Source organism: Mirounga leonina, unplaced genomic scaffold (genome assembly GCF_011800145.1).
Source record: "Mirounga leonina isolate KUSES-001 unplaced genomic scaffold, KU_Mleo_1.0 Mir_151, whole genome shotgun sequence".
NCBI lineage: Eukaryota > Metazoa > Chordata > Mammalia > Carnivora > Phocidae > Mirounga > Mirounga leonina.
In genome coordinates this window covers 106,982,734-107,054,321 of record NW_023270377.1, presented here as the reverse complement: position 1 = coordinate 107,054,321, position 71,588 = coordinate 106,982,734, and the positions used below count along the sequence as shown (strand labels likewise).

General features: G+C 46.0%; 1 protein-coding gene, 1 long non-coding RNA gene and 1 pseudogene across 2 annotated transcripts; 2 read left to right on the top strand and 1 right to left on the bottom strand.

The window, feature by feature from the left end:
- Positions 1 to 16,329: 16,329 nt before the first annotated feature.
- On the bottom strand, positions 16,330 to 59,271 carry GYPC (glycophorin C (Gerbich blood group)). The gene is made up of 3 exons (XM_035008224.1): positions 58,870 to 59,271; positions 17,898 to 17,954; positions 16,330 to 17,038 (listed from the first exon to the last, which is right to left on the bottom strand). The coding sequence occupies exons 1-3, from the start codon at positions 58,904 to 58,906 to the stop codon at positions 16,842 to 16,844; spliced, it is 291 nt and encodes a 96-aa protein (XP_034864115.1). The 5' UTR covers positions 58,907 to 59,271; the 3' UTR covers positions 16,330 to 16,841.
- Positions 42,775 to 43,045, top strand: LOC118012563 (annotated as a pseudogene).
- On the top strand, positions 58,362 to 59,644 carry LOC118012564. The gene is made up of 2 exons (XR_004679753.1): positions 58,362 to 58,573; positions 59,263 to 59,644. It is a non-coding gene; the product is annotated as an uncharacterized LOC118012564 (long non-coding RNA).
- Positions 59,645 to 71,588: the final 11,944 nt, after the last annotated feature.

Sequence of the window (71,588 nt, the reverse complement as noted above, 5' to 3'; positions counted from 1 at the left end):
TGTTATGTATGATGTTTGCATATCAGGTTGAGGAATTTCCTTCTATTTTTAGATTGCTAAAGATTTTTATAATGAATATATGCTAAATGTTATCATGTGCTTTTTCTGTATCTAACAGATAGGTAAGTCCATGATGTTTTCCCTTTGATATGTTAATGATGATTTCCATTCATTGATTTTTTTTTAAGTTAAAGTAACCATACATTCCTATAATAAATCCAATGTTGTTGTGACATATAAGTTTTCTTATATATTGCTGAACTCAGGTGGCTAATACATTTTTAAGGATTTCTCACATCTATATTCTAAAAAAAAACAGATGGCCTATAATTTTATTTTCTTATACTGTTGTGGTTGGATTTTGGTATTCAGTTTATGCTGGCCTCAAAATTAGTCCATTGCATTTTCTCTGGAAGAGTCTGAGTAAAATTAGAATTGTGTATCTTTTAGATATTTGGGATAGCTCTCAGTGGAACTCCATGGACCAGGTGGTCTCTCTGTGGGGAAGTTCTAACTATTGGTCAGATTCTTTCAATGATAATAGGACCACTCAGAATTTCTGTTTTTTTTTTTTTTTAATTTTTCCTGTATTAGTTGTATTTTTCATGAATTTGTGCACTTTAAGTTTTCAACTTTATTGGTATAATGTGTCTCATAATGTCCTTGTATTGCCTTTTTAATATCTGCAGCATTTAGAGTTATGCTTTCTGTTTTATTCCTAAATTATTTATTTATGCCTTCTTTCATGTTTTTCTTGATCAGTTGTGCCTGAAGTTTTAAAATTGGCCTTTTCAAAGAACCAGTCTTTAGTATTATTTTTCTCTGTATTATATGTGCTTATTTTTTCACGAATTTTTTTCAATAAGCAGGAAGTGTTTTTATTTATTCATTCTTTTTAATCTTTTTTATTCCAGTTAGTTAACATACAGTGTAACTGTAGTTTCAGGTGTGCGATATAGTGATTCATCACTTATTACAACACCTGGTGCTCATCATGACACGTTCACTCCTCAACCCCCAGCACCTATTTCACCCATCCCCCACCTACCTCCCCTCTGGTAACCATCAGATTGTTCTTTGTGGTTAATAGTCTGTTTCTTGGTTTGCCTCTCTCTCTTTCTTCCCTATGCTCATTTGTTTTGATTCTTAAATTCCACATGAGTGAAATCATATGGTATTTTTCTTTCTCTGACTGACTTATTTTACTTAGCATAATACTCTCTAGTCTATCCATGTCATTGCAAATTGCAAGATTTCATTCTTTTTTTTATGACTGAATAATATTCCATTGTTACATATACACCACTTCTTTATCCATTCATCTATTGATGGACACTTGGGCTGCTTCCACAATCTGGCTGTTGTAGATAATGCTGCTATAAACATAGGGGTGTGTGTATCCCTTTGAATTAGTATTTTTGTATCCTTTGGGTAAATACCTAGTAGTGCAATTGCTGGATCATAGGGTAGTTCCATTTTTAACTTTTTGAGGAACTTACATACTGTTTTCTAGAGCGGCTGCATCATTTTGCATTCCCACCAACAGTGCAAGAGGGTTCCCCTTTCTCTCCATTGCATCCTCACCAACATGTGTTGCTTCTTGTGTTTTTGATTTTAGCCATTCTGACAGGTGTGAGCTGATATCTCATTATAGATTTGATTTGCATTTCCCTGATGATGAGTGATATTGAGCATCTTTTCATATGTCTGCTGGCCATCTCTATGTCTTCTTTGGAAAAATGTCTATTCATGTCTTCTGCCCATTTTTTAATTGGATTATTTGTTTTTTGGGTCTTGAGTTTGATAAGTTCTTTATATATTTTGGATACTAACCCTTTATCAGATATGTCATTTGCAAATATCTTCTCCTATTCTGTAGGTTGTCTTTTAGTTTTGTTGATTGTTTCCTTCACTGTGCAGAAGCTTTTTATTTCAATGAAGTTCCAATAGCTTATTTTTGCTTGTGTTTCTCTTGCCTCAGGAGACATATCCAGAAAGAAGTTGTTACAGCTGATGTCAAAGAAGTTATTGCTTATGTTCTCTTCTAGAATTTTTATGGATTCAGGTCTTACCTTTAGGTCTGTAATCCATTTTGAATGTATTTTTGTGTATGGTGTAAGAAAGTGGTCCAATTTCATTCTTTTCCATGTTGCTGTCCAGTTTCCCCAACACCATTTGTTGAAGAGACTGTCTTTTTCCCATTGGTTATTCTTTCCTGCTTTGTCAAAGATTAATTGACCATTTAGTTGTGGGTTCATTTCCAGGTTTTCTATTCTGTTCCTTTGATCTATGTGTCTATTTTTATGCCAGAACCATACTGTCTTGATTATTTTTCATTAATTTTTGCATTTATCTGTAGTATACTCTTCTTTCCAGTTTCTTTAGGTCTGTTTCATTATTCTTCTTAAGTCATATGTTTAATTCATTAAATTAATATCTTTTTTGTTCTAATTTGAATATTTAAGACTATAGATTTCCATCTATATATCAAATTAGTATTCCATTACATTTTGATGTGCAATCTTTTATTATCTTCCAGTTTGAAATGTACTCTAATATCCATTGTGATTTCTTCTTTGACTTGTGCTATTCAGAGATATGTCATTGAATTTACATACAGTAATTATCTTTATTATTAATTTCTTTAAAAAATTTTTTTATTATGTTCAGTTAGCCAACATATAATACATCATTAGTTTTTGATGTAGTGTTGAATGATTCATTTATTATTCATTTCTAACTTAATTACATGGTGGTCAGAGAATGTAGGTTGAAGATACCATGATACTAGCCCTTTACAAGTATTTGAGACATTTGTTTTGTTTGCTTTGGGTCTTAATATGTGGACAACTTTGTAAATATTCCATGTACACTTGAATAGAATGTGCATTTCTTTTATTTATTTTTTAATTTATTTTTATTTATTTATTTGACAGAGACACAGTGAGAGAGGGAACACAAGCAGGGGGTGTGGGAGAGAGAGAAGCAGGTTTCCTGCGGAGCAGGGAGCCCAATGTGGAACTCGATCCCAGGATCCTGGGATCATGACCTGAGCTGAAAGCAGTTGCTTAATGACAGCCACTCCAGCACCCCTAGAATGTGCATTTCTTAACTGTTGAATGCTATAGATATTAATTGTCTATCATCTATCTGATTATCTATCTGTTATCTATCTCTGTTAGATCAAGATTTATGTGTTTTTCAAATCTTTTATGTCTCTAGCTTTTTGTTTTTATTTTTGCCAGTTTAATCTAGTTATTCCCAAGACGGTTGTGTCAATATCTCCTAAAACAATGCTGGACTTGTCTATGTTTTCTTGTAGTTCCATCAACTTTTGCTTCATATATTTAGAGACTATATTTTTAGATGCATACAAGTTTTTAGGTATTTTATTAGCTTTTGGGGGAATTAGTTATTTACATTTTTTTAAAAGATTTTATTTATTTATTTGACAGAGAGAGAGACAGTGAGAGCAGGAACACAAGCAGGGGGAGTGGGAGAGGGAGAAGCAGGGTTTCTGCTGAGCAGGGAGCCCAGTGTGGGACTTGATCCCAGGACCCTGGGACCATGACCTGAGCTGAAAGCAGACACTTAATGACTGAGCCAGCCAGGTGCCCCTACATTTTTTTTTTTTTTTACTGTTTTACTTTTACCTTGTGTATTGTTTATAGTGGTTTTTCTTTTCTATTTTGACAATTTTTTTTTAGTTGAGATTTAGTAAATTTACATTTATTGTATTTCTGATAGAATTAGATTGATGTCCAATAACCTCCTTTGTGCTTTCTGTCTAATCCTTTTTGTGTTTTTCTTGCTTTCTTTTGAATTGATTGCATATTTTTTCTTATTCCACTTTTTTTGCTTGCAGTTTAGAATCTATACATTTTTATATAATGTTATTTAATATGAATATTTAACTTATCAAAGTCAAAGTTTAATTAATATCCTTGTCATTTTCCCAAGCAATGCAAGATGAAGAATATTTTAACTTCCCTTTATAAATATGGTGTTGATGTCCAGTATTTTAGTCAAACCATATTTCTAACTTCACAAGACATTGTTATTATTGTTTTATAAAGTATGCATTTGTTTAGATTTACTTATATATTTGTCACATATTTTGCTTATTATTTTATTTTGCATCTTATACTTTCCACCTGAAAATCTGTCCTCTGCCTGAATTTTTTTTTAGAGGGGAGGGCACAGAGGGAGAGGAAGAGAGAGAATCCCAAGCAGGCTCCACCCTCTGATGGGGGCTGAATCTCAAGACACTGAGATCCTGATCTCAGCCAAAATCAAGAGTTGAACGCTTAATCAACTGAGCCACCCAGAGTCTGCCTGAATTATTTTAGGATGTCTTTTAGTGAGAGTTTCTTGTCTTTCTTTCATCATGTTCTTGAAGGGTAGTTTTGATAAGTATCCAATTTTGACAGTTTTCTCTACTTTTTCTTTGAAAGTATTATTTCAGTTGTTATGGCTGCCTTTTTTTCTGTTGAGAAGTTGCCTATCAAAATAATTGTTGATCCTTTTGAATTTAATCTATATTTTTCTATCATTATTCCTAATATATTGTTATCACTTTAGCAATTTCACTATGATGTGCCTAGTTGTGGGCTCCTTCTATTTTTCTTCTTGAGAATCCTTGGGATTCCTATATTCTGAAGATTTGTGTCTTTTAATAAATCCGAAAAATAACCTCTCTCTGTTTCTCTCCTCTCTTTCTAGAAATCTGATTAGATGTATATTAGATCTCCTTACTGAATCCTTTATATATCTTTAATCTCTTAACCTCTTTTTTCATTTTTTTTTTTGGTATTTATTTTTCATTTCCTGGATAATTTTCACTCAGCACGTTGCCTTCTGATTTTCTTGGCTGTTGTTAAGACGTCATCTGTTAACCCAATTGCTATTCTGTTGGAGGCAATCTCTTTTTCTCCCTGTTCTCTGTGGTTTCACTAGGATATGTCAAGGTGTGAACTTACTTTTGCTTATCCTCCTTGGCTCTCAGAGGGCCAGTTTTCTCTGAAAGGCTTTCTAAACTCTCTGTCTCCCTTTCTAGGTGAATACTTTTACTTTCTATTACCCGGCCAGATTCATCTCTGAGCCAACAAGCTGCTGACTCAGTCTACCTCTATTCCTTTTCTGACTCCACAGAAATGTCTTCCTTGCTTATGAGGCTGCTTTCTCTCTTTTGGGCTTTACTTCATATTACTACATGATGGATCTAAAGAGGGAATTAACTTGTACCATCTTGACTGGAGCCATTACTTCTAAAAGTACATAAAAATAATATTAAAAATAAATTAAATGAATTTTCTATGCTGCATGATCTTGGGGCCTTGATCTGCTTGGTCACTTAATCTGAAAAAGGGATCCAGGCTAATATGCTATAGGTGTATTTGTATTGGTGGATGCTAATGTGTTAGTAAGTGTTAAGAAATTACCCAGGAAGATATGGTGAAACACCCAGGGAACATATTTGCATGCTGTTAACTTCTTTTCTGGAGATAATGTATTCTCCTCCCTTCAGGATTTTAAAAAGTAGTGGGAATGTTCATGAATTTGGCCTGTGGAAGGGGAAGAGTCCATCTTGCCCATCTGTCATGACACTAAAAGTGATATTTCTAAATTTCATATCTGATTAGGCCTCTCCCTGCTCAGAGTCCTCCAGCGGGTCCCACTGATTATTGAGCAAAATGCACACTATAGAGCTTGACCCTCAAGGCTATTAATGAACATTCTTTCAGGACTCTGGGCACACCAGTTCCATTTCTGCCTGCCACCCATCTCTTTCTGAGATTCTCTTTTGTTAATTCAAATGGTGATAACTCAGTAATTCCTACTTATTCTTTCAGACTAACAAGAAGAGTTCTCCCTCCAGGAACTTTGCCTGACCAATTTCTCTTTTCTCATATACCCCTTTCTTTGCCTTCCCCTTGCTTTTCTCCCCCATCCCACTCTCCTGGGTCACATATGGAAACATCCTGTGGTTAAGCTGTGTTGACATTTTTGAGTTCCCTTCTATCACTATCTGCCTTTGTGACCTCCCTATTCATCCCTGTAGACCAAGTGTATACATAGGAACAGGCACATAGAAGGTTCTCTGTATATGCTCTGTGACTGAGAATGAAGGCACGTTCTCCTACCATGGTATACAAGTGGTGCTCTGCCCTCTCAGGTCTCCAGGGTTTTGTTTTGCCATGACCAATGAACAAAATTCCCTGACTTGGCTCCTGGGAAGCATCATCTTCAGGGTTTTCCATTATTCTGAAAATTGAGTGTTGCATCCAGGTGGAATGTTTCTGGAAGGTATTACCATGCCCATTCCATGCGGTCATGCCTGGGGAAGCAGGGATATCCTGAAGGAACAGATACCTTGTGGGATATTTCTGAGAATCTATTTGCCTGGCCTCTAGGAGTTTGTTTGGGAAAACACTTACGTCAGTTGGAATAATTGCTAGTTCAGTGGATAGAGATGTTGGCTTGGCTGGGTCAGGGTTGTAGATGAGCCCACTCACCTCATGCCAGACAGAGAAGGTATCTAGACTAGACCAATTCTCCTGCAGGCTCACAAGCCCCACATTCCCAGAAACTCAGTGCAGCTCTTTCATTTCAGAATCAGCACTTTCTGAAAAACTGGTTTTTAAGTGTGGTGATTAAGTGCATGGGTTGAAGCCTGGGTTCAAATCCTGGCTCTCTGTCATGTCATGCTATGCAATCTGGATGACCTTCCTAATGTCACTGCATTTCAGTTTTCTCACCTATAAAATGGAGTCTTACCTCAAAAAACTATTGTGAAGATTAAATGAGTTAATGGATCATACCTAGTACACACTCAATGATTAGGAAACTTAGAAAGGTTAGTCATAGCTCAGTTCCAATGCATTGTGTTGTATCCAACAAACCCTTACCCCATCTCTCCTTGGTGTCCCCATTTGTTGAGTAAGAGAGTTGGGCTGTATATCCTCATCTGTGCCTTCTAGCAGTAGGAGCCCCCGTTGTCTTCCATTTGCTAGCTTTGTGCCCAGTGCTTCCAAACATGGATGGTATGTTCATGTAATTGTGTGGCTGGGCATTGGTCTAAATCACTTTTCCCATGGCCTTGTTTGTGGTTTAGACAATACTCTTGCACTGTTTCTCTGTTTGGCTCTATAGACTACCCCTTCTGGGGAGATAACCCTCACTAGGGGGATTCATGCAGAAATTGGTAGCCTTGGGGCTCAGGGAGGAGGGTGGGCTGTAGAATACTCTGAATTTTACAGCAAAGCCAATTCTTGGGCGAGGTTCATTTATTTTATACTGCTTTTTTTCTGATTATATATTTTTTGTAGAAGACTTGGAAAAGTACCTGATAGGATGGAAATAGCAGAAAATGATGACTCATACCTATTACTGTTTGCTACAGAACCTCTGCTTCTCTAGAGGAGCTGAGCTCCTCGGCAATTGCTGGGACTGAGAGGGAGACATCTGGTTTGCAGTTTCTCAGTGTGGACTCATAATGCCACAATGTGGAGCCCTTGACAGGAGATACACAGCAGGATAAGGGAGCCAATGAAGGTGTTATACCCTGAAGGTGAAGAGGGAACAGGCCACAGTGAAACTCTGGTCTCAGCTTCCCAAGGGTGAGGAGTCTCAGAAAAGCTTCCTTGATTCCTGTGGAAACTTCTCTCAATGGTCTTAGCACCCTGAGTGGTTACTGTTAACATGCAGGTGGGCTTTCCAATCTTTTTTGTGCCTTTTTAGCCTGCCTGAGTTTGCACTTGGTATATTGTGTATTTTAATGTTTTTCACTTAACATTATATCACAAGCATTTCCTGAACTTATTAACAATTCTCTGTAACATCATTTTATTGCTTCAGAATATCTAATTGCAAGTCCACATCATAATTTTCTTAACATTCCCCTAATGATAAACACTTCAGCAGTTTTATATTTTCCTTACTGTGAATAGAGCTATTAAGGGACTTTTTAACTGAAATCCTGGTCTGCATTTCAGGGTATTTTCTCAGGATAGACTTCTAGAGATAGAATTTCAGGGTCAAAGAATGTGAACATTTATGACATTCTTGGCACACTGCCAAAGGGACTGCTAAGTCTGCCCCCGCCAGCATGTGCCCATTGCACCCTTAGTGGCTTTGGGTAAGCTTCTTTTAGATAAGCTCTGCCTTAATTAATAAAATAAAATGCATATACATATTTCTTTGATTAGTAATTCAGCAGCACATTTTTTCCTCTTAGAATCATTTTCCAATGGCAGGTGATTAATAATAAGTGGGATAAACAAGTTAGAGGACTTCCTTCTACCTCCCTGGGGGGAAGCTGCTGTTAGCTGCCAAGAATTCCAATTCAGCCTGCTGTTGAAACTCTCTAGCTTTTTTATTTTGAAAATCGAACATGTCTTTGTGTGTGGGAGAACCCTCCATATAAGCAACCCAAAACATTTGGCATGGTACCTTTCAACAGGGCATTGAAAACCACAGAGAGATTTGTGGAGGCTTTCCAACCATCACACATTAGCACCTGTCTCAGCACCAGTTAATTCTGACAGCTCCATGAAGAAGGGAAGCTAGGACTTTTCTCCCCTTTTTACTAATGAGGAAATGAAGGCTCAAAGAGGTGAGCCTCCTGACTCTGTTCCATGTCAATTCCCTAGTCTTCTTCAGCTAGTGAAAAGCAACTGCAAGATGCCAACAATTCACTTCAATTGTCAGACCACATCTGGGTCTGGCTCAAGCTGCCAGAGTGAGGTGTAGGGGCGATGGTAAAGCCCAGGCTGGCTCCAGTGGGAGAGAAATGTAATCAATTAACAATACCTGCCAGGGACATAGGGAGTGGGAGGACTTCACAAGTGCCCACTACTGCCCAGGTGCCTAGAATTGCCCAGGTATCAGTATTGTCAGGTGCCTAGTATTGCCCAGGTATCAGTATTACGCAGATGCTGGGATTGCATATTTGCTAGTATGGCATGGGCACTGGTATTTATAAAATATGTGGAGCCCACCCCCTTTGGAGTCTCCAAGATCCCATTTTTCCTCTCTCAGGGAAATTAGAAGGTTTAACATAAGTACACAGATTGGTTTCTGTGACCTTGTCTGGCACATGTTTACTTATTCTGCCTCTTTTCTGTATCATAGTCCTATGTGGGCCAGAATGGGGTTCTGACCTGAGACAGTTTTCAGAGCTCAGCTTTTGTAAAGTAATGAAGTCAGGAATGTCTTCCTTCTTTGCCCTCCTGTCTCTGTCCCACCCTGCACCACACAAACATGCCTCAGCACTCCATTCTGCTCTCCCACCTCCAGGCTCTCTTGCCCTGCATCTCTGGTCAGAGATGGGATGCACAGAGGTTTATGATTCCCTCTGTTTTCCCCATGCCTAGAAGGATGTGTGTGGCAGAGGGCTTTGCAATGCTTCATCCTAAAGAATAAAATTTGAATGGTGAAATTTCTGACTTACTTGAGGTTAAAAGTTTGGGTAGAATGCCTTCCCAGGGGCATCTCAAATGCCATATGGGCAGGATTTAAGAGGTAACCCTTCTGAATCTTTTGTTTTCCCCTCTGAGGTTGTAGTCAGGTACTTTTTGTCCCAGAGGAGCTGCAGATGTGACTATAGGATGCTGAAGGCTTTGGTTCATTCTGTGCAGATTTTAGTGACAAAGGCTGATGAACAGTCTACATCCACAAACCCAACAAATCTAGTATGAACTTCCCCTCCAGGGGCTGTAATGTTCTATATGCATGGCATCCCATAACCAGTGCAGAGTCAGGTGAATTCACAATTGTGTCAAAAGAGGATTTTGCTTCCATCCCAAGGGATCTGTTACAAGGTGCTTTCCCCTATTCAGGCCTCAACAATTTCTAGGCCATCTTTCTCCCCAGAGTACACCTCTAATTCATCTTCAACACTGGATGCCAGTGTGATTTGCAAAATGGACATCTGTGCCCCATTCCCTCCTGTAAGTCCCTCCAAGGGCTCTCCACCACCTACAAGGCAACATCCAGGCTCCAAAGCATGACAACCCGGCCACTCATTACTTGGTTCTTTGCAGTCTGTGGGTCTAGCCTCATCCTTCATAACTTCTGCAAAGACTACATGTCCCAGGAATCATTTAGAAACACTGGGTTTCTGGACTTACCTTTATTTCTCTGCATTTCTCACCCCTGCACCTGGCTGACTCTTTCAGAACCAGGCTCAGAGTTCCTTCTCCAAGAATGCTTCCCTGGCCTCCCTTAGGCTCTTCAGTATTCTTCTACTGTGGACCCTGTGCAACTTGAGCTGTTTTTTTTTTTTTTTTAAGATTTTTTATTTATTTATTTGAGAGACAGAGAATGAGAGACAGAGAGCAGGAGAGGGGGGAGGGTCAGAGGGAGAAGCAGACTCCCTGCAGAGCAGGGAGCCCGATGCGGGACTCGATCCCGGAACTCTAGGATCATGACCCGAGCCGAAGGCAGTCGCCTAACCAACTGAGCCACCCAGGCGCCCCGCAACTTGAGCTGTTTTAATACATTTCCTATTGTGATGAGTGTCCTCCAGAGCAGTGGCAGGACCTTGCTCACTCTGTCTCTGGCATTGTGCCTACCACTTGGGATAAACTCAGAGAATATTTGTGGATTGAAAGAAGGTCTGCCACTGCCTAGATGCTGAGGTCTAGATGCTCACCATCACTTTGTCATAATGTCTCTACTTGTCACCCTTAGAAGACAATGTCTGAGGAACAACAGCTATGAACTAAATGGTCTTCCCCTGGAGGAAGGGGTGGTCTGCCCCTGGGGCATCTAAGGGGGCCCACAGTGTGCTTTATCTTCAGAGAGCTGAATGTGGAACTCTTTCTTATTTTTTGACTTGGAGAGAAAAAGAAGAAGAATTTCAGCTATTTGAAAAATAAAAGGTGGCCAAAGTGTTTGGTTTAAAGTTAAAGCCTGGATGGGGGGTCTGCCTATCTTAAGCATCCTTGGAGATCTATAATGTTGGCAAGAGAGACCTCTTGATCACTGGATGACCTTAGAAATAGAAGCTGGAGAATTTCATCTAGCCTCATTGTCAAGGCTCTAGATTTATGAGTTCACCCATGAACTGAGACATTCCCATAGTGTATACCTCTATTTGTTCCTGTGACAGTAAACCAATAAAACCCAGAAAACCTGTAGCCATATCTCTCAGGGATTAGCAAAGGATGGAGAAAAGTTTTCTCCTTTAAATCCTTCATGTGCCCTAGGAAGCAGAATATGCTTTTACTTGGCTGGTGACAAGGTAAAGATACTTTAATGAGCTCCAAGCCCAGCTACTTAGCACATTGCTAAGGTTTAATGTATGTACACACTTAATCAACAAGTATTGAGCACTCACAGGCACCAGGCACTGTTAGGCAGTGCCTACCTTGTTGGGGGACAATGCTCCATGGGTGTCTCAAATTTCTCACATCTTGTGAGGAGTGAACTGGTTGTTCTGGGCTATCTTTGCAAGGATGTTTGTATAGCAAGCAGCTTTGGACAGTAGAGATCATGCCTTTCTCCAGAGCAGAGGGGCAAGCATGTTTACAACCCATCAAAAAGGACTCTGGTTCTCTTAGCTCAGGGCTCTTCTTCTGGAACTCAATGTACCTTGTGGGCAAGTGCCCATTGGGGACCATCCACATTGCCTATGTGGGGCTAGGGGACAAAAAGTGCTGACATAAGTATGCTGATGTGAGCCCTAGCATGCCCTAGGTGTGAGCAATAAAGCCCTCTGTCCTGTGTCTTCTGTCAGCATCCATGGAACTGTTACAGGCTTGGCTTTCACAAGCAGGTAAAATCTTAGCACCCTCATAGTTCTGGACCAACTTATATCCTCATTGAATTTCATATTCAAAATATCCTAAAATTAAAATACTTTTATCTTCGTTTTGTGGATTAGAACTGAAGCAGAGAAGTTAGCTCTTCCTAGGTCACAGAGCTAGCGAGTGCTAGAGGGGAGATTTCTGTTCAGCTCTGTCCAGTTCCAGAACCACATCTTTCCATAACATGTTGGCTTGACTGCAGATACAAAAGTGCCTGTAGTTCTATGTGTGGCCAACCCTTTGGCCCCTAAATCACCTCTGCTGCTATAATGATAAAAAAGCTCAAGCAAGGAGTGGAAAACAATTGAGCAGCATCTCCTCCAAAGGAACATAAACAAGATATCATCAGGAGTGGCTTCCACTGAAGAAGTTCTTCTCTGATATTTATATAACAGTTGTCTCTAAGCTCGACCTACTACCCTTTCTTCTGGTGAGCGGATGAGATCCATTTCCCCACAGGCAGGATGGGCTGAGTCATGTGAATTTCAGACAAATCAATGTGTAGCTGGAGTAATGGGCATGCTCCAGGATGACAGATGTCTCCAGCCCCTTGGCAGGGTTCAAAACTTGATAAGCCTCTAGAAGCCCTCTTGTATATTCCACAGTGCATTTTCATCTGTGCCCTGTTTAATCTGATCATTTCCTTATTCTTATGATAGTGACCTGTTTCTCCAGTGGCTCCATATGGTCTGTGGCACAAAGCCCCATTTCTTAGCCTGGGGCCCAAGATCCTCTACAGTCCAGCCCTAATCTACAGTGTGGCCAAACCAAGCTTCCCTTCCTGTCTGAAGCCATCCTAATCCATTCCTTAGCTTCGGTGGAACTGGCCTCTCCTTCCATGGTGTCCACAGTTATCAGTATTCCTTCCCTCACAGCATCTGTAACACTTTAGGGCTATATACATTGACATGTTCATCTCCACCAAGCCATGAGCCCTCAAGGCCAGGCCTGCTATATCTAGCTATGCCACCCATATTTGTGGATTGTACCCATGCACACACACACACACACACACACACACACTCTCTCTCTCTCTCTCTTAGTTTGAAATTTCATCATTAAATACTCTTATTTGGGGGTTAAACACTTTTTAAAAGCACACATCAGCCCAGGAGTAGTACAGATGTTTCACAGATGTTTTGACAGGATGTAACTTACCTGATCATTTTCCTCTTTGCTAAGAATGACCTGGGTGGCAAGATTCGTGGGTGCTAGCACATGAATGAGGTGTGCTCAACCTGAAAGCGCTTGCTATCTTTATCTTGCTAATCATTCTGCGGAGGGCCAACAGTTCAGGATTCCACTTGGTCACTGACTCCCACCACTGAGAGCTGCCTCTATCCCAGGCCAGCCCTCGCCAGGGATGGGGCTGTTGGTGTAAGAGCCCAGGTCATTGCTGGCAGAGGCCTGGCCTGGGTGCTCTGACCCCGGCACTGGGTCATTTCAGGGTCCCTAAGTCCTGGTGCCACCTGTTCCCATGAAGAGCTCTCGCTGATTCACCTCAGCCTGCAGAAGGAAGGAGCTTCCTCTCTCCAGCCTGCTGGTCAGACCGGCCTGGGTTCAAATGCTCCCGTGGCCATTAGAAGCTGTGTGACCTCCAGCCATCACTCCAAGCTTTCTGAGCCTCAGTTGCCACAGGGCTGACGGGTGGATGAGGCCACTGGCCTGCAGACTGTGGTGAGGATAAGAGGAGCACATGCAAAGCAGCTGGCATTGCACACAGTGTGCTAGCTCCCCTTCCCTCTTCTTCCAGCCCCCCTCTCCACTGCCTGCCTTTCCTCTCCACCTCCCTCCTTCCTCCTTAACAGCTTTTGGAGATGTGGTGTGTGCATATTTGTGCACATTTGCTCCCATCCACATTTGTGGCAGACATGCTATGTGGTGACTCTATGCATCGTTCGTTGGGGGAGGGATCAAATATAAAGAAAGTGTGCTCTCTTACCAGATGGAGCACCATTTATTTGCACACCCGTGTATACTAGGTGCCTGTGGGAATGTGTGCATGTGTGTGCTCACTGATGTGGTGCTCTTGCCTCTGCAGTTAGCCTGTGACAGCTCCCTCCTTCTGGGGGCATCTGGATAGTCCACCTTGAATGAGCCAACCTGGCAGCATCCATGTCACCCCTGTGTCTCATTCCGGCTGAGCCTGAGGGTTGGGAGTAGGCCGTGCTTCAGTACAGTTTTCGAGGACATTGGGTGGGGGGCACGGAGGGCAAGGACCAGGGGAAAGAGGGGCCAGTTCTCAGAGAACAGCCAGTACAGGTGGCTCTGGGGCTTCTGCGGAGGGAGTGGGGAGGAGCCATCAGAATCTTCTTCCAGTACAGACACCTGTGGTGGCATCAGGGGGCCAAGGTACCCTGGGTTCATCCTTCCCTGAAGACTTTTTAAAGTAAGACATACCTATGTGTGGGTTCTGGGTGCCTCCTCTATGCCCACTGGGCAGTGATCTGTGCTCACAATCCTTGAAGATGAGGCCACATGCCCACATTTTCTCAAAACCCCGAAGTGATGTCACAACAGGAAGGGATGTTGGTAGTTGTTTAGTTCAGTGTTTCCCAAATGTGTTCCGGGGACTCTTGGCCTACAAGTTTGTAAAAGGTGTTCTGGGAAGAAATGGGGTCTCTGGAAAAATACATTTGAGGAATGCTGCACTCATCCTCCTACCCCCAATACTCCAAGAGTCACTGCACACATTGGAACACTAAGGATGGCTGGAAGCCTTGCACAGCTTTAACTTTGCTTAACACGTCATTTACACATTTATTTGCACAAGGAACACCCTTTTTGTTTGGGCTGTGTATCACCATTTTGCCGGGCTGGTATTTTATAGATCACAGTTTGGGACATACGGATGTAACTAAACCCTTGATTTTATAGATGAGAAGTGGTGGGCCAGCAAACTCGGGTTACTCAGGGGAAGGTCTCACCTTTTGACTATCATCAGCTTCTTTTCTTCTATTTCTTCCCCCACACCCATGACAACCCTATAACTTCCAGCTATTTTGCTTGGTGGCCATTCCTGGCAGAACTTGGCTCCTGCTATTCCCCTAGGGAGAATGATGGGGAACCTTTTTGCTGACTCCCAGGTGTAGATGGTGCAGCCTCAAGAAACCTGAGTCACAAGGAGTTCCTTGCAGCCTGGGCTGCAGTCTTAAACCTGGAAATGCTGGTCTCTGAGTGACTGTGGAGCTGATGGGAGTCTTACAAAGACCCTTACAAAAGAGGATGGTTACTAAGTTTATCTTCTCTCCCTGTTATTAATTTTAAATGACAGTTATTTCTCTTCAGGAAATCTTAAGAAGTGGTGCAATGAGGAACTTTCATTAACCAAGACATATGTACTGCATATCTAGCACCAATTATTGACACTGGAAGACTGCCCTGAGCACCTGACACATTTGTTCCTGCCATCAACCCTAAGACTTGGTACCGTATGGGTTCAGAATGAGTCCCTCAGGATGGGCCACTTTGGCATGCAGATTATTTTGAGCTGGAAACAATCAAGGCCCAAAAGGCTCAGGAAGAAACTCTGACCTTCCCCTTAACCGCCTAAAAGAATTGAGACAGAGGACCTACTCTAGGAAGGGAACTATCACCATAGGTAACTACATTATAATATAACCAGAGGAGGTGGACAGGGAGGAGGTTAGTAAAGTTGGTGTTACAATTTCTCTCTGTGTCCCGTTGTTCCTGAGGGGCCCAGCAAACATTTGTTTACCAAGCATTTACTCTTTTTCACATTCCTGTGAATGGACCTTCCTTCCCTTCAAAGTCCCAGACCTCTATCCTCTTCTCCTTAGTCAGGATGACCTATATACCTCACTTTGCCTGACTGGTTTTTGGAATCCCGTGTTTATGTGGATTCCCAGGACTTACGAAATTAAGTTTGATTTTTCTAATCTGTTTCATGTCAACTTGATTCTTAGACCAGCTGGAAGGATCTTGAAGAGTAGAATAAAATGTTTCCTCCTCAACACTACCATGGAATCATGTCTACTTGAGGGATGGGAACACTGAAGCCAGAAAGGTCAAGCAAGTTGCCCAAGGTCCCAGGACCAGGAAAGGGGGACCTAGGGCCCAAACCCAGAGGGATGGCACTCTGCAGTCTGTGCTCTAGCCACTGTTATTATGGGAAGGATCAGTTCACTCATGGTTATTTAACAGGTATAATTTTTCTAATATCGTGCATTAAAAAAAAATCAATGCTTCAGCCAGTGCCTAGGCAGCTGGGACAGCCTATTATTTCTAGAGGAACATTCCACTCTTACATTTGTTTCATGAAGCTGGTGCCTGCACAGGGAAAAAAAGAAACCTGGTCACTGGTCCCTCCTTCCCTCAGGGTTCCAGGAGGCTGCACTGTCTATGCTGAGGACAGGCCAATGGGGCTGGAAGTGGATGGTCCCAGCCCCACGCATGCAGAATGTAGTGGAGAACACAAAGTCATACCAGTGAAACGCAAGGCCTGGGTGGTGGTTGTCTTTCCCCAGACAATTACAGTAATGCTGTTTGACTCTGAATGCTTGGTTACATTTCAAATTTATTTCCAATCATTTAGAGCTGGATCAATGGGAGACAAAAGTGCCTTTTAGCTCTGGCACCTGCTGTTCCCCCCAAATGTCAAGGACTGACATTTGATGCCATTATCCCCAGTCAGCTTACAGATGACTCACTTCCTTGCTTCCCCAGCCCTCAGGCCCACCCACCCAGCAAGGACTTTCACACCATGCTGATGACAAACTGCACTGTCCAGGAGAACCCAGACTTTCTTCCTCTGGCAGAGCAAAGGCAGGCCTCCTGGGTGGCCACTGCATCCCCTGGTGCCTGGGACAGGCCTCTCACGGCTCAGTCCCTCCTTCTTCCCTCTCTCTTCCCAGGCTGGCACCTAGTGTTCCCAGGCCAGGTGCGTATCTTGGGATGAGGTGGGTGCTCTCATGGTCTGCCTGGTGGTGCAGATAGCAGGTTGGGGTTGTGGGATGTATCTTCTCTTACGGAGTTGAAGGAGGCATTGGGGGAGGTGAGGCCTGGTGCCCCTCAGATAAAGTACTCCTTTCTGCTGTTGTCACCTGTGTCCTGGAGGGAGGGGTCATCCTGCAGGGCTGCGTCTGCGCTTTCAGCAAACTCTGTACCCTTGGCCTCATTGGTGTGGTATGTGCCCTTGTGCCGGTACATGTAGCGTAGCATGACGATGAGGAGGCAGATCAGGACGATGGCTATAGCGGCGATCACGCCTGCAGGAGGGAAGCAATGCATGGCTCAATCTGGGGCAGGCATCTGGGCCTGAGGGAGGGGGTCAGGACGCACAGGGCTTGTGTCCGGACAGATACTCTGCTATAACAAACACCAACCCCAGACAGGCTTGCTCATCCTGCCTAGTGTGTGCTCACCCTTATCTGTACCCGTCTGAGTTACCTCTCTCTCCCCTCCTGTTCCCTATCCCTCCACTCAGAGTGGTGCCGACTGAGGCTGGAATAGGATCCCAGAACTGACCCTCACTCAGGGGCGCTCAATCTACTGAGGAAGACAGACCTCTGTGCATGACTTGCAGAATGAACTACATGGGTTTACCTAAAACTGAGGGGTTCATGGGCCTCAGGACTTTCAGTTTTAAAACCAGAACAATCCCAACTGAGAAGTTTCCTGGAGCACAAGTCTTGGTGGTAAAACCAGGAAAGTGCCCAGAAGGCTGGGCCCTGGTGGCTGCCCCCTGGGCACTACTGGGGGAACAAGACAGGGCCATGGGAAGCCCTTGAGACAGGTTGGGTGGAGTGTGGTTCACTGCTCATCACCCGACCTTAGCTCCAGCATGCTCTCCAGAGGTGAGGGCTGCATGAGTCTGGCAGGGGAGCAGGGATCAGCCAAGCAAATGACTGAAGAGGAAGAGGATTCTGGAGGATGCCATGCAAAGGCATGGGGTGTGGTCAGAAGTCAGTCCTTCATTTCTGTCTGGACTCATGAGTAGTTGGGAGAAGAGGCTTGAAGTCTGAGCAATAGAACCCAGGTCTCTCAGACTCTGGGAGTGATGGCAGGTTCTCTCTCCCCTGGGCATTTCCTCTGACCCTCCTGGCTTGGAGGCCCAGCACAGCTCACCTGCAATGATGGCGATGTTCGCCCCCAACGAGGGGAAAAATGGGCCAGGGTCCAGTTCTGTGAACAGAAGAGAAGAGCCTTAGTGGGGAGAGAAAGTCTTCCCATACTTAGCAGCACCCTGGCCGTGCCTGTACCCCCAGCTCACAGGCGCACAGCTCTTGAATGGGCCGAGTGGACAGGAGGCAGGGTGTGCCTGGACAGGCTTCTGGCTCTGCCTGGCCACTGGCAGGTCTGCGGAGAACGTGTGAACCAGAGTTGAGGCAGCCCCAGTTCTGACATCTCTGCAACCATGCGAGTGGGATGAGGGATGGGCTCCTGCACTGGGCAGACACTGGGTAGACAGGCTCGGTGGTGGCCATGAAAATGGGCAGTGATATGCCTGGTGCCAGCACCACCTGCCTTTGGACCTCAGCTTTTCTCACCATAATGGTAAAAACAGACCATCTGTGAAGTGTCCCGACATGTGGAGGGTCTGTACATGCCAGGTGTTGGTTTAGTTGCCTTTGACCCATCACATCATGTGGTCTTTGATATCCCGTTCCATGAGGTGTGTGGTATCACTAGCTCATTTCACAGGTGCGACACTGAGTGTCAGAGAGTGACGTGCCCAGGGTCACACAGCTCGCTCAATGGTGGCCCGGACTTAGCTCAGACTCTCACCTCTGGGGTGCACTTTCTCTTTTCTCTCTTGAAGATGCCCCTCCCAGAGGGCTCCTGTCTGGAGGCTCCTCCCCGAGTCCCTCTGGGGTCTCTGATCAGCTCTTCTGTGGGAAGGGCCGCCCTCGGGCGCTACGGATTTACTGAGTGCATTTCTCGGAAGTGCTATGGTCTGGCCACAGGGCTAGCATCACAAGGACAGCAGGAACCTGCACATCACCTCCAGCGGCTGCACAGAGTGCCTCCTCTCTCCTCTGGGAGACGAGTGAGAGGAAGGATTTATTAGACCACAGAAATATCAGTGTTAACATGGAAATCCCATGTTCCCATTACAACGGCTATGCACATTAAAACAGAGAAGGCTACTTCATTATAGGCCTTTCTGCTCAGATAATCACTTTAATCATGGTGAGATGAGGTCATTCTCCCCACTGACAGCTTCCAGATGCCTTTTTCTGATAAGAAACCAGTGGTGGTGTCAGGAAGGAAAGTGTGGGGAGCCAAGCAAAGGCTCCAGGCTGGAGACAGAGGAGGAGAAGAACCGGACTGGAGCCTGGAGGTGGGGAAGAGGTTAAAAGAAGTCCTCAGGCCTGCAAAGAGACTGAGTGGGCACACAGCAGGAGTCAGGGTAGGGGTGGGAGGGAAGGCAGTAGGAGCGGTGGGGTCAGCTTCTAAGTGCTTCACTGCAGTGAGAACGGAGGCTGGCGGGGCAGGAAGTTCAAGTGGCATCGGACTCCAGGGTGGACAAGAGCTACCTAGAATTTAGCACCTTCTCCACAGTAGGTACTCGATAAACATTTACTGAATAATACTGCATAAATAAATGCATGTGTGTGTGTATACACACCTACATGAGTGGATTCAGACACCGGCATTGTAGACCTTCCTCAATCACAAAGCACCGAGTGCTTCAGCAAGAATGAAGAGTGGCCCCTTCCTTAAGTCCATGTGGATGGTCACAGAAGTTCAAATATCCCAGATTGCCACCTGGAATATTCCAGGTGAAGACCAGCATTTCTTATGCCAGTTAGTCCAACCCAGTCAGGGTTAGAAGGGACTGCTGTTACCTTTTCTTTTAAAAACGATTCACAATTGTGTACCATGTGCCTGGTACTGTCCTCAGCATTTACCAGGTTTTAACTCATGTAGCCCCCAGGGCGGTCCCATTCGGAAGCAGTGATTATTATTCCCATCGTACAGATTTGGAAGCTGAGTCCCAGAAAAGTGTTACTGTTTTCCCTGGATCATATAGCTAAAAGAGAGTCAGGAGTCCACCAGCTCAGGCCGAGGCCACCCAGAGTCAGTGTGCTTAACTCTTCAGTCACCGCCCAGTGGGAAGTCTGGGTTGGCTGCTTAAGAACTAGATGAGGTATTTGGCTTGAACCCCTTGGGGTGAATTTCTTAGCTTGTGTTTGGGACCCTGTACCCAAACCTATATACTGGAACACTGGAAGCCCTCCTGGCAGGCCAGCGGACTACAGAGTAGGAGGGATCTCTGGCCTCTGAGGGGTCACCAGTTGAGCCCCTAGCAACGCTCCCTCTGAACTCACGCACACTCAGGAGAATGGTGGGCAGGGATGCTTGATCTCCATGCCCCACCCCTCCAGGTGTGTGGAGCTGAATTGGCACACTGTGAGTGCCCCCAGGGTGGTGACACTTCAGCATGATGGGAACGGCCACAGAGGTCAGAACTGGCACAGAGGAGGAAGCTCAGGCCTGTCTGGGAAGATGGGGATGGCATAAGAAGTGGTTCTCAAAGTATGGTCCTGGGACCAGCAGCCTTTCCTAGGAGTCTGCTAGAAAGGCAAATTCTTGGGCCCCATCTCAGACCTGCTGAATCAGAAACATGGGCTGGGGGCCTGCAATCTGTGGTAACAGGCCTCTAGGTGGTTCTGATGATTGTTCTGTGTTGAGAACTGCTGGTGTTCCCAGAGGGAAGTCATTAGGATTGGCCCTTGAAGGATGAATGAGAGTTTGCTGCACAGACAGGAGTGTAAGCATTCCAAGCAGAGAGCTCAGCACCCACAACAATGCTCACCTCTCCCTAGCTCTTACTTTCTCCCTGAATATCTGCTCACCATTCATGGCACTGAGGTTCCTGAAGCCTGTGTTTTGACCTCTCACCTCTGGAGATGGTGGGGTGAGGACCCTCATCGGTTATACTCCCTTGTCCTGCTTCCCTTTAGCCAGCAGCAATGATAGGGGATATTTGGAAAGGCTAGCTGGAGTGAGCTCCATCCCTCCCAGGAAGTTGACGGGTTAGTGTGCAAGCAGATTGGGACCCTGGAATGAAAACCCACCCCTACCTAGCCGGGGTTGAAGAGTTGAGTATGATTGGAGTTAGCATCATTCTGAGCTCAAGAACTGGGGTAGAGGGATTGATGGGCAGCCTTAGGGGGTGCATTTATGGCAGAGCAAGGTATTATTTATGGCTAGGTGTGGGTCTGAGATCAGAAATAAGCCACTGTGTAGCCCTCAGGTTGGACAGGCATGGGAGGCCTCAACCCTTTTGTAGAGATCCAAGGTACCCTGTGATTTTCCTTCTTGGCTCCCCTCAAGATTGCAACACCCCCACCACAGAGAAAGCTCTACAAGCTCCAGAACCATGTTAGCCCTGGTCACAGCTCTATGCCCAACATTCGACTATGTGCCTGGCACCCAAGGACCGTTGTTGAATGGTATTTGAATGCCTGGTCCCTTTGGGCGAACTGAGAATCAGACTGTACTTTGCACTGTCCACCTCGTGAAGACAGTTTTTGGTTCAAGTCTTGGCATGAAATTGCACAGCAGTTATTCAGCAAAATATTTAATATTGACTGGCTTTACTTTCTTTGTATGTAAAACAAGTTTAACAGTATCCTCCCTGTGGTAGGGATTAGAAATGACATACCCACACATGATAAATATTTTATATACGTTATGTAGACAGTACCTACATGGCACATAGCTCAGAATAGGTGTTTACTGAGTTGTCACCACTATTTTTTTTTTTTTTTAAGAAAGGCAGACTGCCACATATGGTACCTCATTTGGATGTAGCTGGAGTCTTGGAAGCTTGACCACCCCATGTTCTCCTAAAAATGGTCCTAAGTACTAGCAGGGGAATGCAGCTACTCGTATACCCTTGACCGAAGAATGGTCCTCCTCTATCAGGGAAGGCCGTTCTCTTCTACCGAGGGTGTGGCTTTGGGAGGGACGCACATGGAGCCATGAGGGAAGAAGGGGACACCCGCCTCGATAGCCAGATCCACCGAATCAACCCTGGCGATCAGTGGGGTGACAGATGTCACAGCCAGATCGCCCTCACATCCTGTCACCACTAGTTTGATCTCATTCTTATTATTACTCTGGTTTGCACATAATTCAGTGCCAGCCACCTAAACGACCTGCTAACAGATGTTGTGAGTCCAGGCAGAGGATGGATGCTGGTCATGGATTCCCAGCACAGTCTTGGCTGACAGTAAATCAACATCTGGGTGCTGAGTGTCTCTGAGTTCCCAGCATTACCGTAGGGAAAGAGGAAGTTCCAGGAAACAGAGAATGAGTCTCTAACCTCAGGGGGCTTATGGTTTCCCTGGGAGATGTGACTGTGACACGCAACTTATTTAGGGCAGTGTTTGTCAAACAGTAAATCCCAGCCCACTGGTGGGTCCTAACTAGAGGGGAGGGAGAGGGAAAGAAGAAGAGGGAGAGAGAGGGGGAGAGAGAGAGAGGGAGTGGGAGAGAGAGAGAGAGAGGTGTTCAGAAACCATCAGGCCCTAACAAAGGCAGCCAGGGTAAATAATATTTGGTGGGGCTTTGATTTCATTTGTGCACACACACCAAAAGCATTTACCATACTGTTTGGAGGCCATGGCTTAAGCCACAAGACTATAAGGGGGAGTAAAACAAATCCCTAGTCCTGCAGTGTTGAGTTCAAGGAAGCCCAACTACGAGCAGGCAGATGGCAAAGAAAGCACGGCTTCACTCTGACAAAAGCTGGTATGGGTCATGGCGGTAAGGTGGCCATGTTGTGTGACAGCTCTGAGCTTCGGAACCCTCACCACAAGGCTAGGGCCTGGGCCATGGGCCAGGTGCAGGGATAACAGATGCTTCCTGTGAGCTGAGCTGATGACTCTCCAGAGGGAGAGGAAAGGGAAGGGCTGTTACTGCCCCAAACTCCTGTTCAGGGAAGCTCCCTTCCCACAGGGGCAGGGGTGGGATGGTGGGTGGGAGGAATGCTCCCTGATTCTGGAGATGAGGCCACATAGCCTGGGGGTTCAGCCTTGTGAGCCTCTGGAGGAGAAGAAGCACTCTGCAGGTTCTCTGTGCATTTACTAGGCACAGGCACTGGGCAAAGTTTCTGTGGAAGCTCCCTCATTAATCCTGCAGCAAGCCTGCAAAAGGGAAGTTTCTTCCTTCCTTTAAGTTACAGATAATGCAATGCATGCCCAAAGAGGTCAAATAACGTGTCAAAATCTCACTGCCAAAAAAGGGCAGAACTTGTGTTCAAACCAAGGATAACTTAGCACCAGAGTGTGTGCCTTCCAAAGTGCTGGGAATGGCTTTTCTCCTGTGCAGTCTGCAACCTGTCTGTGGCCACACACCTGCTGATTCTACATACAGTCCACCGGGTGGCCGGCCGTCTGTCCTCCAGTCACAGGCAGCAGGGCACACAAGGGCTCCCCCTCGTTGAAGGTGACATTCCCAGTTCCACTGGCAGCTTGGGCACAGCCAACAGGACCCAGGACTTTAGCAGCAGCTGGACCCTGGGGGTTCTCAGATTTTGACAGAGAGCAGTGGTCAGGCGCTGGCCCCAGAGACACAGGTCGACCCTCTGTGGCCACCAAGAACCTCCCTTCTTCTGTGTTTTCTGATGAAGCTGTCCAGCAGTTCTCTCCTTTCCTGCAAGGTTTTGTTGTCTTTACACCTCTTGCCCACCTCTACTGGTTTTTCCTTGTGCCTCGGGAGTTATGGAGGAAGAGCCTGTTCCCTGCTTCCCATGTCCACTTGGGCCAGCAAAGGGGCAAGAATTCTGGCCAGGGCAGAGGCCTCTGGGGGATTGAGTTCCTTTGAGTCAAGAGGGAGGATGCCTTTGAATCAGGAGGCCTAAGTATGGTGGGAAGAGGAGAATTATTTCAGCTTTAAAACCATGAAGGAGAATAGGGGTTTGTCGTGGAGTCCTTGGAGAGTTCTCGCCATGACAACCACGTCGATGACAGCAATGCAGAGGTGTCCACACCATTGCCTGACAATTTGCCAAGCTCTGGCCACTCACCCAGAGCATTCTATTTCAAAGAAACTACAGATCTGGTTAGAAAAGTCACTCTCCCACGGCCATGACTTTGGGTGAGTCTGATTTGGGTTCAGGAGGAGGACAGCTATTGGGGGAGGGACAGGAAACTTCGTGGCCATAGAAAGTGCTCTTTAGCTCCCACTGGAGTTTCTTCTTCCTGTGCTAGATTCTTGCCTCCAAGTTCTTATGCAGGTCAAGCAGAAAGCAGTTGACAAGTGACGTTTATTAACTGACTTTTCTTTTTTTGGTAGGAAGAAGGTCAACCACGTTTCCGTTTCTTTGATGGTTTGTTGTTATCACACCCTGAAAGGATATAGCATTTAAGCTACAGCTAGGGAAGAATTGGTCTCAGGATAGTAGTGCTACACAATAATAAATGGATAGCTTATTATTCACTGTCTATCCATCTCTCTTGCAAGCCAGCGATATTGGCTGAGCAGGTAGCATTACCCAGCCCCAGGGATGTGGAGAGGATGCGGTGTGCCCCTAGGGAGCTTATGACTTGGTGGAGGAGATTTAACATATTTATGGGAAAAGAGACTGCCAACACTGTCTGTGTGGTAAAGTGTCAAAATGAGCGATAAAGATATGCCCAGGGGTGTTGCAGAGGGGACTCACCCATCAGACTCAGCCCCAGGACTCCCAGGTTCTCTGACAGTGAGGATGCTCATGATTTTGTTTGTTCTTTCTGTCCTCAGCAACATTTCTCTAGCACCTACTATTTTGCAGCGATGTGCTCTCTGCTTAAGCCAGGGCCCTTACCTTTAAAGGAGCTTACTGTGTAACAGAGACAAATGCACGTGGGTAGTTCTCTGATGTTCTTAGAAAGGGGTTCCTGGAGGAAGAGGGGGCCCCCAAGACTGACCTACTGAGATGGTGGGGTGGGGAATGCCAGCATGGAGAACTGGGTGCAGTGGTGAGAGGACATGGGGGGCAAGTCCGTAGCAGAGTGGTCATGACTTCTGGGTGGTCAGGAGGACCTCTTCATGAGCCTGACTGCTGTGGTGCCTGGTCATCATTTGTCGGATACAAGGCCCTGAGATAGGACTACACCTGTGCTGGAGGGCAGAACTTCTCAGGCAAGTTAGCTCACCTCTTGGAGCTTCCTTTTACTTCCTTTTACTGTAAAGTAGAGAGCAAAACCTCCTCCTGAGGGGTTAGCAGGGGCTGATGGCTAGGGCATGGGTTCTCAATCTGAGTGTTCATCAGGATTTCCCGGGGGATTTGTGACACCGCAGATCACTGCACCCACCTCAGATTCTGACTCAGCACACCAAGAGTGGGCCTGAGAATTTGCATTGCTAATTACGTTCCCAGGTGCTGCTGATGCTGCTGGTCCAGGAGCCTGTCTTTGAGAACCACTGAGCTCATGACAGTGAGTGGCTTATAGATCACACGCTCAGTTCCAAAGCTATCACACACCTCCTCTTTGCAAGGAGGTGATATAAGGCTTCAGTAAATGGAAGTTGTGGGGGGATGGTCCTTTCTTAGCAATGAAAATAAGAAGTCACACCCCCAGCTGCCCTGGCCACAACTCTGAGCTCAGCGTCCTTTCTTTCAGGAGCCAGCTGATGTAGTTTCAGACCCGGCATAGTGGTTACTGTGAGAATTTGTCACCTGCGCTGGCTCCCTTGGCTGCCCCCATGACTGGAGCTGGGTGAGAGGACAGAGGGCCCTGTGCCAGCATCTGGTAGGTGCACTTGGCCTCTGATCAACACCTGATCAGGAGACTCTAGTCTCCTTTGCCTTGTTCTTTGGAAACTTTGAAAGTCTCAGCTGCCCCTTGGGTGTCCATTTGCACGTCCATTGCCTGCAGTGAGACCTCGGGAAGGACAAACAACCTCTGTTGATTTATTTCAGTATCCCTGGGCTCTGATGATGCAGCAGGGAAGTGGTTCTCCAAAGAAAGGTGTCTGGGGAACCAAAGTGGCAAAGGGAATGGATGCTTAGGGATATTTTGAGAAGCCAAGAGGGGACAGTGTATCCCAATCAGCGTTTGCTTGGCGTCCTAGCTCTGAGCTCCAGCAGAAGTGACTGGAGCACAGAAGGCCTTGGATACACTTATTCCAGCCTCAGCTCCATCCAGACTGGGGGACAGTGAGGGCGCAGGAAGCCTCCGCCTGCCAGGCTCACAGCTGGGTGCCTGCTTACCGGCTTACCTGTGCATATTGGCTGTGTCAGCCAGCTCAGGAGTGAACAGGTGAAGGAGTGAGGTCCAGAGCAAGGGGCAGTCCCGCAGCACGTCTGAGCTCCTGCCTAGACCACACCTGGACCATCCTGGGGAGTGCTGTGGACTTTCTAACCTCAGCTTCCTCACATGTGAAATGTGATGGCACAGCTATGTAGGCTCCTTGTGAGGTGGTGTGTGATGAGCCCCTGGGGCAGTGGCCAGCACAGGTTGGCTGTTGGATTATCACCATTGTCACCATTATCACCGTTGCCAACAACTTCAAAATAGCCTCCAAGTGAGATTTTAAAAAACGGCCACCTTTAATTCTCTTGTACACTGTTTGGCAAATGTGTCACCCTGAGAATTAAAAATTCCATGTCTAGTAATTGATCCTAGTGAAATAATCTGAAAAAGAAACAAAAATTCATGCTTAGGAAAGTATACTGCAATTTGGTTTAAAATGGAAAATAAAAGAGAGAGAACAATCTAAATGTTCCACATTAGGGAATTGGTTATGTAAATTCTGATATGCTTATATGATAGAATATTATGCAGTTATTGAAGTGATGCATGGAAATCCTTAGTGACAGGAGGAAATGCTTACAGTATGATTTAAGGGGAAAAAAAACAGGATCCTGTAAATATAAATTACATTAAATATTTAAAAAAAACTATGAAAAAGGAATCAAAGGAAATAGCATGTTGGGGTAGTGGCTTTTGGCTGGTGGGTGGGGATTAGGGGTGGAATTATTTTCTCCTAACATACAGTTTTCTGCACTTTCCAAATCATCTATGATAAACATGTTACTTTTAAGGTCAAGAAATGGGAGTGAATCTTCAGAACTGGCTATCATCACAGAATCTTCAAAGCCTCAGACTATAAGGTCCACAAAGTTCCCTCTAACTCCCCCCACCTGCCTGCCCCGCCCCACACCCCATGGGGTGTCTGCATGCCTCTGCAGTGTTCCCCACAAAAGCCACAATGAGTCGTCACTGGACAGTGGGACTATGGCTGTACTTTCTCAAAGATCTGAGTCCTGTGTTCACATACCCTTTGCCCGACTTGGTAGACATTTTCCCTTCCAATAAAGAGGTGCACACTGGGGAAAACTGCAAGTGCATTCAATGACCCCAGCTCATCTTGCCTTTTCCCTGGGCTGCAGATGTGGATGGGGGAGTTCCAGATGTGGCTTGAGCCCCAAAGTCCTCACAGACACCCTTGTTTCTGCAGGTGGAAACAAAGGCAAGCTCCAGCCCTCTCAGGGAATGAGTCAGAGCCTGGATATGAGAAATCCTGCAGCTGCTAGACCACAGGTTTTGCTCGTGTCTGAAGGAGTGAGATCCAGAGCAAGGGGCAGTCCTGCAGTGTGCCCGAGCTCCTGCCTAGACCAACCTGGACTGTCCTGGGGAGTTCTGTGGCCTTTCTAACCTCAGCTTCCTCACATGTGAAATGTGATGGCACAGCTACATAGATCCTGCAAAGCTTCTTCATAGAAGCTGCATAGCTTCTCTCGAGTCACTGTGGGTGTTCTACTCAGCTGGCCTTGCAAGGCTCCCTGGATTTGAGTACTTTCCTAAAGACACTGGAAGGGTCCCTCTCACTTCCTAGACTGGTTGAGAGTCCTCTGGGCAGGATTCTTTGAAGGGAGGCCTCGGTTGTCCCTCTAATTTCAGTCTCAGGGGAAGGGACCTTATAATGGAAATGCATAGACTCAGTTTCCCCTCTTGGCCTCCTCTTTCCTCCATCTCTTCTTTTTTTCCTTATCCCCGTGGCCATCTTCCGTCACTTCATGTTCATCCATATCTCTTGCTTCTCTTTTTCAAGTACAGCGAATCTTCCATCAGTGATATAACCCCTACATTTTTGGAGTCTGTATTTATTCTTGTACTTATAAAGAAGTAGTGGGGTTTAGCGTCTGGAAGCAATGACTTCTAGTTTGACTTGCAGAGAGGTACACTTAGCTGTGTGGGTGTCAGAAAGCTCAATCGGGGAAGATCCTTGTAGTCCCTGAAAGCCAACCATTGTAACCTCAGGAGAGTTGGGATTGCACCTCAAGGTCACAGAATGTCTCGTCTTTCAAAATGTCTGTGGGGAGGGTGTTGGGGGAGTTAATATCATCTATTGTGGACATTGTAGTGAGCATGTACTTATCAGTTGATGGGTTCCCAGCAGCTTTGGGTTGGAAATGACCTTGAATGCTCATCCTGGTCACCACCATCTGGTTCTTCCTTTGCTCGACAGCCTCCCTAACCACAGCGCCTACACTGCATCCACAGCTTCCCAGGGTTACCAACCCAGCCCGGGATTCCTCCCCTTTCCATGCAAGCTGGTGGTGCCCTGGCCCCAGGACACAGCCTTCCATCTGGCCTTGTCTTGTTACCTGATCTGTCCAGGAGGGCTCTGTGAGCTGGCGTGGGGCTGCCACCATGACTTCACATTATTTTTCAGGGGAAATGAGATACATATGGACTATGGCAATGCTTTGTTAGCAAGTTTGCACATTCTCTCACCCAGTTAAGCACATGGATATTCAAAGCAACTACTCAGTCACAATGTAATTTTCATTCTGGTCTCCTATAGGTAATGTCTGCTGCGGGGAGGCCCTGAGTTGAGGTGTAGGAGAGGTAGGCGGGGGAAACGATGGGGCCCTACAATGGGGACATAGCTTCTGTCCTCCCTCTGCGCTGCCAGAACATGCTCTGTGTAGCTGCTCTTCGCCAGGGACTGCCTTGTGGGCCGATTCTATAACTTTTCAGTCCCTTCTGGGGGAGTCCAGTCTACAACAAAAGCTTTGGTCTCATACCCATTTTAAAGCTCCTAAGTGAAATAAGTTAGTCCTAGAAGCATAGATGCTGCATAATTCCACTTATATGAGCGATCTAAAATAGTCAAATTCACAGAATCCAAGCGTGGAATGGCAGTTGCTAGGGGCTGGGGGTAAATGGGGACTTGATAATCAATGAACATAGTTTCAGAAAAGGAAGGTGGAAAACTCCAGAGCTGTGTCATACGGCATTGTGCCCACAGTCAACTGTATGGTACCCTGGAACATTTGTTAAGCGGGTAGAACCCATGGTAAGTGTTCATACCACAATGAGATAAAATGGTTTTTAAAAAGCTCCCACTTGTGCTCAGCCTGCCCAGCAGGGGAAAGGGGGCCTGGCCTGTTCTCCTTAATTCCCATCAGTTCTGAGTTCAGCCCCTCCAGAGCTGAGGTGGGAAGAAGATGCCAGGCCAGAGGGAACCATCTTTCTACCTAATGGGCAACACCTGTTGTTTGGTCTTGGTGGGGGAGCCCTGGACTGGGCAGGCTCTTTCTGAGGGCAGAGTGATGGCTTCTGGGAAGAGTTGAGGCAGGTGTGTCCACGTTGCACTGCCCCTGATCCCGGTGGGCCTTGGGCTGACTGACCCCTCAGCAGACCCCTGTCCAGACTGGATGATGCTCTTGTGAGTGGGCTGCTTTGAAGACGGTTCACACCCAGCTCCCCTGGGCCTGGTCCTGCAGAGTCTGTGGCACCAGCCCTGTGTGCTCTGGGGGCTCTCTCGGGTCCTCCTCACTTGGCCAGAGGTAGAGAGATGCTGAAAGCCGCTTAGAGAGACAAGGATGATGCAGTGCTGTATTCTCCCACAACTGCCCTCAGGGATGCTCTGGGAGGCTATCTAGCCTCTCTGAGACCACAGCTGGGTGACCGTGCTTGCCCGAGTGTGGACTCCACTTAGGATGTGTCTGGTGTCTGTTTAGAATGTAAGCGTGCTTGCTGTTCCCTTTCCTCAGCTTTGAGTCTTCATGGAAATTCCTGTATTATACCACACACACACGAGTGCACAGGCATACACACACGCACACATACACCCAGCCTCCCGGGACCTGCAGCCCTGTAGGGCTCCTCCTTGGCCTGATGCAGTGGCGTCTCTAACGTCACGGGCCCTACCACTGATGGGTGGCTTGTGAGCTTCCCAGCTATGTGACTGTTCTAGCCCAAGGTCAAGCACATGGATGGCAAGCAAGATCCACGACGGGAAAGATAATTCTGTAAGGAGCAGCTGTGCTTCTCGATGAGGTGTGAGGCTCAGAATGACAGTGCTCACCCAGGAAGTAGGCCAGTGATACTCTCTCCAATCCTGATTTCAGGCATGGGGACGTAGGGAAGACCTGATCTCTTCAGCTTAGGAAAGAACAGAGGCTGGTGTTACAAAGCCTCTGGCTGTAGTGACCCTGGGCATCTGGCTGCCTCTGAAGCTTTTCTCAAGACAAGGTCACCTTCCCAGACTTCCCCAAACCCCCATGGGTCCATGTGGCCTTCATATGCTCTCCCTTTCACACCCTGAGGCCTGGGCCAGCCACCCCTCTGGCCTCCACATTGTCCGCTTCCCCAGGGATCCTGATTGCCTGAGGCTCTCTTTTCCTACTTGAAACCCTTTTTTCCTGATGTGGATGATGATGTCATTGTCACCATTTTGGGGGCTCATTTTACAATTGCATGTGTTGTTCCCGTTTCTCACAGGAATCATTGAGGTGATGTTATAATGTCTATCACTTTACAGTCGAGGAAACTGAGGCTCAGAGAGGTTGGGTAACTTGCCTGAGTTCACACAGTGGATGGATAAGCTGTGGGATTGAAATCTAGGTCCGTCTAATTCCAAAGCTCATTCCAGAATCATTCATCCAGCAAAAGTCTCTGAATGGCTACTGTGTTCCTCTTTTAGAGCCTGCGGATCTCACAGTGCACAGCACAAAGCCCTGTCTTCAGGGTCTTCCATTCTAGAGGAGGGAGCAGCCAAAAGCTCATGAAAAATGTGGATCCAGGTGGCGATAGATGCTATGAGACAGAAAGAAAGGAGAAGAGAGAGAGTGATCAGGGAGGCCTTTCAGAGGAAGTGCTTTTGGGCGGTGCTAGAGACTGAATGTTTGTGTTCTCCCAAAATTCATATGTTGAAAGCCCTCCCTGGGATGGTATTAGGAGGTGGGGCCTTTGGGAGGTGGAGCCCTCACGAATGGGGTTAATGCCTTTATAAAAAGACCCCGGGAGCTCCTTCACCCCTCCCACCACGTGAGGATCTAGAGAGAAGATGGGCATCTACAAACGGGGAAGCAGGCTCCCACCAGATATAGGATCTGTCAGTGCCTTCCAGCCTCCAGAACACTATGTAAACATCTGCTATTGAAGTCTTCCAGGCCACAGCGCAGTACTCTGTGGGAGCAGCCCGAGCTGATTCATACAGGGTGAAGCAGGGAGAGAATGGGCCTTGCTCATTCTGAATCTGAAAGAGGAGTGTTCCAGCTGGACATTGGCCAGTGTGAAGGCCGGGGCAGGCAGGCTTGGGGAGCTCTGGGCTGAGCCAGAGACCGGGGGGCTAGAAGGTGCGGCCCTCGACCGTAGAAGGAAGTATGGGGTGGGAAGAAGCCAGGGAGGGTCTCCCACGGGGCTGTTCGGGTTGTTTTATCTGAGCAGCGCCGCCACGGCTGCCGTGCTGAGGACAGACGTGGGGGTGAGGCTGGGAGCCACTACGGCCGTGGCCCAGGCAGGTGCTTAGGCCTGCACAGTGGTGGCGCTGCTGAGGAAGAACGGAGGTATTTTAGACATGTCTGGAATTGGGGTCCATGGGACTTGCTGTTGGATTAGATGTAGGGTGAGCAAATTAAAAAAAAAAAATAAGAAAAAAGAAAACAGAGAGGAGGAAGAGTCAAGGTTTTGGTCTGAGCGGGAAGGCTGGGTTCACCAGGGCGGGGGGATCAGTGTGACTGGGGGGGGGGGATGCTATGCCCAGAGAGCCTTCAAGTCACCGTACACAGGGCCTGGGGCTTGGGGGACAAATAAGGGCTGGAGACCCAGCTGGGGCCTCCAGGGTCTCAATGGCATTGACAGCCTAGGGCAGGAAAAAGAGTAAGAGCTGAGTCAGTGGTCTTCCATAGAGCATCCTGGAAGGGAGAAGGCAGAGGACCAGGAGGAAAGCAGGGAGCACTGTGTCAGGAAGATCTCAGCTTTCCCTTTGCCGCTGTCCATGGGCTGCGTGTGTGCTAGACCCATCTCTTACTAACCTCTGCTGAGATCCTCTCCTCTCCCCTGCATCACTGAATCAGTTCCCTCCACCAGATCACCTCTGGCAACATGACCATCCCCAAGCTTAAGAAAAGGAAAACCTCCTCTGATATCCTGTCTCCCTCTTGCTCCTGGCCCCTTTCTCGTGCCCTTCACAGCAAAGCTCCACTAAAACATTTCTATAAGTGCTTTTGGTGGTTGAAGTGCTTCTTTTTCTTTTTTTCCAGTGAGATAAACTGAAACGGAGCCTTCTACAGAATGTGGGAGGCTTGGAGAGAGTGGAGGCAGGGAAAGGTGGTGGTTTGCTGGACAGCGCACTCAGGCTGTGGTCATGGCGCTGAGGTGGGTCTGGTCAGTGTGAGCGTGTGTGAGTGTGAGTGTGCAAGCGTGTGTTTGTGTGTGAGTGAGTGGGGTGTGCTTGCAGCCATGGCCATGTTTGGGTGCAGGCGTGCAGCACGGAGCAGTTGGATGTATCTAGACTGAGCCAACAGGATAGAATGAGAAAAGACAAAGAGAGAATTCAACCCAAACCAGCTTGGGTGATACCAGTAGACGAATAGCTCAGAGGTCTTGTCCTCCTGGAGTTCACGTTCTAGGGAGGAAACACAGATGATGCAAAGGAGAAATAAATAAGCTCTGTAGTGTGCTAGATGGTGCTAAGAGAAAAAATGAAGCAGAAAAGAGGATGGGTCTCAGGGTGGGGGCTGCAAGTTTAAACAGTGCAGCCTGGAGGGCATCAGGAAGAAGGTGGCATGTGGCTGGGGCCTGAACCAGGCAATGGGGGGAGGATGAGGGTATCTGGGGAACAGTGTTGCACACAGAGGGAGCAGCAAGTGCAAAGGCACCAAGGTGGGAGCAGCTCTGCATATTTCAGGACCAGTCAGAAGGCCGGTGTGGCCGTAATGAAATGAATTGTAGAAGACAGGGTTGGAGCATGAACTGGGGTTAGACCACGTAGGGCTTTGAGAGCCCTGTATGGGCATCAGCACTTACCCTGAGGTAGATGGGAGCCATGGGAGGATTCTGAGCAAAGGAGTGGCAGGAACTGAGATGTTGACAGGATTACACTATGCAGGGGAAGGGGATCATGGTGGGGATGGTGGCTTGGACTCTAGTGGGAGAGGTGAGAAGTGGTGGGCTTGAACATACTTTCTAGTGATTACTGGTAGGAGTTGAGGACATACAACAAAGGACCACAGTGATGGGCTGCAGAATCTGAGCTGCAGAAGGGAGGAGGTGAAAAAGGAAGGGAAGTGGCCAGGCTGCAGAGGCAAGGGCACCCCTGGGCTGAGGAACTGCCTGAGTGGACATGGGCATGAGCTAGGAGTGCTGGGGGCCCTTGGAAGGCAGGTTGACTGAAATGGAGACTGGGGTCACTCGTAGCGTCCCCTGCCAGTGAGTGACCATAGGAGCTGGTGGCTGATGTGAATTGCAGTTGAGGCAAGTCCCCTGTGTGTGTGCACAGCATTAAGAATGACGGTGGCCATATGACCCAGCAATTGCACTACTGGGTATTTACCCCAAAGATACAAAAGTAGGGATCCGAAGGGGTACATGCACCCCGATGTTTATAGCAGCAATGTCCACAATAGCCAAACTGTGGAAAGAGCCAAGATGTCCATCGACAGATGAATGGATAAAGAAGATGTGGTATATATATACAATGGAATATTATGCAGCCATCAAAAGGAATGAGATCTTGCCATTTGCAACGACGTGGATGGAACTGGAGGGTATTACGTTGAGTGAAATAAGTCAAACAGAGAAAGACATGTATCATATGATCTCACTGATATGAGGAATTCTTAATCGCAGGAAACAAACTGAGTGTTGTTGGAGTGGGGTGGGGTGGGAGGGATGGGGTGACTGGGTAATAGACACTGGGGAGGGTATGTGCTCTGGTAAGCACTGTGAATTGTGCAAGACTGTTGAATCTCAGATCTGTACCTCTGAAACAAATAATGCAATATATGTTAAGAAAAAAAAAGAAGAAGAAGAAGGTAGCCGGAGGGGAAGAATGAAGCGGGGGAAATCGGAGGGGTAGACGAACCATGAGAGACGATGGACTCTGAAAAACAAACAGGGTTCTAGAGGGGAGGGGGATGGGAGGATGGGTTAGCCTGGTGATGGGCATTGAGGAGGGCACATTCTGCATGGAGCACTGGGTGTTATGCACAAACAATGAATCATGGAACACTTCATCTAAAACTAATGATGTAATGTATGGGGATTAACATAAGAATAAAAAAAAAAGAAGAAAAAAAAAGTATTTAAGCCATAAAAAAAAAAAAAAAAAAAAAAAGAATGACGGTGGCCGTGTGTGAGAGAGGCAGCAGAGGCAATGGCCTCAGCCCAGAGAACAGGATGTGGGCTTTTTAGCAGGAAGGGGCTCTGAGGGTGAAACGGGTAGCAGTGCCTTGCAAGTAGCTTCTGTCTCCACACTCTGCCCTGTGGTGCAAGAACGTGGGGGAGAAAATCAGCATCCTCAGGGAGCCAGGCTGATCCTCCCCCATGGGAGAAGAGGCTGAGGGGAGGGGACTTGGTGAGGCGGTCAGGGGCTTAGGGACAGAGATGCCAGGCAGCGCTGAGGGCCTGGTCAGCGGGGGAAGCACTGAGCCACAGGAGAGAGGGCTGGGGCACGTGTGTCCTTGGTGTCTGTGTGTGGGAGGCCCGGGGCACTCTCAAAGTTGTCTGTGTGTGTCTCTCTCTTCCGTCCAGCCGCTCTTCTCTCCCCGGTCATTCAGTCCCCAGAGGTACCTTCTGATGATTCAAAGGCTAAAGTCAGTGGCATCTAGGCCACAAGGGGCCTGAGAAGCTGAGACGTCTGTCCCTTCCCTCTGATTGATGTTGGGTGCAGGCCTCTGTGTCTGGCCAGATGCTTGTTGGTTCTTCTGCTGATCTAGTCCAAGTTCCACTGCCTGACATTTCAGAACTTCTGGATGCCTACAGCCCTTATTTCAGGTACAAATCCTCTCAATTTGCCTTTTATCCTTGCTTTTCATGTTTCAGCCTCCTGGCTGGAAGGAAGCTCCTGGGAGGCTTGAGCATGCACCATGCCATCTCAACTCTGGGCCTTTGCAAACTCCTGTTCTGCCAACAAGTTTAGATCATGTCACCTCCTCTGGGAGGCCTTCCCTGACTTCTGCAAAAGGCCTATGTGCTCCTTCCTCTATTCCTGCAGGAGGCAGCCAGTTTTCTCATAAATATTTTAGGCTTTACATAGACCACATGTGGTCTCTGTTCATATTCTTCTTTGTTTTATTTGTTGGTTTATTTGTTTTTTTTTAACAGTATTTTAAAAATGTAAAAACCATGACTCTATCAAAACAGGCCAGAGGCTGGGTTTAGCCTGAAGGCTGCAGTTTGCTGAACAACTTGTTCAAATCACCATTAACATGCTTTGCAGTTGTCTGTCTCTGCACTGATTTTTAACTACTAGAGGGCAAGGACTGTATTTTATATACCTCAACATCTGACACAATGCTACGTGAACAAATAAGTGATGTTGCATAAAATATCCTCTGACATGTCCCAGCTGACTCTTTTATCATTTCTCTGCACACCTGCCTCTCACATGTTAAATAAATAACCTCCTTAAGAGTCTCCAAGTCAGCCATTAAACAGTCCTTCCACAGATGCACCCTAAGCTTTCAATGATATTAATGGATGTCATTTATTAAGCTCCTGGTATGTAGCAGGCAAGTGTGGAGTCCTGGGGACACAGAAGTGAAGCCAACCGACTCTGGGTATGTGTGTGTGTGTGTGTGTGCATGTGCTCACACAAGTAACTCAAGTACCGATCACTCGGTCTCTGCACAGCCCAGGGTCACACTGACGTGCCCTCTATGATCCCAGCTGGATCACATGCACTAATCCTTACCACTTCTCTGGAGGACTTAATTCACTTAAAAAATCATATAATTGCATTTTCAGCATAATTAGGTACCTAATTACATGACTAAATGTCCTCGATCAGGCTGCATGTGTAAATAATGATGATTTAGTTAGCCATGCTTTGTTATTGGCTTTCCAGAAGGCCCATCAGTTGGCGAACAGGATGTGGAAAAGTGTTTTTCTCCTTCCTTCACTGGGTTTGAGAGACAGGAGCGGCAGAGCCCTTTCCTGTTGGGAGAGGAGCAGGGTGGGGAGAACAGGAGGTGGAGGGGACTCCTACTGCCTGGGGATCTTGGTTCAAAGCCTCAGGTAGTGCCTGTCAGATAAGGGCATGAGTGCCCACATTCTAAAGACAGACAAGACCACTTTCCCCCAAGATGTGCTAAGGGAGGCCAAAGTGGCCCTGAGATAGCTGGACCTCCAGATTATAACCAGAAGGGTAGGACTGTGGTGGGGATTCTGGAAGGAAGGAAAGCCACAGGAGTAGGAGGCATGCATGGCTCCTCTTTTTTCCCTGGAATATTTCTCCTCCTCCCAAGCCAGTGAGGGCACCCACACCAAGGGATAAGGCTTTCTCCCCTCCCTGGGCTGAGGTGTGCTAAGGTTCACTGTTCTTACACATGCAGTGGATCATGAAAGAACCTACCTCAGAGGGCAGCTGTGAGGATAACATGAGATGATGTATATAGATGGTGCAGTATGATTTTATATGCAATACTTGTTAGCTAGCATTGTGAATGATACTTCTGGGGTTTGTTTTTTAAGCTGGACTAATGTTTGAAAGGGAGGGTATATTTTGACCTCTATATTGGGAGTGTATTGCTTGGGGCAGTGATGAAGAGAAGGGCAAATGCACATCAACACACTGCTCTACAGAAATCATCTTAAAGTGATTGAAGGGGGCATTGTGATGCACAGCACAGGGAGTGTGGATTGTGGTGCCAGAGAGGTATGGCTATAGGTCCTGGCTCCTGAGTCCCACCTGCATGTGACCTTCTCTAATGCTCAGCTAACTCACCAATACAGAAGGATGCACCTGCATGGCTCCAAGAGAGGCAATGCCCAACACATGCAAGCTCTTCTTATCATTCCCACTTATTTGAGCATAGCTCCTGCACATTTGTGTGTACGTACATATGGCTCCTAGATGCAGGGCCCCTATGGGGGAAGCAGAGGGGGACAGTGCTTGTGACCTAAGGGGTAGGGAATGCTTGTTTATCTCCTGGGATAGTTGTTTTCCAGATGCTTCCCACTCTGCTATTAGCCTTCCTTTGTCCTCTGGGTATCAGGGCAGGAAAAGGGCTTTAAGAAGTCACCAATTCACCTCATTTTGCATCCAGCACCAGAGCCAGGAAGCTGGCTGCCTCCAGTCAAGCCCCTGTGCTGTCTTTGTGCTTGGGGAGGAAAAGCTATTTCTCTTCACTGCACCCACCCCACCACCCCTCCACCGCATCCTCCCACTGTATTTTTGGCTGATGAAGATGCTCTATAATACATCTCAATCCATCACCCTGGCACACTCCTGTTCTGTCTTCCCAGCCCCCCGTTCAGATCTTGTGATTTATATTTCCCTAACATTAATCTTTTAAAAGCAAAGAAGCTATAAACACATACATAACTCTTCCTCCTGTCAGTTGAAATCCCATGACACAAATCAACTGCCATCTAAATTAAATGTTTCTTTCACAGAAAGTGATAAATGCCCTGGAGACCAATCAAGAAAGCCAACAAACTTAGACTTTGTTTCACTTTGGAATTTTGCAGGTAGGTTAAAGTCCAATAACTGGTTATATTTCATGACCAACAGGAGTGGTGAATTGGATGTTTTAATACAGCTGATATGGACAGGAGACTTTATGCATCTTTCCTCATCAGGGATCTTAGCATATCAAATGCAGGGTTGAAATCTAACACATAATCTTAGGGGAAAAGGGTAAGTGCAGACACAATGTACTATTCTGTCAGACTGATCTATTACTTTCTTAAGCAAACCATGTAACAGAGTGAAAACAGAGTTACCAAAAGACACATCAGCCTGTTATAGAGTTGGATCTGTTTGACTAGTTAGGATTAGGACTCCCAGATGTGCCAGATGGTCTAAGAGCAGATTTCAAATAATTTTATTCTGTTTAGCAGGGATGGTTTCATATTTTGAAAAATGCAATTTTTAATTCTATATCTTTCAAATATCTATTTTGGGGGGAAATATAGAAGTTATGTTTTTAGGAGAAGGAAGGAGATATATGAATGGCTAAATCCAGTACATATCTTGGGTTTACTTTCCTCTCTTCCTTTTCCATGTCTTATTGCTTCTTCCACCAACACTACCACATTCAATATCATTAATAAACTTCATTATTCACCTCATTATGGGAAGAAGAGAGTCCTTTTTTTTTTTTTTTTTTTTTGAGAGAGAGAGAGAGCAGAGAGCATGAGAGGTGGTGGAGGGGCAGAGAGAGAGAGAGAGAGAGAGAGAGAGAGAATGATGGAGCCTGATGCTGGGCTCGATCTCAGGACCCTGAGATCATAACCTGAGCTGCAATCAAGAGTTGGATGCTTAACCACCTGAACCACTCAGGTGTCCCAGGAAGTAGAGAATCTTAAAGGTCAGGTAAAGAAACTACATCTTGTATTGTAGGACATGAATAGGTGAGAGATTATGGAAAAGGAGATTCTCTAGAAATTCTGAAGTAGTACAGGGATGGAGAGGAGAGCCTTTTCTCGTCCAAGTTTAGAAGAGCACTTGGAAGCCACTGAGAAAGGATCAGCATGACACAATGAGAAACTAACAAGACTGAGAGTAGTGGACATGAGCAGAGAGATATAGGTGTGAGGTGGGGGGTCCAGCAAGTCACACTTGACAAGGCTGGGAGTCTTGAGGGTTAGAGAGTTTGAAGTTCTGACAGGAGTGTGATTAGAAGTTAAGTGAAGGAGATGGTGTGATAGAAGAGGTAGGAGGGCTATGAACAATTATTTATTATTTTGTATTAAAATATATACAGTTAATGAATAACTTCCATAATTATACCATAATTATATTGTAATTATGTAAAATAAATTATTACAAAATAAATACATCACTTAAAGTATTAAATACTAGGATGTGTTTCAGATTTTCAAATTTACATAAAAAATAGGTTTTTAACGATTGTGGGAGGCATCCATGTATGGATGGGATGAATGAGTAAGAAGGGGATCTTTTTTTTTTTTATTTGACAGAGAGAGAGAGAGGGAACACAAGCAGGGGGAGTGGGAGAGGGAGAAGCAGGCTTCCTGCCGAGCAGGGAGCCTGATGCGGGGCTCGATCCCAGGACCCTGGGATCATGACCTGAGCCGAAGGCAGATGCTTAACGACTGAGCCACCCAGGAGCCCCGAGTAAGAAGGGGATCTTGACAATGCTTGAAATAAGGATGCTTTTTAAGACTAGGAGTGCTCCATTTATCCAGAGGGCTTTGCACCCAGGCACCTTGCCTGGGGGTTGAGGCACTGAGTATGGGGTTCCTGCCTCAAAGCAGGAGCCTCTTGTTTGTGGTTCTCAACTCTGGCTGCACATCAGAATCACATGGGACCCTTTAAAAAACACCCATGCCCAGGTCCCATCCTCCTAGGGTTGCCAAAAAAAATGCAGACCACCAGTTAAATTTGAATTTAGATAAACAACAACAAATTTCTTGGTATAAGTATGTCCCAAATATTGCAAGACAGCTCCATAGACTGTTCGGTTCTTTGTCAGCTCACCAGATAGATTGGGAGTTTTCTAAGGGGGATACACCTTGGGGAGAACCCTAGGATCTCCTGGGCACCAGCGCAGAGCCACAGGCACAAGCTAGCCTGAATTCTCACATTATCTCACATGTTCACAACCTTCCTGCTTGTCCTACGTGAGCCCATTGTACGTCACAAGGATTCTAATTCTATTTCACACCTCTAGGCTTTGGCTCATGCTGTTCCCTCTGCCTGAAATGTCCACTCCACCTGGCCTACCTGGGGAACGAATGTCTACACATCAAGGAGGATGTCTGTCCTGACCTCCCAGTGGAAGTGACCTCCTGTTACTATGGTCAGACTCACCAAGTATGTCAAAACAATTCTGGGGGTGCAGGGAGGGCCATGGCATCTTCATCTCGGTATCCTGGCATTTTACAAGGTGGCTTGCACATAGTAAGTCAGTGGTTATCAAAAGCTTACTGAGGGAAAGGTCTTCTCAGTGGCCCAGATTGAAATGCAGCACTCACTGCCATGTCCACTTCCCCCAAAACTCTCTAGCATCCCCTTCTCCATCAACCCTCCTTGCCAAACCTTTACCTCAATTGCTCCTCATGGGGTCCGGCTGCCTGTGGCCACCAGAAGTCTATTTGGTGCTTAGGAATGGAAAGACAGTTCCTGGGTCTCACTGCCCCTGTTTCTGAGGGGATGGGCCCTGGGGACAGGTCTGAGAAAGCAGCTGGTGAGCGGCTGGGCCCAGACCCACTTTATCAGTCCCAGGCCCACCAGGTCGGGCACCGGATCTCCCTGCAGCTGCCTGATAAGAGGCTCAGCTCTGCTTTCTTACCGCCTAGAGCCTTATCAGAGGCAGGCCTGGGTGAAGGTTCCATTGCCCTCAGTGTGAATGAAAGGGAGGAAAAAAGGCCCTCAGAAGAAATATGATGTCCTTGCGCTCAGACACAGTCAAGCTGGCTGCCTGCCTGTGAGTCCGAGCCCTACTGGTACAGATGGAGAGGGGCTCCGGCCAAGGCACCACAGGCTTCCCTATGCAAGAGTGAGTGGGGACCCTCATGCACACTGGGTCTGAAGCTTACAGAGACCTGAGCTCAGTGAGGGTGGGTACTGCCTTTCAGATCTCCGGACTTGGGTGTCTGTGTGTGTGTGTGCGCGCGCACGTGTGTTGGGGAGAGCAGGCAATGCTTAAGCTTGAAGCATTTGTTTCCTTAGAACTGTGGCACAAAGTGCTTGGTGTCCTAGAGAGGAGCATACTGCCTGCCTGCCCATGAGCCTGGAGAGTTGCAAAGGTTATGGGATCAAGTTACACCTGAATCCTAGTGCTGGCTTGACCAGGTGCTATCAGTGTGCCCTTGAGACAGACTTTACATCTTTTCCAGGAACATTCAGGTTACTGTGTTGTGTGAGGACCCCAGGCTTCTCTTCTAAGCAGGTGTGTAACGGCACTGTCCTTCCTGATGCGCACATGAACAGCTCGCCCTGGCACCCCGGTACAGAGAGCATTGGATAAATGCTAATGCTCTCTCCACCCCTCCACCCTCCGCTGTACCAGGCTGGGCAAGGACAGAGTGAGATCGGAAGTGTGAGCGGCTTTGCTATGTGCCGGTAATTCCAAGCACCAACAGTTGCCCCAGGGGCCTGATTTCCAACAGGGTCCTCAGGTGAAGATGAAAAGTCGGTCACTTCCGTAGAAGCCGGATTCTCGTGCTGGGATCATATTATCTGAGGGGAGGAGGCACACAGGACAAACTCCTGTGTCTATATTTAAGCGGCTTTGGTCACTTAACTGAACTGCTGTCTGGACTGCTTATCAGACTAAACAGAAAAGTGTGCAGATATAAAGCAGGTGCAAATAACCTCTCAACATCTTTCCCATTCTTACGAACCTGACTGCTAGTGCGACTTGCCTGGGCAGGGGAAGTTGTATTAATTTCTATCTTGCACATGGGTGGTGGGGATGGTGGGGGGAGAGCCTGAGGTGGTGGAATCTTGGGCTCTAATCTGAGCTGTCTGAGCCTGAGCTGGTCTCTTCAGTTCTCTGATTTCCAGGAGAAGGAGTTTGCATTCCTGGGCTCTACTTTCATTCTGCCAGGGAAGACTGGGTGAGGCTGAACATGGTACGGGGACCTTCTTCTCCAGCAAGGTGGCAGCTTGGACCCCAGAAGCAGCAGGATGGACCACCCTTGTCCACACCCTTTAACAGTTCTCTCTTCACCCTCTTCTAGGCCAGACCATCCACCTCAGGGGAGAAGGTTGCTGCTCTGTGCTCTATGCTGGGTTGGTACCCCCAGGGTTTCCATGGACCCAGAGCTGCCTGTGAGGGGCTGATCCACATCCTTTTGCTCCAAGCTGCTCCATCAGGGGCCTGAGTGCCCTGTGAACTGCAGGTGCATGGGGCCCCGGGCCCTACACTCATACTCAGTCCTTGCAGAAAACCTTCAGACCCAGAAGGTGCAACCAGCAATTTCAGAGAGGCTTCTGGAAGCTGGCCTCTGTGTGCACTCAACTAAGGCATCTCTCAGGACAGCTGAGGACAAATGGGGGTCTTGGTACTACAGTACCCCCCTGTCTCCCATCTTCCTGTGTTTCAGGCACTCCTCAGGAGGTCCCTACCTTCTTCTCCCCTCCCACGCACTCTCACCACATGCCATGGCTCATCCAGGGCCTCGCTCTTAGTCTTTTGCTGGAGCATTAGCTGAGATGCTCAAGGGCTCCTCTATCAGGGTCAGAAGCATTCTAGTAGGAGGTTTGGAGACCCCAAAATTTGGGAGGATAGTGGAATTCCAGCTGCTACAACAGGTGCTGGGAGAGTCCCATTGTCTCTCTGCCACCTCCCCTGTCGGTCTTCATCTCCTTCTTACCACTTCCCACCCTCCTCCCCCAGTCACACTGCCTCCTGGCTGTTCCTTGATCAGGCCAGGCCTCCTTCTACCTCAGGGCCTTTGCACTTGCTATGCTCTCTACCTATTATGTCCTCTCTCAGATATTCCTGTTTGACTCCCTGGCTTCCTTTAGGTCTTTCTCAAACATCATCTCTCCCAGTGAAGACTTCTCTGGCCATGCTCTTTAAAATGGTACCTCCCTTGTCTCTCTGGGCTCAGACCTAGTTTGTGGTGACATGGCTAAACGCACCAAGAAGGTCTGAATCGTGGGTAAATATGGGAGCCGTTATGGTGCTTCCTCAGGAAAATGGTGGAGAAGACTGAACTAAGCCAGCATGCCAAGTACACTTGCTCCTTCTATGGAAAAACCAAGATGAAAAGACGAGCTGTGGGGATCTGGCATTGTGGCTCCTGCATGAAAACCGTAGCCAGTGGCACCTAGACCTACACCACCACTTCTGCCGTCACAGAAGTGACAGAATACTGAAGGAGTTGAAAGACCAGTAGAAGCTCCACCATTTGAAACATTGCTATCCAATAATAAATGAATTCATTTATGTAACAAAACAAAACAAAAAAATTAAATAAAATGATACGTCCCTCATCCCTGGCCTTCCTTATCTCCCTTCTTGATTTGATTGTCTTCTCTAGCACTTGGCACTGTCTGATGTACTGAGCATTATGCCCATGTGTCTAGTGTCTATCTGTCCAAGCCCCATAGAATATAAGCTCCCTTTTGTGATTACTGCTAGTTTGTTCACTGTCATATCCCTAGAACCTCACACAGTTGGTCCTCAATACATGGCCATGGAATGTGATTCCTGGCCTACCAGCTAACTGGTGTCGGTGGTGTAGGCAAAGAACATGGGTGTAGACTCAGGGACACTAAGGTTGAACTTGGATCCACCATTTTATAACTGGTCGAATGCGAAAACACTCCTGAGTATCCAGCTCCAAATCTGAAAAGAGAGGTGATAACCTCCCGAGGGGGTGAGAGGTTTCAATAAGGTCTGGGACAATGCACCTGGCCCAACCCCTGCCATGTGGAGAGTTATCCCTCTTCTTTGCCTGGGCTGTGGATGAGAAGCACTGTTTTCTGAACTTGGGAAGTGAGCTGGCTGGCCCCGCAGCTACAGATCCCAGACGGAGCCTGTCTTATGTGTTGCCTTTCCTCCCACCCCTGTCAGGGTGAGGTGAGAATTTTCTGCAGGGCAGCAGCAGAGCCCCGAGTGCCTGTATTGACAGAGGGGTGACTGGAGGACAAGAGACAGTGAAGACTGCAAGAGTGGCCCTCTCCTTGGTGGCTTGGGCACTGGCAGATCAAGTTATGGGAACCAAGGCGCTTTGTGTGTCCCCAGCTTGGCCCACGTGGGCCTCCCTGTCTGATGTCTGGTCCTTGACCTTGACTGCAGGTCTTTCTTCCATGGCTTCTTATTCATCAGTGGGGTGGTGGTTTCCCTGGAGAGAGGCAATGGGGCCCAGATGGGCTCTAGTCCTGGAAATTGAGCCATTAGAGATTCCCCTGTTGGTTTAAGTCAGGAGTTGACACACGTTTTTGATAAAGGGCCATGTGGTAAATAGTGTAGGCTTTGAGTGCCATATGGTCTCTTACAAAAAAGCAGTCATAGACAAATGAATGGGAGTAGCTGTGTTCCAATAAAACTTTATTTATAAAAACAGGTGGCAGACTGGATTGGAGCTGTGGGCCTTAGTTTGCAGACCCCTGGTTTAAGTCTCTGTATCACTGAGTCTCTCTCTTCCCACTCAGGCTAATACTTACTATTTGTCCCATGCTAAGCCTGGGCCTTTAAGGTGTCCACAGGGAGGAAGCCATTGAGTGGCCAAGCTGCACCGTGAACCCAGGTCTGTCACACTGAAGGCCTGAATTTTCACCTGCGCAATGCACAGCTGTTCAAATGTAGGCTCGCCGTCCACTGCCGTGGCCACCTTCTACAGATTAAAGAGTCTGGTGGCACATGGGGCTCACTGCATCCTGGACATCCCGTGGGGCGGCGGGTACACAAACATCAGGGACATAGAAACCAAAGGGGGTGAGATCACTATCCTGAGGTTGTCCTCATGGCTTAGTGGTGGAGCCAACAGTAGCTGGCGATGTGGCAAGGAGGGGTGGGGTCCTGCTTCTGAGTTAAACCTTACACAGGGTCAAAGCCATCCGTGCTGGTGAGGGCAGTGGCCTGGGCCTTTCTGACTTGGCTCTGTGTATCTTCTCTGGCCAATTGCACTAATTGTCCAGGCCCTGTCACAGAGGGACTTTTCAGGGAACCCTGAGCCCTTGGGGCATTGGGTCCCAGAACAGGATAAATGGCCAGAGCTGGCTGCATCGTAAGGGCTTGGTGCAGGGAGGCCAGAGGAGGTCTGGGAAGTGTCCTGCTGCAGTCTGAGCATCCCTGAGTGGGGCGTTGTTGGCTCAGAAGGAGATATCATGAACTGAGACAGAGGAGAATGCCACCCTGTGCTCATTCCCTCTTGCAGAGGGCCCTCTCACGGGAGCTCAAAGGAGAACCATGGGGGACCCTGGAGGCAGGAGGCAGGAGGCAGGAGCCAGGGCAGTGAGAGGTCAGCCTTTCATCTGCCCAGACAGTCAGACTTCTGTTCCCACAGCCCCTGGACAAGGAGGGCAAGATAAGGCCAGGAACTCAGATAATTGTGCCTCCAAGGCGGTACAGCTTCAGAGTTGGGTTATCCCAAAACCACCACCCTGGAAACAGAGGGAAGAAAGAACAGTGAAAATAGGCAGGCGGAGACCAAAGCCTCAGGAAATAAATGGCCCAGAAGTGCTCTTGAATGGGAAACACAGCCTCAGGGTTTCTGAACTTTGAAGGAAAACTGTGGATTCTGGTCCCCCTTTGACTGTCCTCCAAAATGGATTTTGACTTTTTCCAGCATTGTTTGTTTTCTCAGTGAGTTACAAATATCATTTCACTAAGATCAAGTGTAGTATCTGTTCTTATCAGTTTTAAAATAGCATGTTCCAAAAGGTCTTTCGGAAGCTCCATGATTCTTAGATAGGAAATGTCCTAGGGGGAATTACCAGAGCCTGATACAAGGAAATGTAGTTAAAAAGTCCATTTGAACCAACTTTCTTTCCCTCCTTCTGTGAAAGAAAACTTTGTTCTCCTTGGAAACTCACTATATTCTGCACATATGAATGGTGGTGGTGTGCAGAGGTTAAAAGACAGCCTAGGGGTTGGATGCCCCTGCCACTCACAGCAACGTCCTGTGTCCTGAAGATGGGGGTGCCACCCACAGCAACCCCCTCACAGTTAGGGACAGTGGCTACTGGTAAGTATGACCAGCAAACATTTGCTCAGCTCTTCAGACAGGCCAGATCACCCTGCATAGCGTGGGTACCCCGTATATTTACATGATATTCTTCCTTTTTACATCTTGCAATTTGTCTTTGCTGAAGTCATTCCCTGAAGTTAGAACATTCTCAACAATCAACATTGATCTTTGACAACTTGTTTCCAAGATAAAATTGTATCTAGCTAAGTAGAAATTTACCATAATTTAATAATTACCTACCAATATTAGCTAGTATTAGGTCATAATTTACATTTGGGGAGCTATATTACTTTAAGTTGTTCTTTGGATAGCGAGATATCTATTTAGCTATTTCAGTGAATAATCACAAGACATAGGCAATTTGATCTGCAACCTGAATTCGCGTGATAAGAAACGTCTCCCTAGGAGGACTGGTTGCTTTTCTTTCCTGTTACGATGTGTGTCTCACTGCCCCAAGAAGCCCAACAATGCTTTGAGGGCAGGAATCTTGTCTTACACTTTATTTGCCTCTTCCTTAATCCCTAGGACAGAAGAGAAGGATGGATGTTTCTACTGATGAACCAGGAATGTATAATGTTTAGTAAAAATTTGTGCATAAATTGCTTTCATAATCAACTCTTCTGTCCAGTTTCCTTTCCTACTTCTCAGATTTTCTTCATGGAATCTGAGCATTGGGGTTCTGAAGTTTGATAAGAATTGTTCTCATGGAATTAATTGGTAGAGTGACTGACACCTGGGCATACATTACAGTCTGGTTGTAGGCAAACATTTAACCACAGTGAAAACATTTTATGGCTTCATGGAATGGAAATGTCTACAGCGGAAAGATACTGAGATCCAAGCTCCCAAGTATCATCGCTGACAACCAACAGTGACTGGATGTCAATGAACCACTCTGGCTTAGGCACCAGGTACTAGGCAGGAAGGAATTTGCAGACTGGGTTACACGAAGCCCTTGGTGTCCAGCGATAACTAGAGAGTGAACCATCACAAGGGGCCCCTGGAGTGTGGTCACCCACCTCTCATCCTTAACTCAACTACATCAGATAGGCTCTTATCTCTTTTATATTTCCAGACTTCATCTAAGAATTTATTTTGTGGAAATACTATTTCTGCTGAAAATAATTGCAGTGGAGACTTGCAGCTGTGACACTACTTTGTGTGTGTGTGTGTGTGTGTGTGTTTGGGGTGGAGACCCTAGATGAGAAGCTACTTGTTTTGGAGTTTCAGGATACATGACCTTTATTCCAGAGGGGACCTGCACAGCTGCATGCACCTGAACCAGGTGTGGCCTGTGGCTTGAAGGGTATTTTGAATTCCTTTGCCCTCTGATGTTCTTGGGTCTTGCTCCCCAACTAGGCTAAAGACATTTTGAAGAGAGGGTCTGTGTCCCCTGTATCTCCTGTGTGGTCCCTTGCACACAGGTGGTGCTCACTGGATCAAAATCAAAGTGCATCAGACTGAATTACGGTAATCTGAAAGTGGTGCTCTGGACTGGATACACCAGAAGGGGCTAGAAAGCTGAAGGTCTCATGGCTTGTGTCACCTGCTTCCCAAGGGGTACCTGAAGACTTGGAACTTATAAAGGGACCCCAGATGATGCGATTGGCTGGGAGTGAAGAGGGGTGTGTACAGGGGTCAAATCTGGAAACCGGCCCTGAATTTAACCACTGGTACATGTAGGTGCTGCATCTGATAACCTGCCAGAGGGAAGGTTGCCTTTATTAATGGGCTTACTAATCGATTTTTGTCTTTGTTAATAGATTCTAGATGGACTCAAAGGGGGAAGGCATGAAAGAGGCAATGCTGAGCCCAAACCCCAAATCATCAAAACAACCTTGCTGACTTCTTTAGACCTGTGTGTCCCTGTCTGCCACATGAGGAGGGTGGTTAAGGGGATCCGGCCTGAACATTGCACTGACCTCGGATGAGAGCACAGACAGAAGAGGCTTTGAGAAGCAGAACACACTGCCGATAGTCAGGTGTACTGCAGAAATACCAGACTGAGGCAAAGAGATGGGAGCAGTGTCTGAAAACTGGTGGCATAGGAAAAAGTTTCGAAAGCATGCCCGAGGCCAAAGATGCTGTAGGCAGCACGTCTCACATTTGTTTCCAGCTATCTCTATGAGGTCAGTAAGGCCCATAGACTAAATGTCTGTTCACCCTGCCCCAGGCCAAACTAGAACCCAAGAGAGCTCCTCCTTGCCTTGAACCTGGCGGTGACACCAGTCTGTTGCTGAGGACTGCAAGGAAGGTAAAGGGCATATGTGTGTGCATGTGTGTGTGTGTGTGTGTGTGTATCTGTATGCACGTGCGTTTACAGGAAGGTACAGGAGAATGTAGGGCCAGTGGCAAAGTTTCTTCCTTTTGGTGACCCTACAGTCCCAGCATCAGCTCCTCAGCATCACCCCCATCCTGTCCCCCACTTAAGGACCCGAGGAATGAGATTCTGTGGTACAAACAGTGCACTCACAAAGGAATCAGACACCTATGTCCCAGTCTTGCTCCACCTACTACCGCTGGCTGTGTGAATTCTTATAAGTCACTTAGCTTCTCTAAGCTTTACTTTGTTTCCTCTCAAAGAGGGAGAGTAGTCTCTCTTGAATGAAGACAGGGAACAGATTTGAAAGGACCTAGTAAACTATATAACACACAATGCAGTAATGGTCCTGTGGCTTGAAATATTTTAACAAAAGACAAAGCTGCCAGTCCAGGGGTGGTTCTGTGGTGGAGGCATTCCAGGAATTGGCTAGAACTTGGTGGGGTCTTTATTCTCTCCCAGTGCCCTTGCAGTGAACCCAGAAGGCAGCTGCCCACTGCTTCCCCAGGGGAAAGTGAGACCTGTGTGTGGGTTGGCCTTGGCAGGCAGGACTCTCAAGGGCACAACCCGGCCCTTGTGTGCCACTATGGACATTTCATTAGTAGCTGCTGGGCCGGCAGGTGTGGGCTGGCAGAGGAGGGTAGAGCTGAGCACAAGTGGCCTGGGGTGGGTGGATAAAGAGAGGCCTTTTCTCCCGAGGCAGGAGAGCAACCTCAGGGCTGCACAGAGCCGAGTAGAAGAGCACGGGCTCATGGGCAACCTTCTCCCGGCATGGGGGGTGCCGCATCCCACAGGTGGAAGGAGACACACCTAGCTCAAAGCTGGACAGTGCCAGTGGTGCACAGTGAGGGCCTGGGGACACAATCTCTTGAACCTCAGTTTCCATATTTCTAAACGGGAATTAATAATATCTAAATCCGTGCAACGTCTTCAGGATGAAACAAGGTACCATGTATATCCTCACTGGGTATGGAGTAGGACAGAGCAGGCACTCAGCAACACCCACCCCTTTGTGCCTGCGTGAAGATCCACACAATCCGGAGTGATCCGTGCAGCCCCAGGAGGTTCGTCATGCCTCCCTCCCCCAGCCCTTCCCCGCCCCCCCCCCCACCATCTTTATCTTTGCCCAGATCTCTCTCCCAACTGCCTTCCAGCTGTCACCTGGGTATCTCAAAGTCACCGCCACTCTAGAGAGAATCCTCTTACCCCTTTCCTCTTGGTCTTATATATATATAAACATATATCTACAGTGAACATGAATTATTTCTGTAATAATGAAACAGGATAAAGAAAACCTATTTTTTTTAAATTTTAAGTGAAGATCAACTTAATTACATGGCTTAAAAAGCCAAGAGAGTAAGAGAAAGAGAGAGAGAGAGAGAGAGGGAGGGAGGGAGAGAGAGAGTGAGTCCTGGCTCCCCTCAAGCATTTACTTCTGACTGCATCTCCTGAGGGTGGAGGTAAAGGGCAGGCACAAAAACAGCCACAGCAGCCGGCCAGCCCGGGGGGGCTCTGCAGGGTTAGGCAGGACTGCCAGCGGAGGAGTGTGAGAATTCCAGGTAGGGCAGCCATGCAAAGGTGGTCAGAGTGCCGGGAGCAGGACAGAGTCCCGTAGGGACAGCGGCAGTGCAGGGACCAGTGCGTACCCAGCCCCTTGGGCTCGAGTGCACTGAGCCAGGCAGGGATGCAGGGTGACCCTCTTGGGCCTGGGTGCTTTACCTTCATGGATCCCTTCCCCCCGAAAGATTAAAAGTTGTATTTTATAGTGGCATTGTTCTAAAGACAAATGTAATATTTAGTATTAAAAGTTCATTTTTTTTTCCTTTTGATTTTAAGAGAAACACACATTTTTGTGTATCTCTAAGAGCACCATGGGTCCTAACCACTTGCCTACTAAGCAGGTTAGCCTTGGCCGAGCCCTTCCTAGAAAAACCCCGCTATCCAAGAGTGTGCGTGTGAGGGGTCGGCTGTGGCTCTCTGCAAGTCACGTTGGTTGCCTCTTGGGTTTCAGTATCATCATATGCAAAACAGAGATAAAAATACCTCCCGTAGGGTGGCTAGAGGGTGAAATGAGATAACTTATGGGAAGTGAAGCCTACTTTCTATCCTTTGAGTCAGGGAGATAGTCACCGTAAGAGGAGAGTGCGTCAGGATAGTTTATAGAATTTGTACAAAAGGAAAAGAAAAAAGATTATGAAATAAAAAAAAAAAAAAAGAAGGTTACTCAGGACTTTCAGCCATAGCTGAAATTAATTCACTAAAATGAGAATTTTTATAGAAGCTGAAGGAGAGCAATGCAAATGACAAGTCAGTCTCAGGATATGATCAGAGGAAGCAAGACCCAGGTTCCCTGAAGATCAGGCGTCGGTTGTAGGCTGGAAAAGGAGGGTGGAGGGAGTCCTCCCAGGAGAGAGGGGAGCCCAAGCTTTAAGAAGCACCCGGCAGAGTTCTCGCTGTGAACCTGGATGAATGGCAACATGAGGAAAAGAAAGAAATGAACCATGAGAGAAGGCATTGAATGGTGCTTGGTGAACCGGGCAGGGGGCTCCATGTGCACACAGGTCAGAGTGAACAAGGAGTGCAGGGCAGGATGGGGACAGGCCAGTGGGCTGAGCCAAGAGGGGCTCTGAGTCCACTGGGGGGGGGGGGGAAGGAAGGGCATGTGAATATGGGGACCCACAGTACTCTGTGGAGACAGGCTTGGCTTGCATTGGTTGGACCTTCACATTCACTCATTCATTCATTCACTCACTCATTCGGTGTTTTTAAAGAGCCTGCTCTTCCCCATGGAGAATAAGACAGCTGAGCTCCTAGTGTTCAGGTGAGGCTGGTGCCCAGATGAGGCTAAGGGAACAAGGATAGTCCCCCCAAGTACCATGTAAGGAAGCTGACTTGTAGAGGTAAGAAGTTTGCTGGAGCCACAGCTGGTGTGAGAGGTCACAGTGGCCTGCGTGCGTTCTCTGGGCTGCTTTCCCCTGCCAACTGCACCCCCTCTGATAGAAGCATCAGGGAGCCCACGTATTAGGAGGGCACTCACAGCTCAGAAGGGAGCAGCTTGCCAGAGCTATTGCAGGGGGCCTTGCCCTGGCTCTACAGACCTGGGCAGACTGTGCCATCCCATCGTTGGGTGCTATGTTCGGCAAACAGGGACAGAGACTGGGCAGGGGGGAGTAAACCAGCATTCACTTAGGACACATGCAAGTACTCAGTAAGTGGCAGAGATGAACGTGTACCAGGTACTATACTAGGAATTTTATCTAGGATAATACATTTTATCCTCACAACAAACCCCTGAGGTAGAAATGATTATTATCCCCATTTAATGGATCAAGACTAGCTGTAGAATTTATGGGGCCTAGTGCAAAATGAAAACAGGGGCTCCTTTACAAAAATTAAGAATTTCAAGATGGTGACTGCAGAGCATTAACAGAGTGCATGTGGGGCCCTCCAAGGGTGGGGGTCCTGTGTGACTGCCTAGGACAAAGCTAGCCCTGTCCTGGAGGATGAACTGAGACGCAGGAGGCCCAGTAACATGTTCAAGGCCATAGGCAGGTCAGAACAGGTTCAGACTCACACCCAAATCTTTGAATTGTAAAGCTGGTGCTCTGACTTCTTCATCACTAGCAAACTGGTGCAAAGTGAATTTGAGCTAAATGGTTTTAAAAAGTATGGAAGGGGAACCTGAACGTGAAGCCTGTGCTTGCTGAAGGTGGTGTGCATGGTTCTAGCGTTTGGTAAGTCTCTCAAGAGAAAGTACCATTTCATAGCCAGTAGACTTTGCTGCCTGGTGAATACAGAAATCACAGACTGGGGCCCAAAACAAAAGGCAGGCAGGCATGACTGCTTTATCTGGTTTTGATTTAGCAAACCATAATGTCCTTCACTTTAAGACTCTGGTGAGATTATATGTGCCCACAGCTAAGATGTGAAGTTTCTCCATTCCAGGAGAAAATTTTTCCAAGGGGGAGAAATGGCAGTGCTGGGGCCTGGAGTTGGTTGACAGCTGCATACTTAAACCCCTCTTAAAAATGTGCATTGTACGCAGGAGAAGGGGGAGCAAGGGGCTCTGGCTGTCTGTGTTCTCTACAAGTGATGTGCTAGTCAGTGCTTCACATTTGAAGTGGAGGTAAAAGGCCTCCATCAGGGTAAGAAGGGTGCAGTAAGATGACCTGCTAGCCTTGCTCAGGGTCTGCCCCCACAAATACCCTGAAGGACCAGCTTCCCTCTTGGGGACCTGGAAGGGGTTTGGGGTATGTCCACTGAGCCCCAAATAGTATGCTACCCACAATGTTTTGGCAGTAAGAGAAAGAAGGTGTGGCTTTACCTACAGAAGGACTTTGCTAGAGAAGCAGAAACAAGAGAGAATATAATAAAGTGTTGTAAAGAGCTATTAATCGTAGTTGTTTTAAACTTCCAGTCTGGTAATTCCCTGCCATGGCTGGTTCTGATGCTTGCTCTGTCTCTTCAAATTGTATTTTTTGCCTTGTTAGTGTGCCTTGTAATTTTGTTGACAGACAAGATGTAGTGGGTAAAAGGAACTGCAGTGATGTGGTGATGGGGTCGGGGGGAGGGGAGGCATCCCGTAGCCCTGTGAGCAGGTCTCTGTCTTTCGGTGAGCCTGCGCCTCTGGACTGTGAACTTCATGAGTGTTTCTATTCCTTTTTTCACCCCTTAGGTGGGACAGGATGGGTAGGATGGGCTCGAGTTGGGTAAATCCCTTCCTCCAGGTGAGAAAGGTTCTGATAATACCCCAACAAATTAGGCTCAGGTTAACAGCAATTGACCTTGAACAATGGAGGGGGTTAGAGATGCTAACCACCCCCACTCCCACAAACAGCTGAAAATCCACGTATAACTTGTGACTCTTCCCAAAACTTAACTAATAGCCTACTGTGGACCAGAAGCCTTACCAAAGACATAGTCCATTAACATATTTTGTATGTTATATGTATTATATACTGTTTCCTTACAATGAAGTATGCTAGAGCAAAGAAAATGTTATTAAGAAAATCACAAGAGAAAATACATTTACAGCACTGTACTGTATTTACTGAAAAAAATCCACGTATAAGTGGACCCATATTGTTCACACCCCTGTTGTCCAAGGGTCAATTGTAGCTTCCACTGAGGCAGGCCTTATTCAGAACAGGTGCTCTGGTCTATTTCAAGATACATCCTTTTTCCTTCTCCTGCTGGAAGCTTGAGGGGATTTTCCTCTGATAAATACTGTGGGAACCAGGTTGAGCTCTAGGAAGTAAATCTCACAGTACTGTGGGGGTTCCCTATGACCCGCTCCCCCTGGAGTTTCTAACTCTCAGAGTCGTTCACACTGAGTCTTCAGCAATTCAGTCAGCCTCAGAGTCACTAATGAGAGGGGGTGAAGATGTGGGGTCAGGAGAAAGGGCAGGTCACAGTGCCAGGAAGGTGGGCCATGAGTCCTGCTCTGCTGCTGTCGCCCGGGCAACAGGAGCTGTGGGTTGGTTACAACCCCGCATGTTCTCTGGGGGAGTCATGCAAGGGCCCTGCTGAGCCCACCCAGCCTGTGATAGAATCCAGTGTCTTGGGCTCGGCTCCTGTTGTCCCGAGAGGAAACCCACACTTGTCCGCATCTGCCATGGCTAAGATTTTGCACACTATTTGTACTGGAAGAATGTACAGAAATGAAAATGCCTAATAACGAAGGGCAGGAGCCAGCACTCCCTCAGAAGTTCGGATTACATGGAGATCCCAAGAAAACCCTAGGCAAAGATGTTGGGGTGTTGGGGGAGAATATGAAATAAGAATCAGTGCGGGAGTGGGAAAGAGCGAGGTGGGGAGGCAGCAGCCCTGGTCTTAGAGTTTGTTTTGTTTTGACTTTCTGTGCATTTTAACTCACTATTCACTGACCTCTATGTATATGCCAAATTCTGGACTAGGAGCTACTGAGTGTGTGATTTTTAAAAGGTGTTTCCAGCGTATGGAATGGACACAGGCGTGGGAGCATTCACTTCTCTGTGCCAGACCCCAAGGAGGGGGCAGGCGGGGTTATGGAGTCCCTTGGGAGGTCAGGATTTCCAGGAAAGGGACAAATCCAGGAATTTGTTGGGGCCGCCGTGTCCTCAGGGCCACGGTGGCTGGTTTTCTAGTGTTCAGGGAGGGCCTAGGGAGCTTCAGGGGAATGACCCAGGACTTAGGGATGAGCAGGGGTGAGGCAGGCAGGCAGTGTGTGTATGTGAGTGTGAACGTGAGTGTGTACGTGTGCATGCATATGTGTGTGCAGGAGTACCCAGACAGCACTGGAGGTGCAGCTGGAGACACAGAGCAGTCCTGGGCATCAGGAAAGGCCATAAGAGAAGGTTCTAGGGGACAGCCCTAGCAGGCTGTGGAATGCATGATGAAGGGCAGCGGCTGGCCTGGTGTGGGTCAGGCCCAAACACAAAACAGTGGGCAGTGGTACACTGAGGTCGGAACTGAGGCCTGGCTGAGGAACCGTAGGGTGGCTGGTAGGTTCTGAAGATCTGTGCCACACACAGGTTCTCTCTGTACAAAGCTACAGTGTAATTTCCCAGGCACAGCCTGCATGGTGCTGGGTGGCAGAATGCCCTGTCCACATGCACCCTAAGCACCCCTCAGCTGGCCTCTGCTGGCTCTGGAGTCTGACAGCCTATGTCCACAGCCCTGTGCCCTCAGTGCCTGGGAGCCCTGGGGTAAGCCATCCCCTGAGCCTCCAGTGTTTCCTCTGCAAAACAGTTAAGAAAATGCCCATGGGCCCAGGCTGTGGAGAGGTGACCCATGCAAGGCCCTACTAAAGGGCTCGGCATATAGGTATGGATATTCTTGTTATAGTATCAAAAGCAAAAACAGCAGCTGTCTGTAAGGGAGACTCGAGAGATTAGGAGCACCCACAGGCCAGGTTTGCTTTGATAAATTCTGTTAACAACAACAGCCACAGATACCACTATTCCTGGGCATGATGCCAAGCCCTTATTCTCTTGCTCATCACATGACTCCTGGGAAGTAGCTGTTATTATTCCCACTTTCAGATGAGAAAAGTGAGGCTCTGACATATTGTGTACCTCCTCAAAGCCTGCAAGTGTTGATGGTGGGACCAAACCCAGGTCTGGCTCCACAGCTCTGACTGCGGGGCTCAAGCCCTGCTCTGCCTCCAAGTCACTATAAGAGAGAGGACACTTCATAAACTCCTTCCCTGGGCGTGGGGGACCTCATAGGAAATGGGCAAAGGCCATGAACAGGTACTTCTCAGAAAAAGGAATACAATATGTTGTGGAGGTATGAAAACATGCACAACCTCCTCTTTCTCTCAAATAAATAAATAAATAAATAAATAAATAAATAAATAAAATCTTTAAAAAGGGGGGGCACTGGGTGGCTCAGTCAGTTAAGTGTCCGACTCTTGATTTGGCTCAGATCATGATCTCAGGGTCATGAGATTGAGCCCCATGTCGGGCTCAGAGTGGAGTCTGCTTGTCCCTCTCCCTCTATTCCTCCCCCTGCTCATGCTCTCTCTCTCTCAAATAAATAGATAAATAAAATCTTTAGAAAACAAACAAACAAAACCATGCACAACCTCACTTATAATTACAGAGGCACATTCAGAAGTGACAACATGTTTTACTTATCAGATTTGCTAAGATGTAAACTGCCCAGTATGAATGAGGGTGTGAGGAAAGAACGACTTTCATTAGCTAGTGGTGGGTGTTAGATATTCATGTGACCTTTCAGAGGGCAATTTTTTTTTTTTTAAGATTTATTTATTTATTTGACAGAGAAAGACACAGCGAGAGAGGGAACACAAACGGGGAGTGGGAGAGGGAGAAGCAGACTCCCTGCCGAGCAGGGAGCCCGATGCGGGACTCGATCCAGGGACTCCAGGATCATGACCTGAGCTGAAGGCAGTCGCTTAACCAACTGAGCCACCCAGGCGCCCCTCAGAGGGCAATTTTTTAGTACCTACCAACATTTTAAATGTTCACACTCTTTGTGCCAGAAATTAAATGTGTGTGTATTTATCCTAATCATATGCGAACTCATATAGTCACACATATATGTGTAATCACATAAACCCTACTTAATGGGTTGTAATGGCAGCACCATGTCTAGTTTTACAAAAATCAAATAAAGACTGCCCACAATCTAAATGTCCATTGGTGAAGGAACTGGTTAAATAAAATAACCAATTCATTTATATATTCATACAATTCATACTATGCATATAGCCCTGAGAAGAATGGGTTAGTCTATATATGATGATTAATTATAATCTTCAGCATATATTCTTATGAAAAAAGCAAGATGAAGTAGAATATATAAAATAAGTTTCATTTTGTAAAACAAAAATAATTATATATACATATGATATTTGTAGTAGGCTTCTCATAAATCAATAAATTGCTCTCGAGGTGGGATGGTATCTTTCTCTTTCCTATTATTAACTCTTGATTCATTGTTCAAATTTGTGTTTAGCTTGTGCTTGTTGGGCCCATTTTGTTCACACAGTCTCTGGAAGGCGTTTTGGTTGGGACTGCAGAAGGCCATTTGATATATGTATGTATATCTGCCATCCAAGGAGGGAAACTGATTTGGCTTGCCAACCTCCCCCAGCTGCCTCTTCCTTCTCACTGTAGATGGGCTGATGCGCTTCCACTGCAAACACAGAATGCCTCTTATCCCATACCCCCCTGTTTCCCAGGGTGCGCTGCGAGTCCCCAGAAATAGTTGTCCAACCATGGGCACCCTTGGAAAGGTCCAGCTGCTGACGGTGCCAATGCCATGTGACTCCTACTGCTTTGGATATCTGGAGGGGTTGAGCAATGGTTGAGATGGAATTTCATTTGGCACTTAATGCAATCCTTTCGGCTTCTGCCAGAGGCAGTGAAATCTATATAAAGTTGACAAACCTGACCGTCTCCTCACTGAGCATTGACCCCTTCCATCCAAGGGCAAGGCAGTGGATTTCTGCACATGACTCATTTGTAGTACCTGTGGCATTTGGGCTTATGGGAGTTGGTTTGAGGCCAGAGGGGTGGGGCAGGCCTGGTGGGGCAGGAGCAGAGGGTCCTCTCCATTCCAACCTCTGCTTCTGAGAAGCAGTGATGTAAACTGAGACAGGATATAGACACATCCTGCCTGAGTTCACAGCAAGAAAGAGGGCCCCAGGGTTCTCTTACAGCAAAGAGCCTGCAATAAATCAAGTCCTAAGGGTAATCTAGAATGGTATGCAAGTGAGGGCTGTATTCCTGTGAGCTCTGGAAGGGAAGTGTCTGCAGCCATTGGTCAAGGTCTGAAACTTGAATCTTAGAGAACTGCCTGAGAGTGGGGGCAGGGGCAGGGCTCCTGGTGAGCAAGCCTGTCCTTTCCAGCCAGGGGAATGGCAGCAGGCCTGCACTTCCCCAGCGCCTGTACTGGAATGATTACCGTGGCTTTCCCTTCAACCCTGGCCCGGACACACACATCTAAGTTCACTAGTGTCTGACTCACACACTCACAGAAACTTACATGCAAGCACTAATGCACATGAGCTTCCAGACCCAGTCTAGTGTAAAATGAAAACAAAGATGCCTGACATTTATCGAGCCCTTAGTATGTGTTAATCTCTGTGCTGAGCCATTTACAAGCTCTTAATTCTCACAGCCCAAAGAGAAATACCCTATCACTCCCATTTTGCAGCGGATGAAGCTGGAGCTAAGAGAGAGGCTAGCTTGCCGCAGGCCCCCGGCTAATAGGTGGCACTGCTGATCCCACAGCAGGCAGCAGGGCCCTCACTCCAGGACTCGTCCTCCTGCACGCAGACTAGCTGAGCACCCTCCTGGGCACACGCGTGACTAGGCACACACAGGCACCTAGCCACAGTCCACTATGCTCAAGTTCCTCTGGTGAGGCCACACAACCACCTGGATTTTAAAGACCTGTAAACGAGTGGATGTCTCCAGTACCCATATTATTATCATATTAATTACTTAACACGATACACTATAGACTCAGAATGTCTCCCGTCTGACAGTTTCCAATGACCAGATCTAGCCAGGGTGGAGATAGAAGGGATAAACATTACTTTTTATGGAAAGTTTTGAAAAGGAAATTTTAGTGTTTTTTTTTTTTTTTTTTTATTGCAAAAGCCCACTGGCAGAGGAGGGGCCGGGGGAGGCCCGGCAAAGTTTCCCAACATCCTCACAAAGAAGCTCAGGGTATACGATTTCCCGTCAGCAGGAAAGCATGTGCCGTCTTAGAAAGAAAGAGGAATTACAACGCCCCAAAGGGTCAAGGCGAGCCTATGCCTCCGCCATGTGTGTCCCTCCCCGCGGCCGGGACAGCGAGTCCGGGCAACGGCGGAGTTTACTGAAGTTTACTCCGAACCCGTCCCCGAGCCCTGGGCGGCCGAGCAAACAGCGCGCGACGTCCTCTCCCTCCTAGTAAGTCCCTCACTTACTAGTCTAGGGCCAGTTTCTGCGGCAGATACTCGGCGGCCACCGCACAAAGACGTAGAGAACGGGCGGCGCGCGGGGCGGCGGTGGCCGGGCGGCCCCTCCAGGCCCCGGGGTGCAGAGCCGGGCCGGGCTCGGGCGCTCCGGGCGCCACCCGGCGACGCCGCGGGGCTCGGGCTGAGGTCCCGCCGCTGAGCCCGAGCTCCCGGCTCCCGTGGGCCCGGCAGGCACAGGGTCCCGGGAACCCCGCGGGCGGTGGACTGCTGCGGGCGGCGGGTACTCACCGAGGCGGGGCCGCGACGTGCCGTTGACGCTGTTCATCGCCGATGGGTGCGGGGCGCCGGCCGGACCGGGGGCCGAGGGGGCAGCGGAGCGGTGGCGAGGGTCGCGCCGGCCTGCTGCTGACCCTCAGCAGCGGGGAGGAAGCGGCACCTGTGTCACGCTCCTCCGGCGCGGGCCGAGGGGAGGGGCTCCGGCCCGAGATAGGCAGACTTCATTTATTTTTTTTTCTGCAGACTTGGCTGGTGGGGTTCCCACCCTTCTCTTTTTTCTTTCTTTCTTTCTTTTTTTTTTTTTTTTTAAACACACACACCCGCCCACATCTGAACTCTTCTCTGGTCCAACTTTCCTGCGCAAGAATCACATTTTTCTAACTACGTTTCTGTTTCCATCTGCAGTTACCAGACTCAGAGGTTGTGGTGGAGAATTCCCCTGCGTGTGGACTGAAAAACTCCCAGATGGAACATGATGGCCTGGCCCAGCACTGTCAGGGCCGGGGACCAAACAGGGACAGACCTGCGTTTGAATCTTGGCTGGCTGCTCTGCCACTCCATAGCAGGGTGGCCTTTCAGAGCTGAGGGGCATTGGTGGCCTGGGAAGTCCCTGCATGACTGGCCCCTCACGGCCTCTGTCGTGGGCTAATGTTCGGAAAAGATTCTTAGAAACAGGGATTGCTTGGACAAAGGCCATGTGATTTATTTGGATCACTTCTGCCTGAGGCTTCCAGACATTGTAGAGTTTGTAAAAGCTTCACTTAGGCAATTAAAAACTTGAAGCGGATTTTGACGCTCTGGTTAGTTAAATAGAGTCTACCTACATCACCCAGAAAGAATGCTATGTTATAGGTTGCATTTTATCTCTCCCCTCTCCCCGCCAGAGAGAAGGGCAGGGAACTTGAGACCATGTCACCCTTGTTTTAAATCTCAGACCCAAGAGACACCCTGCACTTCTCATGTCTGATGGCTGGCCCTTCCAGTGGGGCTTTTCATTGTTGTCTACTTGACAGTCCTAGGGCGAACTGCTGTGACACCCTCCCGGCTTCTCCCATTAAGGTTTCTCTGCTGCAGTCCCGGGGCCCCATTCCAGATGTCTGCACAATGTGTGTGCCCTTGGGAATTCCATCCAGGTTGAACACAATGTAAGGCTGCCCCCTGGAGGTGTGCAGTGCAGACACCTTTCCCAATTCAGTGTGGGCTGGACCAGCTCCAGGCATTATTATTATTAGGACTGCCTGTTTGACACAGTGGGCAAGTGTTCATAATTCTCTTTAGTTAATGAAGAAACTCACACTGCTTATCAATCTTTAGTGAAACTCCCATGCTGGACATATACATGTCGATGTGAAGGGAACTATTCACAGAACGCTTTTGGCCACGTGTGGAAACTTTTGAGTCTCCATTTCTTCACTTAGAAAATGCGGACAAGAACACTTGCATTCCACAGTTTTACAGAAGCAATGTCTGTAAAATAACAGTGGGACAGAACAGGCATTTACTAGAAACTAGCAACAGTTCGGCATTTTGTTTTGTAATACATATAGATCCATGTTGGCTAATACTATCCCCCGTATTCAGAGTTCATAAATTAAACAACTTCAGTTATCTGAAATGCAGCTGGGGAGCTGCAAGGAAGCTAAAAGAGCCTATAGGTAGCCAAAGAACAAGTCCCCAGATCATTGCACCTCACTTACGGGAAGACTTCTGAAGGATCATTGACAGCCAACTGGCCTTTAGACATAATCATAAGACGTTTGCTTATGTCATTTGCCAAGGTAGGATGGGTTAAAAACACCAGAATGTAACAAGAATTCCTTTCAAGGAGGAAGCCAAACAACTAACTAAAGAAAGGTAGAAAGCTCCACAAACTGTAAGGTCAGATACAAAAACAAAGTAGCATTTATTTTACAACTAAAGCTTCTTGGATCCAGCCGTGGGTGGAGGATGTGACTACACCATGAGCTGGCAAGGAACCAGGGCTTTGGAACTCCAACTGGGTTTGAATCTTCACTGCCTTCCATGGGGCTGACCATCGGCATTTTATTTAACCTCTCTGAGCCTCAATTTTCTCATCTGTGAAACTGGAACAATCTTCAAAGTTAGGTTGCCGTGACTAATATCTTAGAAATAATGTGACAATACAATGTCTTTCTCAGCAAATAAGTTAAAGATATTAAGTTTAAGTTATTGAAGAGATTGGTCCCCTTCCCCCCCTGGACACACTTAGAGTAAGGACCCCAGGCCATTCTGAAAAGAAGATAAATAGTGTTTAATGGTGAGTTGTTGTTTAGCTAGCAGGGACATGTTTCATATATTTTAAAAGATTTAACCATGGAAGTGTCTAATTTTAAAGAAATGAGGAATATTTTAAGAAGGCAGGATAATTATATGAAAAATTAGATTATATGGTAAGGGTCTGATGTTAAGTCACAGAAATGCAGTGTGTCTTTCTGTGCTGGATATTTATTAATGGAGTAGCAAAAACTCAGCTATATCTTATAACAATAAAACTGCTATCTCATTTAATTCTCATAAATACCATCAAAGAGGATATTGCCAAGGGCCCATTTTAAAAGTGAGAAAATGGAGGTTGGGAGCAGTGATAAGAATTTGTCTGAGGTAGTGCAACCAGGACTGGGACTCAGTTCTGGCAGCCTCAGTAATATGTGCAGGATGTGGCTGGGATAAGCTGCTGAGCTCCTCCTGAGTGAGAGTGTGTGATGGAGTCCCAGTGGGGAATTTTTGCTTACTTCCCAGAACTATATAGAGCAAGATTTGCCCATGGGAGGGGAATCCCTGCCCACTTTATCCCCACCCAAACGAACACCCATTCATTGCTGGTTCCTTCTTGGAGGGGCCCTACTGCAGTCTCTCTCTGTGAGCTCTTACAGATAGAGGCAGGCAGATTTTATTTGGGTCCTTTAAAATTTCTAATTAAAAGTTTGGCCCTGTGTCAAAGTGATAGATGTTCTTTGTGTTAAAAAAAAAAAAAAAGTAACGGAGAGATTAAAAAAAAAAAGCTCAAACTCTTAACAACTGCTCATAATATCTAGCACATTCGGGTATATTTACTTCTAGTCTCCTACACATTTGTGGACATTTGCTTTATACTACTGAGATGTTACTGATTATGTGATTTTAAGTGCTGAGTTTTCACTACCAAACATTATACCATGACCATTTTCCCATATAAAAGTACAAAGCTCTTTAATTTGTTTTAATTACTAAGTTGCTTCCTTTTATTTGCTGTGATAAACCATATGAACTTAAATATCTGCCTTTCATATTTTTTCCCCCAAAGGTTTTATTTATTTATTTGAGAGAGAGACAGAGGTAGCGAGAGAGAGCACGAGCAAAGGAGAGGGAGAAGCAGACTCCCTGACTGACATAGGGCTTCATCCCAACACCCTGGGATCATGACCTGAGCGGAAGGCAGACGCTTAACCTACTGAGCCACCCAGCCACCCCGCCCCTGCCTTTCATATTTTTTCCTTAGCTTGTATCCCAGTAATGGAACAACTGGATCAAAGGTTACAAGACTATGTTTCAAGCTTTTGATACATTCATGAGTTGTGGCTGAGTGTTCATCTCAGAGCCTCTTGCCAGAATCAAGCATTAGATTTTAAATATTGATAATTCTGTAGATGAGAAATATGTAATTATTTGACTTTGCATTTTCTTGATTACTAGTGGGATTGAAAATACTGTCACATGCTTATTTAGAAATTGCATGTTCTTTTGGGTGAATATTTTGTTCATGTTGTTTCTCATTCAGAAGGGTGGTTAATGTTTTTCTTATTGATTTATTTCAGCTCTTTATACACAAAAGACAACAACACCTTTTCATATGCATTGCAAATATTTTCTCCTTGGCCCCCTTACTGGTTCTTTTTCATTAGCACAGAAACTTGGCTTAACTTAACTGATTGGCAAGTTGGAAGCTTTTAAGAAAACCAAAGTGTGGCTCTGCATATTTTAAGAGGAGAGGAGAGTGGAAGCAGGGGTTTGGTTGGTTAAGGCTGCCACAAGCTGTGAGTAATGAGGAGCATGGGGTGGGAATGGCGAGGGTGGGGTCCAGAGAAGCACAGAGAGATCAGTGACAGCAGACTCCAGGAGCCTCTCCCCTTTCCCAGCGGCACAGAGATCTTTCTGAGAAGAAACCATAAATGAGGAGGTTTGAAGGCTTTTATTCTCTTTGGCCAAGAGAAGGGAGGGATTTGGGGTATGTAGCTGTGACTAAGAAGGGGGAACCAGAATGGCAATTACATTTACCAAACTTATGCTATGAGCTCCACACATTTTATCTCATTTAATCCCCAGAACAATCTCATGAGCAAAGAAAGAACAGGATTTGGAATGAGGCAGACATGGCTTCTCATTCCTGACTCAGCACTTGCAACTTTGCTAAGTGACTTTGCCTCCAAATTTTCTCGTATCAAAATGGGGTTAATGACACCTAAATCTGATGTGCTCTGAAGAGGTTGATATAGGTTCTTTTTGGAGGTTCACACATTTATCAAGATGGTAAAGACGGAAACTTCATAGCACTAAAGAAAAAAGTCAAAATATCGTGTAATACACAGAGAGACATAGATATAACTCTGCCCACTCACAGATGAGAATAGTCATACTAAGGCCACAGGGACACAGGTGACTGTAAATCTATTTATCTTATTATAAGTTCCTTTAAGTGTATGGCTCAAGACAATAGACAGCATATTTTGTACTCTTTTGATAGCCCATTACAATTACATTAAAGGAATAATAAAAGAAATAAGCTCACAAAGTGAAGAGGTTCTAAGGGGGTCCTTCAGCATGTGTGAGATTTCAAGAGTTCCAGCAAGATGATGAGGTGTGGGGTAGGTTGGGGGAGGAAATAGAGAGATGCCCAGTCCAGAGGAAGCCCAGGGAGGCTGCAGGGAGACCAGGATGTGTGTGTGTGTGTGTGTGTGTGTGGTGGCAGGGGGAGGGGAGGTAAAGATTGGATGAAGCCTGTCAGAACTACAGGGGCCTGGGCTCAGAGATGGCAGGTTGGAATGTGGCGTTGGCAGTTAGGATGAAGACAAGGAGATTGTTTAAAGTTTATTTGGGGCAGAAGCAACTTCTCCCCACTTCCCCACCTTTGGGTACAAAATGTCAGGCCTTCCAGGGAAGTTTGCCCCTACAGACAAAAACATGTGAAGGACTTCTAAGGAAATTAAGAAACTGTGTGAGTCAAGGCTACTAGTGTGGGAAGGAGCCTCTTTTGGTGAAACCCTCCTCTTTCTGAGATTTGGTGGCCCTTAGCCTATTGGGAAGCTCCTCTCCACACACCCTAGAGCAGAGAACATTCAGTCCAGAAACAGATCTCTCAGCCAGATTTCTTCCTCCCAGAAGAAAGACTAATTAAGAAACAGATAGATTCAAACAATAGAAGACAAAATCCTTAACAACTCTTTAGAATGATCAGCTTGTTCTTTGATTTATAAACATTGATAGACACCTGTATATGACCAAGTCACATAAAAGACCTAGAATATGGAAGAAAAAGGCCAAGCTGAACAAAGGGAAAAACTAGCTTCAGTAAAAGAAACAGAGATAAATAATAAGAGGATTTAAATAAAACAAAGGGATAAGGCAGAACTTTAATATGCTCAGAAATTTGAGAAAATAATAAAAACATAAAATTAAGAGTGCTGTGCCATGTAAAAGGAAAAGCAAACAATGAAATAATTTTTGACAATGACAATAAAAACATAGAGATTACACAGACAATTAACAATATATAGATCTTCCTTAACTTAAACCCATTGTAAGATGAAAATATAAGTTGTCAATGCATTTAATCCACCTAACCTCCCGAACATCATAACTCAGCCTACTTTACCTTAAATTTGCTCAGAACATTTACATTAGCTTACCATTGGGCAAAATCATCTAACACAAAGCCCGTTTTTAGCGTAAAGTATTGAATATCTCATATAATTTGTTGAATACTGTACAGAAAGTGAGAAACAGAATGATTGTATGAGGATAGAATGGTTGCAAGTGTGTGGGTTGTTTGCCCTCATGATCACGTGACAGACCAGGAGCTGCTACTGCCCAGAATCATGAGAAAGGATCAGTCCCACATATTGCTAGCCTGGAAAAAGATCAAAATTCAAAATTCCAAGTACAGTTTCTACTGAATGTGTATGCTTTCATACCATTGTGAAGTCTAAAAATCCTAAGTTGAACCATTCTAAATTGGGGACCATCTGTAATGGCTAAAATGAAAATCCAATTGAAGAGGGGAAACTTAGAGCTGAAGGAATTACCAATAATTTATTTTTGCTTTTGTTTCTCTTGCCTCAAGAGACATATCTAGAAAGATGTTGCTATGGCTGATGTCAGAGAAATTATTGCCTGTGTTCTCTTCTGTGAGTTTTATGGTTTCAATTCTCACAATTAGGTCTTTAATCCATTTTGAGTTTTTTTGTGTGTGTATGGTTTAAGAAGTGGGCCAGTTTCATTCTTTTGCATGCAGCCGTCCAGTTTCCCAACACCATTTGTTGAAGAGACTGTCTTCTTTCCATTGGATATTCTTGTCTCCTTTTGTAGGTTAATTGACCATATAAGTGTAATTTTATTTCTGGGATCTTTATTCTGTTCCCTTCACCTATATGTCAACTTTTGTGCAGATACCATACTGTTTTAATTACTACAGATTTATAGTATAGTTTGGAATCTGAAATGGTGATACCTCCAGCTCTGTTTTTCAGAACAAAAGAAAAAGAAGCTGTTCTTCTGCATAAGAACTAAACTTGTTGAGTTTTTATATATCCAAAGATTTCTTTATTCTTCTCTCATGACAATTGGATGGAACTAGAGGGCATTATGCTGAGTGAAATAAGTCAATCAGAGAAAGACAATTATCATATGGTTTCACTCATATGTGGAACATAAGCAACGACAGAGGATCATAGGGGAAGAGAGGGAAAACAGAATGGGAAGTCATCAGAGAGGGGGAAAAACCATGAGAGACTCTTAACTATAGGAAACAAACAAGGTTGCTGGAGGGGAGGTAGGTGGAGGGATAGGGTAACTGGGTGACCAGCATTAAGAAGGGCATGTGATGTAATGAGCACTGGGTGTTATGTGCAACTGATGAAATACTGAACTCAACATCTGAAACTAATGATATTCTATATATTGGCTAATTGAATTTAAATTAAAAAAAAAGAACAAGGGAGAATGCCTAGGCAGAGAAGCCCCGGGATGTAGGCAACAGTGGGTGTGGCTGAAGGACAGGACAGGGAGGTTCCAGGGCTTTCTATGAGTTCTGGAGGATGGTGAACTTCAGGAAGGATAATGCTGTAGGAGACAAGATGATTGAGCAGCGGGATATAACTGAAACTGTGGTAAGAATACATATATTGCTTCTCCACAGGGAAAAAAATGTTGACTAAAAACCCAGAAAACAAAAAGCTGTAAAAATAAGCCACATATGAAGCTCACTAAAATATGGCATTATTTTGGACCATTGATGGAGTATGAGGAAAGATCACTCATTTTCACCTTAAGTCCCTTCCCTGGGTAGAAGTACGGGGGAAATGGGTCTGGGAGTCAGGTAAATGGAGGGTAACTGGAACAAGAAGTCAGGGCACATTGCCTGCAGTTGGCAAGTCAAAAACAAGATAATAAGCATTATCTAGAAAAATGATGTAACCAACTGGAGACCTACTATTCACAATGGTAAAAAGAGCATTTGGAGAACAGGCCTATGGCGGGGGGTGGGGGGGGAATGGGGTGGGGGAGGGTTGCTTTTAAAACAAAAGCCCTCTGTGCTATTTGAATCTTTTTTTTTTTTTAATTTTTGAAGAACACTTGTAAGTCACAGGGGAAACCTAAAATATCAAACAAACAACAAAAAACCAAACCCCAAAAATCAAAAAAACCTTCGGCTGGCTGAGAAAATGGGCTTGACCTGGCAAGATGAAATTTAGGAGCAAATTAATTTAATTAACTAAGCTCAGTCCCCAGCCTCAACTCTGCTTGCAGCATGATTTAGGGTGTGTGTGCCAAGGAAGATGTCTTAATCTCTGTGATCTCCTTAAAAGACTGGCCCTGAACCCCCATCCCCATCCTCCAATCAATTCCAGCTGAGTCTCTAAGCAGAAACAATAATCCACCTTCGCCGAGTATACCATCCAGATCATTGTGCATTCCTGTTTTTCCTCAAGTCATTACCTGAAGTTCAAGCTTCCGAGGCTCTTCATCCCACTTAGCTCTTAAATCCTTAGTGCAAGCCCATCACCAATTCCTCTGACTCTCCAAACTCTTCTGCAGGTACTCCAACACTCACATTCCTACCAGCAAATGTCCTTGTATTCTGCAACTTTTTGTTAAATGTTACTTTTCTGTTCTTGCTTTTTTAGGAGCTTGGCTTTCTTTAAGGACATTTCTTCCTCTTAAGTGGAGATTTTTTTCTTTAATTATTGTTTGCTTGTATATCTACATCTATATCAATACCTGTGTCTATACATATATCTACATCTCCATCTATATGTCTATATATCACATACTGTATTTAGGAGGCATGGACTCACTGGGTAATGATATAGTATGCATTCGAATCTAATAGATAATGTCAAACTGTGCCCCAAAGTGCCAATTTCCATCGCCACCAGCAGTGTAGGGAGCTGTTAATACTCTACTTCTTCCAAACACTTGATATTTTGAGTCTTTTAAATTTACTCAGTTTGGCATGTAGGGGTATTTCATTGTGGTCTTAATTGTCACAAATAAATGCATCAGATAAGATGATCAGTGAAGCTGAGTGCCCCAAGAAATTGCCCATGCGCAGTGAGTGGGCTTCTAGAATGGTCTTGATAGATATCTATCTCTGGCATGCACTAGTGACACTGGATGAGATACTTTCTCTCTTTGATCTGTAGCTTTCTTGTATGTGATATGCATAACGTATGTGTAACAACTCTTTGTAGATCTGTGGTAAGAATTACAAATGATACATATAAAGTGACTGAAGCATAGTGGGTACTCCATAAATAGTTACTCTTTTTGTTATTATCTTTACTTACTGGGTGTTAAAAGCCACCAAAGCATAAAAAGCAGACAGAGTTCCAGGAAATTGGGAGGAAGAAGCAGGGGCCTTGAGAGTTAACTTTTTTTTTTTTTTTAAAGATTTTATTTATTTATTTGAGAGAGAGAGCATGAGAGGGGGAGGAACAGAGGGAGTGGGACAAGCAGACTCCAGGCTGAGTGTGGAGCCCAACGTGGGGCTTGATCCCACGACCCTGAGATCTTGACCTGAGCTGAAACCAAGAGTCTGATGCTCAGCCAAATGAGCCACCCAGGTGTCCCGAGCGTTAAATTTTAAATGACTCCCTGTGATAGTTTATATTATTATCCAGTAAATATTTACTCTTTCCTTTCCCAGCAAAAGCCCAGTATAATGCCCTGCCCTATGGATATTGGGCTTGGTCATAAGACCACTTTGGCCATGGAATATGAGTGGACATGACCTAAGTCACATCCCAGTGGAGACTTGGAATGTGTTTGCATGGTTTGGCCTGACTTCTTGTCCTCCAGTCCTCCACCATGGGAAGAGCGTGCCCCTGGTAGCTGCTGCTTCTTCAGCCTGAGTCAAGCTTTGGAAGCCCCACTGGCTCTTACTGTGCCATTTTGATGCCTTGATTCAGCTATGAGTGCCTGTGTTGAGAATTGCTGGCAATGATGACAGTCTGAACATATCAGAATTTCATTGTATATGGCAACAATAAAAAAATAATAAGCATGAAATAGATTTTCTTTGCAGAGAGGAATTAATATGACAGTGGACAGATACTCTAATAGTCGTTCCTGAAGCTGTTAGTGCTTGTTTTTTCAGAAACATGAAACAATAAATACAAGGATCTTTCTGCTTTGAAAAGAGAAAAAAAAATAAAACTATAGGAAACAGCACCAATTTAATTATAGTTTTCTCTGTGCTGATGAAACTTACAGGGTGGAAATAAATTCCACAAAATTGGAATCTTGAAACATGGAAAAAAAGTTAGACCGGAATATAGGACTGTTTTCAGAACAATAGACATTAGACATTATCTGGTGTGACCTCTTATCTATTTGTCATGAGGAAAGGGTCGATACTTGGTATGAGGTATTCACTTATCCTCCCATCCACCCATCCACTCAACTATTCACCTACCCATCCATGGATCCAATCATTCTAGGTGTAGAGGATACAGAGAGGAGTAAGACATAGAGTTGCCATCAAAAAGAGCAGAGACAAGCATTGGAGAGAGACACTTGACAAAAAATCCCCAGAGTGCTGTAGAAGCTGCTAGATATCTGGGTGGGGCTCCTTCTCTGGGAGGCTGGAGCAGAATGCACAGTGTTCCCACATCATGTTCAGACTCTTAGAGATAGACTAAGTCTCGTCATTCTTTTATAAATCCCACAGCAGTTGGCGCTGTGGAGCACACAGAGTTGGCAAGTGATTGAAGTTACATGGTATGGAGGTAGTGAAATCTTTTCCCATGGTTAACAAATTTTAGGGATCTGGCTAGTCTAGCCCTGTGGCTTTATCCACCTCGTTCCCTGTCATTGCACTATACCCACCTGGACAACCCTCTGATGTGTGCCTGATATCCTCCACTTAGCCATTCCTTTTAAAATGTTTGCCTCTTCTACTTAGTGTTTGAGGCAAAAACAAGCACTATATTCCCTTTTTAGCTTTAGTGTCCTACTTCAACTACCATTCAGGCTGGGAAATATCTATTGTCTCTATGTCATCTTGACAATTATATGAGTTAATACACATAAAACACTAAGAACAGTATCTAGCAAATAGTGAGCTCTAAAAAAATGTATTGATATTAGTATTAGCTAATATATCTTTGTGTGCCTCTATGAAAATTTCTGAATGACAGAGCCTTAACAATTGAATTGCTGAATCAAAGAGTAAATAAATTTGAAACACAGAGAGATACCTGACAGCTAAGAAATGTCATTTCTACTTCCCTAAGATATGAAAGTCCCAGCTTTACCACCGTAGATCAATGATGTATTAATTTGTAACTTTTAATGCAATGTATGAAAAATAGCATCTTATTGCTATTTTAATTTTAATTTTTTGATTAAAAGTGAGCCTGCACATTTATCAGATTTATTCTTGTATAGCCTATTTGTGCTCTTTGTGAATTGCCTGTTTAGAACTTTTGTCCAGTTTTTCCTTGTGATGATTCTCTCTAATCTTATTGATTTGTTAGAACTCTTTATATATTGTTAATAACTATTGTTTCTCAATCTGATGAGGGTTACTGAAAATATACATATGTTAGCACCATTAGAATGTACACTTAAGATTAGTACACTTTACTGTATGTTAGTGAAACATTTTTAAAAATAGGAAATCAGACAATATAAACAGACCCATAGAAAATTCAGGTATTGCATTTATTAGACATGAACTCAGTAATAACATGTTCAAGGAGTTAGCTGACAAAATTTTGTCAGGAAACTGACATGAAAAATTTTATAAGGAAACTATAAAAAAGTTTATATGAACATTCTAGAAATAAAAATACAATAATAACCTATATTAATTAAGAACTCAATAGATGAGTTTCACAACAGATTGGACAGACTTACAACAGAATTAGTAAGCTGGAAATCTGGTCAGTAGAAAATAAATAGACTGAAGCATGGAGAGAAAAAAACACGCAAAATACAGAAAAAGAATATGAGACAGATGGAGCATGGTGAAAATATATGACAAAGAGTTACTGGAGTGCCAGCGGGGGGAGGGGTGGAGGGTGGGGAAGAGAATGAAATGGGGTAGAAGCTACACTTGAAAACAATCATGGCCAATAATTTTCCCCAAATGACAAAAGACATCAAGTTACAGTTTCAACAAGTGGTTCAAACTATGAGCAAAATACGTGCTACAAATAAACCTATGTTTAAACACATTACAGGAAAGCTGGTGAGAAACAAGACAGAATCCTAAAGGCAGCTAGAGAAACAGGGCATGTTACCTTCAAAGGAGCAATGCTTAGACTGAAAACTGATTTCTTTTTTTCTATTGGTAGTGGGATTAAACTGGATTTTCTTTTTGTCTGTATAATTTGAAATGATAAGCATAAAAATAATATGAAGGTATTTGTATTTAGGGGAAATTCCAGATGTTGAGGTTACAATTATATGCCATTGATGTGACCCTTCTTTGAAATGGTTTTCCATCTCATCTCAACTTTGCAAATTGTCTGTAGATTTAATCAGTCTTCTTTTTCTTTAAAAACAAACAAAAAAATAACTAATCAGCTATGCTATTTGTTAGTTTTGGTTCAGAAAACCTGTTGGCTGCTCTTTCAAGTCAAAACCTCCTAGAAAGGAGACTTGTCAATACAGGAGGCGTAAGAGGACACCCTGTAAGTCTGACAGCAGCTCATGTGAACACTAGAATAAGTGCCAAGCTTCAAAGGCAACTATTTTGAAGGGAAAAAATGTTTACTAGACAAAAATATTATGGAGTGTGAGATGAAAAAGTGACTTTAAAAATTAATAGACTTTATTTTTTAGAGCAGTTATAGATTAACAGAAAAATTGAGCAGATAGTACAGTGAGTTCTATATACATCTCTCCTTAAGCAGTTTCCCCTAATTATCAAGATCTTGCATGAGTATGATACATTTGTTATAATCAATGAACCAATACTGATACATTATTATTAAATAAAGTCCATAGTT

What these genes read in the sequence shown, in the direction of transcription:
- GYPC (XM_035008224.1), bottom strand. Translation starts at nt 58,906, where the DNA reads ATGAACAGCGTCAACGGCACGTCGCGGCCCCGCCTCG. An exon ending in CACGTCGCGGCCCCGCCTCG is followed by an intron (nt 17,955 to 58,869) that starts GTGAGTACCCGC and finishes TTCTGTTCACAG; the next exon opens with AACTGGACCCTGGCCCATTT. An exon ending in GAACATCGCCATCATTGCAG is followed by an intron (nt 17,039 to 17,897) that starts GTGAGCTGTGCT and finishes TCCCTCCTGCAG; the next exon opens with GCGTGATCGCCGCTATAGCC.